At 44.4% G+C, this 72,089-nt stretch overlaps 1 protein-coding gene across 1 annotated transcript; it reads left to right on the top strand.

Moving 5' to 3' along the window:
- Positions 1–20,645: 20,645 nt before the first annotated feature.
- Positions 20,646–24,795, top strand: LOC146870979 (frizzled-2-like). The gene has a single exon (XM_085648701.1). It carries the CDS (start codon positions 21,653–21,655, stop codon positions 23,330–23,332), a length of 1,680 nt encoding a protein of 559 aa, XP_085504827.1. The 5' UTR covers positions 20,646–21,652; the 3' UTR covers positions 23,333–24,795.
- Positions 24,796–72,089: the final 47,294 nt, after the last annotated feature.

The raw sequence follows: 72,089 nt of genomic DNA on the forward strand, positions 1-72,089 counted from the left end.
CCTTAGGGGCTGGAGTGGTGGTGGTTTGGTCTTTGTACAGTCAGAAGTCCAGTGCCCTTTCTGTTTACAGAATTTGCACCAGGGCTTCTTTTGGCGTTTTTCCTTTGCAGATTGTGACTCCCCACCAGATGCAGATTTTTGGGGCCCTTGTGAAGACTTCTGATCTTTAGATTTATCCCCACCCTTATCTGAGCCTTTAGGATCTTGCTTCTTAGTGTCACCACCTTGGTTCTGGTTTTTCTGCCTCATCCTGGTTCTGACCCATTTGTCTGCCTTCTTTCCCAATTCTTGGGGAGAGGTCAGATCAGAGTCCACCAGGTACTGATGCAACAACTGGTTCTGGCAATTATTAAGGATCTGTTCTCTCATTATAAGATTATACAATCCCTTAAAGTCAGTTACTCTACTACCCACCAGCCAACCTTCCAGAGCCTTGGTTGCACAATCAACAAAGTCAGTCCAATCCTGAGTCTGTGCTTTCTGGGTGTCTCTGAACTTCAACCTGTACTGTTCAGTGGTTAAGCCAAACCCATCTATCACAGCACTCTTCAGGGCTTCATAATCATTAGCATCCTCTTCTCTAACAGTGAGGAGCTTGTCTCTCCCTTTGTCTGAAAAGGAGAGCCACAAGATTGCTGCCCACTGTTTCTGGGGGACCTGTTGAACTTTACAGGCCCTCTCCATAGCAGTTATCCATTTGTGGATATCATCCCCACTCTGGTAGGGAGGAACAACCTTGGACAGGTTCCTATGATCAGGCATGTAATCTCTGCCTCTAGGGACACTGTTGCTGCCACCAGGGGATCTAACCCCTCCTTCTTAGAAGCTCTTTGGGGCTGGAAGGCTTCCCTATCTAAGGCCAATTGCTTGGTTCTGAGGGAAAGCCTAGCTTCCTCATACTGGAGCATCTTGAACCTTCTTTCAGAGGAGGACTCCCTGGGAAAGTTGGAGTTCCTCTGTGGAACAGATTCTCTTCCAGAGTGGTATGAATGGTCAGATTCCCTTGAGGGGGACCTGGTCCTTCCTCCCACTCTGTCAGTTCTCTTAGGGAGAATTCCTCTGTTCCCTTCAGACCCTTCTGGGTCTGGCCCTTCAACCACAGACTCCAGGTCATCTAGATTTTCATCATCAGACCCAGAGACTATGTTTGAACCACCCCCTGATGCAGACCCACTTGCTCCTAGAGCTTGTCTCAGGTCATCTGCTACTAACAGATCTATCAGGTGTTGTGATGAGGGACTCCTGCCCACCCTCAGTTGTCTTTCAAAGCATAAGGCCTTCAGTTCAGTGTAGGCTTTATCTTTGTACTGAGATGGGGTGGACCCACTGACTCCACCATGGTGAGACATACTAGTGTTGTGCAGTGTTGTACTACCTACACTAGTTGAGGCCTACTGGACCTAGCTTGAGCTGTAGCAAGGGTGTGCTTGTCCCTTCACAAACAGCTCTAAGTTCAGTAGAACTTATTGATACTAGCTTGACTTTATATGTACCTTAAGTACCTTAAGTGGTTTTCAGTTAGTAATTCAAATAGAGATTTTCTGGTAAAACAATGGCAAGCTGGAATCCCACACACTGCCCACCAATGTGAGAAGTTGGCCTGGCATATGCTGGTCACTAGTTATAGTGGCCACCTTGCACCAGTCCATTTCGACTCTTGGTAGATAGGTTTAAAGACAACCTTTTAAAGAAAGCTATCCTAGTGGTAGCTGTGGAGAGCAGCCTTCAGGCTAAGTCTCTGAGGAATGTAAAGCAGCTTGTTTTACCTTATAATCTCTTGAATTACCAAATGAAAAGACACCACACAGGTATATATATCAAATATATATGTATTTATTTCTAAATATACTCTACTAATCTCTTTATGAGATTAGAGCCAGGTAAACATTCAAAAGATCAACAGTTCTCAATAAATTAAGCACAAATATGGCTGTAGCCCTAGGGGCGTACCAGACCATATACTAAAATAATGGGTTAACAAACTCGACTTGCAAAATGAAGAGGCCTAGGGCCTTGGGAATCGCTGGGGCTTCACTTCTGCAGTGTTAGCAGGTAAGTAACCAGCCCACAGGAGACGCGTGCAGTGTCTAAACACACACGCGGGTTTTCAATGCGTTTCAATGGCAATTGTCGCGGTTTGTAAATTACAGTTTTAGGGCACTTCGCAAAAGTCAACAGGCAAGCAACTTACAGGGTAAGTATTTCGAGAGCCAACACACACTTGGGCACCGGAGTGCACGAGTTACCTCACCCAGGGAAGCCGGGTGCATAGGTGTCCTTTGGTGTCGGGTCGCGATGCTGTTTCCAATGGAGATCACTGGATACTTGCTGCTTGTGACGACTGGAGAGGTGTCCATTCGAATCCGACGATGGATTGGAGTTGCAGAAGACCTACAAATTAAGGGGACAGAGTTCAGAGTCACTTGCCAGTGACCGGTGGCCAGCAAGATGGATGACCACAGCTGTCGCGTCTCTTCAGGTCGGTGATGGTGTTTTGTCTCTTAGCTCCCGAGGTCCAGGAAGGCTCGACGATGACCAGCAGCTGGATTCAGGAGGTCCTACGACGTCTGCAGCTGTCGACGGTGTCGGCACCCGGATTGGAGCCAACAAGCCTTGGCAGCCGTAAGTCTTGTGTGGAGTGAAGATTGGCAATGGTGCAGACCAGCAAGGTCTGATGGGCTTACCCAGCAAGGGTAAGTGAGGGCAGGCCCAGAGCAACCAGGCGAGCCCTTGGAATCGATGTGGAAGTCTTCAGGTGAGTTACTAGCCATCGGGCAAGCAACCGCGAAGACGCCTTTGCAGGAAAAGTTTAACAACAGCCCACGGTCACTCGGGACGGGGTAGGCCGCTGAAATTCGGTACTAGACCTGCTAGGGACTTGGACAACAAGTGGTCCAAAACAAAACTTCGTTGGACGTAGTTTAGGGCTTGCACTCGAAATCAGTGCATGGTTCCCTGGTATTGCTGTTCCTCGTCACTCGTGGGGTCCAGATGCCACAGCTTCGCTGGGGACTCAAAATGGCCGTCGAGATGTCAGGAAATCCGCTTCAGGGGACGCAGGGACTTCGGGCTCCGGCGGGAGCGGTAAAGTTTGCAACCGTTGTAGAGAGTTTTGGTGCCTGCCAAGCAGGGGAGTCACTCCTTGACTCCAAGGGAGATTCTTCAGTCTTCCAGAGATAGTGGAACGTCGAAGGGCCAGGATTCTTCTTAGTTGAGCGTCGTCCAGGTGTAATCTAAATTGCATTGGCAATGTGTGGTATCTTATAGTGAAAAGATGGGAGGGACTAGCTCTATGACCACTTCTCTAGGAGGGTCAGGGTAGTGGGTGGTTACACCCACTTCCCTTTGTCCAGTTTCGCGCCAGAGCAGGGGCAGGTAGCCCCTGAACCGGTTTGAGCTTGCATATGCACAGAGGAGCCTACTGCTCCCCCAGTGCAGGACTTCAAAGCACTCTAAGAGTGCGCCCACCCAGCTCCAATACACTAAATGCTGTCTGGGAGGTGGTGACACCTCCCTGTGACAGGAAACCCTTTGTTGGGCTCCCTCCACTGCGAGTTTCGGTCAGCAGCAGGAGGGCAGCCCGGTGTCTGTGCTGGTGGCATCCATTGTGTGATGCCAGGGCTCTGAAAGATTTCTACAGTGTAGTACAGTGGGTACATGTCGTCCCCTCTAGAAGGGTGGGATCCTACTCCCACACCAGTTACTGGTGTGGGGGTAGGATTCCAAGTTGTTTGACACCAAACACGACATGTTTTGATGCAGTCATTCCAAAGTTAGCATTTACCGCGAGGTTATAATGCACTTAAGAGTATATGGTTTAACCGCATCCACAAACAGCAGCAGAGAATAGACTCTGCCAGCTGCAGAGGGGTCCTGCTCAGGCAGAAGCACCCCCTTACATAGTAAACCATGCACCCTGCCCTTGGGATTGATAGGGCCTACCATAGGGGTGACTGATAGGTTTATATGTGTGTGTATGGTGAGATATAGGAACCTATACCTCAGTGAGGAGTGCTAACACTACCTCACACAGGCTGCAGTAGCAGGCCTGTGGTGTCAGATTGTGAGTGCTTCCCAGGGGTGGCATAATACATGCTGCAGCCCCTGGTAGGCCTGTGAAGTACCAATGCCCTAGGTACCTAAGGTACCATGTACTAGGGGCTCATAAGGTACCACAGTATCCAATCACTAGTGCATCTAATATGCACACCAAGTTGTTTAGGGAGATCAGTTAGACTGGGGCCCTGATTAGCAGGGACCCAGCCAGACTATAGCCAGAAACCAGTGTATACATCAGAAAAAAGTGGGGGCAACACAAGTGCAGATCCTACTCTCCTACACAACCCCCCCCAAACGCAGGGACATTAAACTAACCTTGACCAGTCGAGTCTTCATGTTCTAAGTGGAAATACCTTGAGAGTCCATCTGCATTGGCATGTTGGGTCCCAGGTCTATGTTCCACTGTATAGTCCATCCCCTGTAGGGAAATGGACCAGCTGAGCAGTTTAGGATTTTCACCTTTCATCTGTTTGAGCCATAGGAGGGGCTTATGGTCAGTCTGAACTATGAAGTGAGTGCCAAACAAGTATGGCCTCAGCTTCTTCAGGGCCCAAACCACAGCAATGGCCTCCCTCTCAATAGCTGACCAACGTTTCTCTCTAGGGGTCAGCCTTCTGCTTATAAAAGCTACTGGCTGGTCTTGACCTTCATTATTAAGTTGAGACAGTACAGCTCCCACACCCAGCTCTGAAGCATCTGTTTGGACAATGAACTTCTTTTTGTAATCTGGACTCTGTAAGATGGGGGCAGTGCACATTGCCTGCTTGAGGTCATCAAATGCCTTTTGACAGCTAGCTGTCCACTGAACCTTTTTTGGCATTTTCTTGGAGGTTAGATCATTTAAGGGGGTCACTATAGATCCATATCCCTTAACAAACCTCCTGTAATACCCAGTCAGGCCCAAGAAGGCTCTCACCTGTGTCTGGGTGGTTGGAGCTACCCAGTCCGTTATGGTCTGGATCTTGCTCTGCAATGGTTGAACCTGGCCTCCACCTACAAGGTGGCCCAGGTACACAACCTGACTCTGCCCTATCTGGCACTTAGTGGCCTTGATAGTGAGGCCTGCTTTCTGCAGGGCCTCCAGTACATTCCTGAGGTGGACCAGGTGATCCTGCCAGGTGGAACTATAGACAGCAATATCATCAAGATATGCTGAGCAATAGGTTTCCATACCAGTCAGAACTTTATTCACCAACCTCTGAAATGTGGCAGGTGCATTCTGCAAACCAAAGGGCATTACCACAAAGTGATAGTGCCCACCAGGGGTCGAAAATGCTGTTTTAGCCTTGGCATCATCAGCCAACTTGATTTGCCAATAGCCTGCTGTAAGGTCAAATGTACTGAGATACTTGGCTGAGGCCAAGGTGTCTATTAGTTCATCTGCCCTTGGTATTGGGTAGTCATCAGTCCTGGTGACTGCATTGAGGCCCCTGTAGTCAACACAAAACCTCATCTCTTTCTTACCGCCCTGGGTGTGAAGTTTTGGGACAAGTACTACTGGGCTAGCCCAAGGGCTATCTGAGGGCTCAATAACACCTAGCTCCAACATTTTCTGGACTTCAGTCCTGATATAGTCCCTGACATGGTCAGGTTGCCTGTAGATTTTACTCTTTACAGGCAGACTGTCTCCAGTGTCCACCTCATGGGTGCACCAGGAAGTCTGACTTGGGGTCAGGCTAAACATATGTCTAAACTGCTGTAGCACTTGTCTACATTCAGTTTATTGATGTTCAGTGAGGCTGCTTGCCAAAGCAACACCATCAACTGACCCATCTTCAGGGTTCTGTGAGAGCAGGTCATGGAGAGGGTCACTCTCCTCCTCCTGGTCCTCATCAGTTGCCATGAGCAAGCTCATGTCAGCCCTGTCCACGTATGCTTTAAGTCTGTTGACATGGAGCACCCTAAGGGGGCTCCTGGGAGTGCCAAGATCTACCAAGTAGGTGACCTCTCCCTTCTTTTCAACAATTGTATGGGGGCCACTCCATTTGTCCTGGAGAGCTGCTGGGGCCACAAGCTCCAACGCCCACACTTTCTGGCCTGGCTGGTAAACAGTCAAGACAGCCTTTTGGTCATGCCAAGCTTTTTGGAGTTCTTGGCTTGCCTCAAGGTTTTTACTGGCCTTCTTCATGTACTCAGCCATCCTGGAGCAGAGACCAAGTACATAGTCCACTACATCTTGTTTGGGAGGTTTGAGAGGTAACTCCCATCCCTCCTTCACCAGACATAATGGTCCTCTAACAGGGTGCCCAAACAGAAGTTCAAAAGGGCTGTAGCCAACCCCCTTCTGAGGAACCTCCCTGTATGCAAACAGAAGGCAGGGAAGTAAAAGGTCCCATTTTCGCCTAAGCTTCTCTGGGAGTCCTTTAATCATTCCCTTTAGGGTTTTGTTGAATCTCTCAACTAACCCATTGCATTGTGGGTGATAGGGAGTAGTGAATTTGTAGTTTACACCACACTCCTTCCATATTGCAGTTAGATATCCTGACATAAAGTTAGACCCTCTGTCAGAGATAACCTCCTTTGGGAAACCCACTCTGGAGAAAACTCCAATGAGGGCTCTTGCTACCACAGGAGCTGTGGTAGTCCTTAGGGGTATAGCTTCTGGATACCTGGTGGCATGATCCACTACCACCAGTATAAATCTGTGCCCAGATGCTGTTGGTGGGTCAAGGGGACCAACAATGTCAATCCCTACCCTTTCAAAGGGAACCCCCACCACAGGTAGTGGTATCAGGGGGGCCTTTGTGGTGCCACCTGTCTTGCCACTGGCTTGACAAGTGACACAGGAGCGACAAAACTCCTTTGTGTCTTCAGACATGTGTGGCCAATGAAAATGTGGTACAAGCCTGTCCCAGGTCTTGTTTTGGCCCAAGTGTCCTGCCAATGGGATATCATGTGCTAGGGTCAAGAGGAACCCCCTAAACTTCTGATGAATTACCAGCCTCCTGGTGGCTCCAGGGGTAGGATCTCTAGCCTCAGAATATAGGAGCCCCTCATCCCAATAAACCTTATGGGACCACTAGCACTCCCAGCAGCCTCAGCAGCAGCCAGCTGTCTGAGGGGTTCAAGAGTGGAGCAGCACTGTTGCTCTTTGCTCAGATCTTCCCTGGAAGGGCCCCCTGCCCCAAGAACTCAACCTGACCAGGCTCAAGTTCCTCTGGGGCAGTTCCTTCTACAGGCTCTGCTTCTCCTCCCTCAGGAGGGGAATCTGAGATCTGAGACAGAGGGGAAGGCCCAGCCTTAACCCTACTGCTCTTCCTCTTGGGTAGCACCTGGTCCATAGTTTCAGGATCCAGAGCTGGTTCAGCTTTATGCATTTTGGCTTGTGACCTGGTCACAGCAAATACCTCTGCAGGTATGCCCAACATCTCAGCATGAGTCCATAATTCTACTTCAGACCAGGCTGAAGTCTCTAGATCATTGCCCAACAAACATTCGACAGGGAGGTCTGCACTGACTACTACCTTTTTGAGGCCAGTTACCCCTCCCCAGGAGAAATTCACAACTGCCAGGCTATGGTTGGTCCTGGTGTTGCTTGCATTGGGTACCTGGTACATTTCACCCAGGATGATCTGTGTAGGGTCCACTAGGTCCTCTGCCACCATGGTAAACATTCAAAAGATCAACAGTTCTCAATAAATTAAGCACAAATATGGCTGTAGCCCTAGGGGCGTACCAGACCATATACTAAAATAATGGGTTAACAAACTCGACTTGCAAAATGAAGAGGCCTAGGGCCTTGGGAATCGGTGGGGCTTCACTTCTGCAGTGTTAGCAGGTAAGTAACCAGCCCACAGGAGACGCGTGCAGTGTCTAAACACACACGCGGGTTTTCAATGCGTTTCTATGGCAAATGTCGCGGTTTGTAAATTACAGTTTTAGGGCACTTCGCAAAAGTCAACAGGCAAGCAACTTACAGGGTAAGTATTTCGAGAGCCAACACACACTTGGGCACCGGAGTGCACGAGTTACTTCACCCAGGGAAGCCGGGTGCATAGGTGTCCTTTGGTGTCGGGTCGCGATGCTGTTTGCAATGGAGATCACTGGATACTTGCTGCTTGTGACGACTGGAGAGGTGTCCGTTCGAATCCGACGATGGATTGGAGTTGCAGAAGACCTAGAAATTGAGGGGACAGAGTTCAGAGTCACTTGCCAGTGACCGGTGGCCAGCAAGATGGATGACCACAGCTGTCGCGTCTCTTCAGGTCGGTGATGGTGTTTTGTCTCTTTGCTCCCGAGGTCCAGGAAGGCTCGACGATGACCAGCAGCTGGATTCGGGAGGTCCCACGACGTCTGCAGCTGTCGACGGTGTCGGCACCCGTATTGGAGCCAACAAGCTTTGGCAGCCGCAAGTCTCGTGTGGAGTGAAGATTGGCAATGGTGCAGACCAGCAAGGTCTGATGGACTTACCCAGCGCGGGTAAGTGAGGGCAGGCCCAGCGCAACCAGGCGAGCCCTTGGAATCGATGTGGAAGTCTTCAGGTGAGTTACTAGCCAACGGGCAAGCAATCGCGAAGACGCCTTTGCAGGAAAGTTTAACAACAGCCCACGGTCACTCGGGACGGGGTAGGCCGCTGAAATTCGGTACTAGACCTGCTAGGGACTTGGACAACAAGTGGTCCAAAGCACAACTTCGTTGGACGTAGTTTAGGGCTTGCACTCGAAATCAGTGCACGGTTCCCTGGTATTGCTGTTCCTCGTCACTCGTGGGGTCCAGATGCCACAGCTTCGCTGGGGACTCAAAATGGCCGTCGAGAGGTCAGGAAATCCGCTTCAGGGGACGCAGGGACTTCGGACTCCGGCGGGAGCGGTAAAGTTTGCAACCGTTGTAGAGAGTTTTGGTGCCTGCCAAGCAGGGGAGTCACTCCTTGACTCCAAGGGAGATTCTTCAGTCTTCCAGAGATAGTGGAACGTCGAAGGGCCAGGATTCTTCTTAGTTGAGCGTCGTCCAGGTGTAATCTAAATTGCATTGGCAATGTGTGCTATCTTATAGTGAAATGATGGGAGGGACTAGCTCTATGACCACTCCTCTAGGAGGGTCAGGGTAGTGGGTGGTTACACCCACTTCCCTTTGTCCAGTTTCGCGCCAGAGCAGGGGCAGGTAGCCCCTGAACCGGTTTGAGCTGGCATATGCACAGAGGAGCCTACTGCTCCCCCAGTGCAGGACTTCAAAGCACTCTAAGAGTGCGCCCACCCAGCTCCAATACACTAAATCCTGTCTGGGAGGTGGTGACACCTCCCTGTGATAGGAAACCCTTTGTTGGGCTCCCTCCACTGCGAGTTTCGGTCAGCAGCAGGAGGGCAGCCCGGTGTCTGTGCTGGTGGCATCCATTTTGTGATGCCAGGGCTCTGAAAGATTTCTACCGTGTAGTACAGTGGGTACATGTCGTCTCCTCTAGAAGGGTAGGATCCTACTCCCACACCAGTTACTGGTGTGGGGGTAGGATTCCAAGTTGTTTGACACCAAACACGACATGTTTTGATGCAGTCATTCCAAAGTTAGCATTTACCGCGAGGTTATAATGCACTTAAGAGTATATGGTTTAACCGCATCCACAAACAGCAGCAGAGAATAGACTCTGCCAGCTGCAGAGGGGTCCTGCTCAGGCAGAAGCACCCCCTCACAGAGTAAACCATGCACCCTGCCCTTGGGATTGATAGGGCCTACCATAGGGGTGACTGATAGGTTTATATGTGTGTGTATGGTGAGATATAGGAACCTATACCTCAGTGAGGAGTGCTAACACTACATCACACAGGCTGCAGTAGCAGGCCTGTGGTGTCAGATTGTGAGTGCTTCCCAGGGGTGGCATAATACATGCTGCAGCCCCTGGTAGGCCTGTGAAGTACCAATGCCCTAGGTACCTAAGGTACCATATACTAGGGGCTCATAAGGTACCACAGTATCCAATCACTGGTGCATCTAATATGCACACCAAGTTGTTTAGAGAGATCAGTTAGACTGGGGCCCTGATTAGCAGGGACCCAGCCAGACTATAGCCAGAAACCAGTGTATACATCAGAAAAAAAGTGGGGGCAACACAAGTGCAGATCCTACTCTCCTACACTTTCCTTAAGCAAAATCACACTCTCTTTGACAAGTCTCTACTTCTTAGCGTGAATCCAACATAACAATTAAGCAATATGAAACTGTCTCAGTCAGCACGCAGGTAACCTGTATTGTCATGAAAATAACTATATGCTTATGAAAAAAATTATGAAAGATGGCCAGGAGATTATTGCATACAGCAAAACTATGCTACCCCCAATAGGCTTTTCAATTGGAAGTATGTAACTGTACAAAGCCCCATTGAGACACCCCCACATTGCTACAGCTTAAAAGTACTCTGGAAGTCAAGTACTCAAATTATGCATCATCCAAGGCCAAAGTGTGGCAGACTGGTCTAAAGCTAATTATTGCATGTATGAAAATTGGCCAGAGAATCTACTTTTGCCAGGTACTGCTTTAAATTACAGTGTTTATTCTAGCACAAGTGCTTATTTACAGACTTGCATGAACAAGGTACTCACAAATGGTTTCAGAAGTTGCCTACAAAGGCACCATCCAACCAAGGGTACAAAGAAAGTCGGTGAGCCAAAGGGGAAACGTGTAAAAAGATTCTAAACCACTTTAGTGTTACCTTACAGCTTTCTCTCTCTCCCTCATCCAGTTACTATACTTAGGTGACGATTCCGATCCTGTAAAACCCGGGTACAAATGGTCGTACGGAGCATTTTCTCCGTACGACTCGTACCCGGGAATTCCACCGTACAAACCAGCAAGTACGATTTGTACAGAAATACCATTTCCGTACGAATCGTAAAAAACATAGTACGGCTAAAAAATACATACAATTCTGATCCTGGACAACGCGTACGCGACGTCCGCACGGAGTCAGGCAGTGTTTTACGGACCAGCAAGTACGATTTGTACCCACAGCACTCCGCACGGCTATGTTTTTACGGGGCTAAAAAGTGCCGGAAAAGCTAAGTATGCCGTATGCCGCGATGCACAAGGAAAAGGGGGCCCGCTACGAGACATACACGCCATCACCCACATCGTACATGTCATCATGTACGGTGCGTACCCCAACATTGCATATGTACGGACCGTACCCCCCACCCCCCGTATGTATGGGCCGTACCCCCCACCCCCCCATATGTACGCACCGTACCCCCACCCGTGTATGTCCCAGGCATACCCCCCACCCGCGTATGTCCGCACCGTACCCCAGGCGTACACCCCACCCGCGTATGTCCGCACCGTACCCCAGGCGTACCCCAACCCGCATATGTACGCACTGTACCCCAGGCATACCCCAATCCTCACGTATGTACGGTACGCACATATGCGGGTGGGGGGTACGCCTGGGGTACGGTGCGGACATACGGGGGCACGGTGCGGACATACGCGGGAGGGGTGGGAGGCTGGGGGGGCCGTACCCCGACTCGTACCCCAGGCACAAGTGTACTCGGGGTAGGGCTCGTACAAAGTTCGCTCCGTACGGAGTCTTTTCCATGCGCTTGTGTTTTCGGATGGGCGGTACGGATCTTACTTGCGCGCTCGGACTTCAGTTTTACGATTTGTATGTAAAACTGTCCGGGGACGTCTCGTAAACTTTTCCCGAGGCGATTCGTATGTATTTTTCACGTACGAATCGTACTTCGCCGTTTGTACGGGACTTGTACGATTCGTATGTAAAAAAATACGGATACGAGTCGTACGGGAAAAAAAATCCAGGGTCGGAATCAACCCCCATGTGTTGGGTCATTCATGATGGAGACAAAACCTAATTCTTGCAACCTGCCCCTTTGCAATGCATTCACCAAGGCAATGGGCTATGGCATCAGTCCCCACATATTTTGCAGGATGGTAAGATTTGCTGCAAAGTGTGAAAACCAATACTGCTCAAAAAGCTTCTCCACAACTGCTCCTATTTCTAGGCAAATAGCTCCTATGTGAGTAATGAGGAGAAATTGTTAAGCACAAAAGTGATGATGAAACGGTAGTAGTCTCTTTGTAACAAACCCCCCTACCACCAGTACACAACTTCAACATGGAATCTTCCTTATTGGATGAGTCAGATTAATTGTCCAGTTTCCAAAGGAAGAGCAAGGGTCAAAGGCAATGCTTCAACTTCATCACCCACTTATCCCTTTAATTAATTCTGACAACTCCAGACCTTCCACACCTTTGATAGCGTTACCTGCTGGGGTGCATCCAGCAATTTCTGACATTTGGGCATGGTCTGTTTGTGACTGCTGGGCGCTAAGGAGCAACCACAGAAATTTCACAGAGCGCCTTGAAATCTGGGTCAGACAATTTGCACAGGAATGCTGAGAAAGCAAAAGCTTTGTGCTAAGTGATTTAAGGCCTTCTCTGAAATGGTGCATTAGCCATTCTTCCCACAGAACTAGTAATCATGGGTTTCTATTTCATCCCCTTTCAAGTACTGGGGGACTTTAGTTAAGAGGATAGTTCTAAAATAGTTTGTCAAGAACATCACTTTGTTTAAAATGGTCACTTTATACCTGGTCATATTGGCATTTGCTGGACATCCGGTTATGTGATCATTATCATATGATTACCATATTTCATTTCTTGCAGTCGAACAGTTGTTTTGATGTAAATGGTTGACGTTTTCTATTATGTCCTCTTTTTCGGCTGAAATCACTTCCACCAGTATCCAAAAAGGTCCCATTCCTCTAGTGCAGATCATGCACAAAAGCAGTGCACCAATCATCCATGCTTGGATGATTGATTTATTTAAACACAAACAAAAGCGACTCGTATGTTCATGTGAACCGGGATAAAGTTATCCTTGGAACAAACGTTCACATGGAACTCATAATTCTTTTTTTTTATAAATATCTGATATTTCTCTGTAGAATAACTCTTTATAACACCAACCTTGTTCTAAAATGGTTCAGTGACTAAATATCGAGGGACATAATATAGAATGCCCAAAATATAGACGCCAAAATATAGAAGGACAGAATATCGACTCCCTATCTACAAACAGGTAAGTACTAAATAATATAAAAGTACATTATATAATATAAAAAAGCTTAAAATAAAAGTAATGTAAAAAAAGTAGAGCTTTTGTTGGATAGTGAGCGTAAAAATTACTATTCCCACTCCAGTGAGTGCAACAGTAGGGAAAACGTTGGATAGCGTAGGGGTAAAAATTGCTGTTCCTATTCCAAAGAGTGCAACAGTAGGGAAAGCATTGGATAGCGGGAGAGTTAAAATTACTATTCCCACTCCAGAGACTGCAACAGTAGGGAAATCGTTGGATAGCGGGAAGGGAAAAATTACTATTCCCACTCCAGTGACTCCAACAGTAGGGAAAGCATTGGATAGTGTAGGGGTAAAAATTACTATTCCCACTCCAAAGAGTGCAACAGTAGGGAAAGCGTTGGATAGCGGGAGGATAAAATTTACTATTCCCACTCCAGAGAGTGGGACAGTAGGGAAAGCGTTGGATAGCGGGAAGGGAAAAATTACTATTCCCACTCCAGTGAGTGCAACAGTAGGGAAAGCGTTGGATAGCGTAGGGGTACAAATTACTATTCCCACTCCAGTGAATGCAACAGTAGGGAAAACGCTGGATAGTGTAGGGGTAAAAATGACTATTCCCACTCCAAAGAGTGTAACAGTAGGGAAAGCGTTGGATAGCAGGAGGGTAAAAAATACTATTCCCACTCCTGAGAGTGCAAAAGTAGGGAAAGTAATGATTTAATTTTAAAATAAGATTACATTAATTATCAATACCAATAAAAAGTTAATTACAAATATTTACCAATTAATAACAATGAATTACCATTGAAAAAAATTAATTAGCAATTAATAAAAATTACCAATTAATACAAATTACCAATTAATAAATAATTATCAATACACATAAATAAAATAATAATATTTACTCTATTACAATTAATTTCCTTCCCACCCAATTCCCCTATAAACCCACAACCCACTCCCAATATTAAAAAATACAATTAACATTATAAATTAATCAATAAAAATAATTTTGCAATTAATAAACATTAATTAGCAATTCATACAAATTATTTACCCATTAATACAAATTAATTACCAATTAATAATTAATTTTCAATTCATTATCAATACACAAATAAAAAAATAATTATTTACTTTATTACAATTAAATTACTTCCCACCCAATTCCCCTACAAACCCACAACCCGCTCCTGATAATAAAAAATACAATTAACATAATTATCAATTACTCAATTAATATAAATTAATTACCAATTAATAAAAATTAATTACCAATTAATAATTATCAATCAATTATCAAAACATATAAATATAATCAATATTTAATTAATCATAATTAAATTACTTCCCACCCTATTCCCCTATAAACCCACAACCCGCTACGGAATTAAATTACGCAAAAATTAAATTACATAACATTCATTAGTTTAAATAAATTAAACATACATTACAAAAATAATACATAATTTTAACACATATACTACCATACATAACACTAAAAAAAAAAAATCGATATTACAGATATCTATATTTTTAAATTCGATATTATGGTAATCTATATTTTAAAATTCGATATTATGGAATTCTATATTTTTAAATTCTATATTATGGAAATCGATATTTCGTACCCCAATTTCGATATTCTGACCTATCTATATTTTGATAATTCGATATTCTGTCCACTCTATATTTTGAATTCGATATTCTGGGCAGTCGATATTTCTGAATCGATATTTAGGGTGTTCACCTTCTAAAATAACCAAGGAAAACAGCAAAGCCAGTATTTGTGAGTAACTACGGTTCAGACGAACCGAGTTTTATCTCACAAAGATTATTCAGGTAAGCATATCATAGGTTATAATACAAGAGAACGAGGATTGGGGCAAGGCAAAATTGCACCTATCCTTAGTAGAACTATTTTTATTAGCTAAGAAAAAAATAATTGGTTCTGATTATTAAAATTATAATCCTTTGATAAATGTGATTTAGAAGCGGTGCAAGTATTAATACAGTGTAAGAAAAGATTAACTGGCGGATACCATCGAGCATCTTGTTTTCCATTCAAAGATGGCGACTGTTAACAGTATAAACACAAGTCCCCATTTGCTTATAAACACAGGTATTGGAGTTTTGACACGGTTTGCGGACTATTTAAACTGTGTTCTTAATCCCAGATTGTTAAACTTGACTGACGCCACGCTACCGTGCCGGCTGATCGAATCCGAAAAGTAAGTTCCAAAGTGCTCTGGGTTTAAATCCCTTAAACATATGGGAATTCTGGTTTTTCCAATTTTTTATTTTGTGTCTCGATGACACGAATATTATGTCCCATTTAATTAAATGCTTTGGGGTGACTTATCCTTTTGTTAAATCATATTGAAAGTATCGAAATCGGCATGGCGGGAAAAACCATATGATTCGGCTCTAGGGTATCTCTATCACTCTGTATATTACGCAAATCTGCGCTTATCGACTATATATCGACATTATGACATAATTTGAGTGGGAGGAATTTATCTGTTAAAGAGAAAATGGCTTCGTGTTAAATGTTGCTTTTGAAACAGGATGAAAATATATATTCCGTATACACTATATATAAATGGTGCTTGTCATTTACTCGCTAATAGTTTCTGGATTGAATTTTCCCCTCGTTAAAACTCAAAAGAAAAAGAGGTCTTACGCTGAATGGTGTTTTTAAATTATACGACTTAACTTTTCCATGCACCATGTATAAATGGAGCTTGTAGTTCTGTACAGATGGGTTTGATATTAACCTTACCTACTGTTTTGTGTAAATGGACTTGATTTTATTTTTTCCTTATCGTTAAAATTCGACTGGGCGAAATAAACTTACCTGTTAAAATGAAAGGGATATCAGGCAATTCGAACCTTTGCCTACATGAAGAATATTATGTATGCGGAGGGAGTAAAATTACAGATTTACTCGCAATAAATAGGCAGTACTGACATATATAATAATCCATGTATAATTAAGAAATGTATTAATATCAGAAGAACATAATAAAATAAAAATAATTAAGGATATTATCAGTTATACTTTCAATCTTTTTTGTTTAAATAGCAAGTCAGGAATCAGACAGGAGGACGGTTGATACTGACTAACTCCCTACTATGAGAAATTCAACAATCAAAATGTATAAAAGCCACCATACACGACATTTGAATCTTCAGGTATAGTCGGTTATATCTAGTTTTCATTATAATTGTTGATTTAAACTTTGGGTGTATTGTAAACAAGCCATGTTTGTTTCTTTTAATTCTTATATTAGATACATTCAGATTTTATCAGATTTTAAAAGGAGAAATCCTATTTATGAATGAATTCAGCGCAGACCGCAAGAAAAAGTTTCTTTTGGTAAGAAATGCTAACTTTCTGGATATGAATAGGATAAACTCATACAAATAGACCAATATAAATGCTTATCTTCTGGCCCACTAGGATTTCAAATTTATAAAGACTCCCGAGTTAAAAAATAAAAATTTTGTTATTGGAATTGGATCACGAATTGCATATACTTTAATTAGGAAATACTGTAATCTGCAGAATGTTTTAAAAAAATGTATACCTTGTTATAGGAGGAAAAGTGGCTTTTTTGTAAACCAAGCCTGTAAAAAAAATCAAAATGTTATGATCTTGTGGAAATTTAGCACTTTAAAGTAATAGGGATTAAATTGCAATTTTGTTAAGTTTTGTATTGTAAAGGATGTATATATTGTGTAATAATTTTGTAAATATATATATGTTGTTATTTGTACCCCTGAAGAAGTCCGTGAGGATGAAACGTGTTGGCTGCGGTCTTTTTATCTTGCTGGAAAGAAGTTCTGAATAAAGAATTTGATGAAAACAATTCTGCTGAACTGATATTTGCTCTTATCAAATGTGATTCACAAATGCATACTTGAATTTAAATATTTCCTATGTACCTGGATTGAAATTTGAGTGCTGGACAATTGTGTTGTGTTTAAAGCATATCATAGGTGTTTCTCAAAAACAAAAGATGAAATTAGTAAAGAGAGAAATGGGTGGACCCCTGGTGTAAATACAAACCAAAACCGAAGAACAGTGAGGTAAAGCGTGAACATAAGCGGTGTATTGGTTGCTTTACATCAAAGGTCAGCACTTTAGATTCAATATTATTCACGACATGGAATACATCATTTTATCACAAAAAATGAAAAATCTGTCTGCCTTTGTACATTTGTCCACGGCGTTTCAACCCTTGAAGGAATTAAAGGGTCTCATCCAGACTGAAATTGTCTGGGGAAGAAAGGGAGAGTGACATGATTAAGGGTACTGAGCAATTGAATTGAATTAAAGGTGTAAATAAAAACATACATACTGGCTGCAGTTGTAGAGGGGGGCAATCCACATGATAAGGGACCACTGGGGAGTGGGGACAGTCATCATAATGGACACTGTGTCCCTCTGTGTGTATTAGCGCCTATGAACATGGAGGAGCTCAAGTTAAATAGTTGTTTAACCATAGATATAGGTCTAATGGCGATAGTAGTGAAAACTCACCTATACAGGATTAGAGGAAGCAATGATGGCCTATCTTTGGGTCACAAGGAATCTATAGAGGTCGGATTAGGGATATCCGGAATTACCTCAAATGGAATAGTGAATGGTGCATTTTACATAAACGTTCTATTGCAATTGAGTGCAACAGAATGAAAGTTGATCCAGGTTTAAAAATAAAATACCATGCAGTATAGCACCCTTCCCCCCCCCCCCCCCCCCCCACCTCCAAACTTCTTACTGTGGGTGGTCTAAAGCCAAACACTTTCTATTACATATTGACAAAATATATGATTACACTGCTGAACATATCCTGTTGATAGCACTTGTTACACCTTATATATAAACTTATCGGCAGTCTCTATGTGGCGTATTCTCATAGAATAAACTCAGCTATTCTTAATCCCCCTTGCAATCACTTCATGCCAAAAAGAACTTTGGAAAGATCAGTCAAGAGCATGCGAGTCAAACATTTATTCAAAAACACACCGCACAATACACTTTACAATCAGCTTGTTCCATTGGGCTTCAGACTAAACATCTAAAGAAATCTACTGGGACGTTACAATGCTATGACCTTAAAAAGGACAGACGTATGTCTGGTATGCATGTGTGCCCACAGTAATAACTAGGGAGAATTAAAGTTTCCTGCTACTGGACATTTAAATATCGTACTGTTTAAGGAAACATTAATGTGACCAGTATCCGTTGCATATATTACTAACTGTTGCATTAACAATTCAGGAAAAAGCTGATGGCCCAAATCCATCCCGGGGTAAATTAACTTTTTTGTAAACCAACATTAAGCAGCCATTCCCTTCTGAATATTTTGCTATTAGAGCTACAAGTAATTAATTGAACTCATTTAATTCATAATGTTTAAAGCGAACTTTAGAAGTTACTTGGAGCCGTGTCACTGCCAAACGCACGTCCTCGTAGAGCGACCCCAAACTTCCTCACACAAGTGTTAAATAATTCTCACTTTGAGGTGGCATTGAAGAAAAGGAGCCTTTATTGGATCCTTTGTCTGCAGGCAGGGGTGGGCAATGATATGCCTGCACACAAACCGGTCATTAAAAGGGTCTCTTAAAGAGACTCCGTTCTAATTTGAAGTGATGGTGGAGGGGAGGCGGCAATGTATATGAAGCAGTCTATTTAACAAGCATTTGCAATGCAATAGGTCTCGCAGTTACACGAGTTAAAGCTATTGGCATTGTAAATGACAATGCCAATAGGCATTCTTATTTGCAATGTCAATAGCTCAAACTTGCGTAAATGCGAGACCTAATGCATTGCAAATGCTTGTTAGCTTAAGAGTTTTAGGCCCCGCCCTTTATTACATCGGCCACGAAACCATAAGCCCCACCCCCCTCCCCCCAGTTTTTTCATCCCAATTAAAGCCCTGGTGTTTGGAAATAACAATGGTCTGGGTTGAGTCCGGGTCAGTCTGCTCTGGAGTGGTGACTGTCTTTGACTTTTGCAGCGCGGCGTGCTTTTTCGAAACTCGGAAGCCACCTCCCCTCTGAATACTAGTGAGTTCCAGGAAAGCACGGGCGGCAATGCTTTGCTAATATTTCACAGAGATCTTAAATCACTGTTTGAGGAGTGGGGCCGGGGGAGGGGGTGGGATTCGTGGCGAGAGCTCCGTAAGAGACACTCTGCCCTAAACCAAGCCCCCCTTAACCACTCACACAAACAAAACAGAAACTACCGGGACCAAAAGGAAAAGCGAAAGGAGGAGGGGAGGAAGAAGCTGCCAAAACTGCCATGAATATTAAAGTAAAGCTGGGTCAAAAGCTTCCAGCCACAGAAGTCTGACTCGTAAACGGCTGATAACCCAAGACCTCTACTCTCCTCGGCCCTGGGCATGTTCACAGAGCCGCAGAACAACAGACATCATTAGTATCGGTGCAAAGCTAGATGGCACAGTAATTCAAGCAAGTACTGGCACTCTGAATTGCGTGACATACCAGGGCTGCGACTTGTTTAGTCAATACATCTGAATTGAGTACGTCACCACGGATGGGTATGCAGCTCAGTGGTAGAGCGCATGCTTCGCATGTATGAGGCCCCGGGTTCAATCCTCGGCATTTCCAGATTTACAAATTTGTATTTCACGAAAATTGATTTATGTTAAACCATTGTGCCGCATATATTTGCTGTGCACGAAATATAAATTAATTCAGTAAACAGGAGGAAAACAGTGTCAAAAATGTGAGTTAGCTTGCACAGATTGCGAAAGCTCGCGGCCGTTAACCTATGAAACATTTCATGCGCGTTTGCAATGATTCATAAGACGTCACGTAGAAAAAGCTGACATACCAGCTGAACTAGAAAGCGAAAGTTAAAGTGATCGGGCGGAGGCAGAGGAGAATGCAACTTAATGACCCGTGACGGAGGAGACAGATGGTGGCTGTGTCCGTGAAAGTGATCAGGCAGTGCTTTTCAGGCTGCCAAATGGTGCGCGCCCCCCCCCCCCGGCGCACATGCACTGTATTTGGAGGCCTGAAAAGCACTAGTTTGTACTTCCAGATCCCCCTTTTACAAAAGCTCTCGCGAGAGCAGCGCTAAAGCGCTGGCTCAGGCGAGACCTAAAAAGGAGGCAGCCTGACAGTAATCCTACACTAAGGAAGTATCAGCAAGTGACCGGGGGAGGGGTGCAGAGAAACGTAGTCCATGTCCTAATGCACCCCCCTCCACAGGGGAGAGGGGGCTCGTCAAAGTTGCTTTTATTTTCAAGGAAAGCACTAGAGGAATCATTTTAATTTAATAGCCGTATACATGTTTAATAAAATGTTTGGTAAATACTTCATCAGTGCGTTGAGAAACTTCGCTTAAGTTATTCGTTGGCAGCGTAGTTCGGGGTGGTCTATACAAGCATCTGGTTTCTGATCTCATTATACGGTGGACGCCCAATCAGAGCCAGATTGGGAGGGGGCTGTCGTGGGGGTTTGAATGCAATTGGTGGTTGGCAGATTTTGGGGAAGGAAAACAAGAAGTTTCAAGGCGGCCCCAGTACTAGGAAAATGAATAGCAAGCAGGATGTCCCGGGACCAAAGAGAAGGGCCGCCTTGAAACTGGCTTTGTGGGAGGAGGAGTTGAGGTCTGTGAAACACAAAGGAAGAGCCAAGCTTCTGCAAAGCGACCAAGGAAGAAAGAAGAGTCCCGGGTGAGAGATCGCCAACCGCGGCAGCACTCCCTTAAGCCGAACACGCAAATCAGAAAAGGGTGGAGGACTGCACGGAATAAAATAACGACTGAACCGGAGGCCACACACACGACTCGTTCATAATAACTCCCGGCCCTAGGATTCTGCAGTGCACACGGGACAAGATCCCACCCCCCTCATCCGTAAGTCTACACTGGGTACGATCACAGCCACCAACCATGGGATCTGCAATGCACTGTGGGCACGAACACAACTGTTGCTTGTCGGAGTAGCGCACCATTTCAGCTGGCCCGGCAAGACAAACGTTCTGCAGACTGCTGCACGGGTAAAGACAGCTGGAAGGCGTTGTGTGGGCACTGTGCCATCCCGAGGCCAGACGATGTGTCTCAAATGAAGGACTAACGACAGGAAACCGAGGATCTACAAGTAACTGAAGGAATTTAACTCCTAAGCGATTCGAGAACTTTTTAAAGAGAGCAACAAATTGAAAAAGACAGCCGATTATTGCCACCTAAAGAGACTGGTAACACCGATCCTACAGTTGCTGTTCCGCCGAGTGGCTGCGGGGGAAGAAAAGCACAGTTCACTAGAGTCGAGACCGACACCCCAAAGTCGCTCTCCAAATGGAGAAGTAATAATGTCCCGGGACTGATCGCGGCAGTGTGAAGTTATTCAAAACCTTTTAAAGTTACGGATGTCGTCAGCTGTATATCGCAGGGACACAACAGAACTGTGCCCATTGGATTCGTACGATAAAAACTTATTTGTACTTGCAGGACTGAGTGGTGAGTTAACAGAAGCCTCGGGACCCTGATCTTGCATACACAGTTCCTGAGCCTGCACCGATCCCGAAGCCAGCCATGTCGTTACAGGGGTGCTGGCTGCTCTTGCCTGTTCTCTCCTTGCTCCTGTTGTTCGGCCAGGGCCAGCTACATGCCGAGAAGGGAATCTCGGTCCCGGACCATGGCTTCTGCCAGCCCATCTCCATCCCACTGTGCACGGACATTGCTTACAACCAGACAATAATGCCCAATCTTTTGGGACACACTAACCAGGAGGATGCAGGCCTTGAGGTGCATCAGTTCTACCCGTTGGTAAAGGTGCAGTGTTCGCCCGAACTGAAGTTCTTTCTGTGCTCAATGTATGCACCGGTGTGCACGGTCCTGGAGCAGGCCATCCCACCCTGCCGCTCAATCTGCGAAAGAGCCCGCCAGGGCTGCGAGGCGCTCATGAACAAATTCGGCTTTCAGTGGCCCGAGCGCCTGCGCTGCGAGCTCTTTCCTCGGCATGGGGCAGAGCAGATCTGCGTGGGGCAAAACCACAGCGAGGACAGCGGAGGAGTCGGAAGCCCTGGTCTTCTCACCACCCCGCCGCCATACCACCGCGGAGAAAGGCCTAGCCCTCAGCCTCCGCGGTACGCCACGCCCGAGCGGCCCTTTCACTGTCCGCGGGTGCTCAAGGTGCCGCCGTACCTCAACTACCGCTTTCTGGGCGAGAAGGACTGCGCCGCTCCTTGTGAATCTGAACGGCCCGACGGCTCCCTCTTCTTCACTGCAGAAGAGACGCGGTTCGCCCGACTCTGGATCCTGGTGTGGTCTGTGATCTGCTGCGCCTCCACCTTTTTTACCGTGGCCACTTACATGGTGGATATGCAACGCTTCCGCTATCCCGAGCGGCCCATAATCTTCCTGTCAGGATGCTACACCATGGTCTCCGTGGCCTACATCGCGGGCTACGTTCTGGGCGACCGAGTGGCTTGCAACGAACGCTTCACGGACGACGGCTACCGCACCGTTGTGCAGGGCACAAAGAAGGAGGGCTGCACCATCCTCTTCATGATGCTGTACTTCTTCAGCATGGCCTCGTCAATCTGGTGGGTCATCCTCTCGCTCACCTGGTTCCTCGCAGCCGGCATGAAGTGGGGTCACGAGGCAATCGAGGCGCACTCGCAGTACTTCCACCTGGCCGCCTGGGCCGTGCCCGCCGTCAAGACCATCACAGTGTTGGCGCTGGGCCAGCTGGACGGCGATCGGCTGAGCGGCGTCTGCGCCGTAGGCCTGAGCGGCCTGGACCCGCTGCGCGGCTTCGTGTTGGCGCCGCTCTTCGTCTACCTCTTCGTGGGCACGTCTTTCCTTCTGGCCGGCTTCGTGTCACTATTCCGCATCCGCACCATCATGAAGCACGACGGCTCCAAGACGGAGAAGCTGGAGCGTCTGATGGTGCGCATTGGCGTCTTCAGCGTGCTCTACACCGTGCCAGCCACCATCGTCATCGCTTGCTACTTCTACGAGCAGGCCTTTCGCGAACACTGGGAGCGCAGTTGGGTGAGCCAGCACTGTAAGAGCCTTGCCATCCCCTGCCCGCTGCAGTACACGCCGCGCCTTGGGCCAGACTTCACAGTGTACATGATAAAGTATCTAATGACTCTCATCGTGGGTATCACATCGGGCTTCTGGATCTGGTCGGGCAAGACCCTTCTCTCATGGCGTAAGTTTTACACACGACTATCAAAAGGCCGGCCTGGGGAGACCACCGTCTGACCGAAGGCTCAAACCCTTGCCCCTAGATGAGGGAACATGCCAAGCGCAAGGAAAAGATGGATGCCGCAACGTCATTTTGTCACGTTAAAAGTCAAAACGTGGGCGTGGACGCAATTTGTGACGACGCTTGCTGTGTCGCGTGATTGACAGTGAAATGTCCAGCCTTTTCCCATCTCCACCAATCGGTGGCTCCGCTTCGAACTTCCGTATTTTTTTCCACTTACAGTCGGCCATTTTGTTGGCGAAGAAATTCGACATTTTCACAACACAATATACCACCAAAGTATTTTCCCACCTCGGAGGGCTTTGGGTTTTAAGTGAATGCGACTCGGTGGTGTAATTAAACTTGTACATAGCATTTGTACATGTAAATATATATTTCTATTTAAAACAAAAACAAGTAAGGACGTAAAGGAGTGGGAATTTGCGTGCCCAATGCAATCACTGTGGGTTCCATTTGCCAAATTTTGGCTTATGAGCTCCAACATGGTACCTTGTTAGACTGATGGGCAAAGTTGCAGAGCGTTTAATTGAGAATTAGCTTATAAATCGCAATGTGTTATTCTACGTGTTTTGGGGGGTGAGAGACATAAGCAACAATTCCCTTCATTTTCACTCCTTGTTTTTTTAGTCATTTGCTTTGAAGGAACCAGTGGGGTGAGCGTTACATCATACCAGGAAACTTAGTTCAAATATTATGTACTTATTTTTGTAAAGGGTGGCTTGTGATTATCTTTTCAAGAACTATTATTCTAGAAAGTCTGTCACATGCAACTCAGTTTTAATATATATTTTTTAATGCATGAATTTAAAGCAAAACCAATCCAGATGAAGATATGGTGTACACAACCCCTTTCTCAGTAGCAGTGTGTAATAATTTCTACTTGGCAGAAATGGAATATATTTGTTACATTATTTTTCATGTGGCTAAAAAGGCAATTTCAGTCGCACGTTTTAATGTAGAACAAAATGGCAAAATTACCGTTCCATTCCCTTTATTGATGGTATAAAATCACTTTCCATTTTAGTGCCGTGCAAAATCCAGCAATAAATGTGCACCTTTTCTGTTCTGCCAAACTCTTCAGACTTTTTTTGCATAAAAATGTTTGGGTCTCACAGTATTGAAATTCTTTTTACAGAAGTGCTTTGAATTTTTAAATCTACATAATGAGTGTAAATGTTAAACTATGAGAGTTTGAGCTGCAGGAACTCCTGTTCATTTTAGAAACCTCAAACAGTGAAGGAGGGTGGACTGCAAGAGGGACCTGGTTTACACATGCCAGGTTTAGTGTTGAAAACTTCCCTGGGCTGGTTTTGTAGATAATAGACGTTCCTTAATCTTAACGAGGTGTTGTATGTTGCCTTATGAACAACCAGATCATGCCAATCTTCAACGAGCAATAGAATGCTTCTATATTGTTTTATTCCAAAATAAATTAAAACATGTTTTTTTTAAAGAAAAAGGCAGTTCGTTATTTTTGGGTACTTTTATGTGCAGCAGTATTTTCTTCATATTTTAAATTTTTTGGAACTAAATATTACTTTGTTACAGTATTGTGTCCTGGAGGCTTGCAGCCAGACTTTGTTTTTCAGGTGTAGCTAATTTTAGATATTTAATTGGGAACTGACCCCTAGCCTAGCATCACATTTAAGTGCATGATGGGATTATTTACATTGGAGTGTGATCCACTAGAATGCACTGCCCTTTTGGTTTTCTTAGATGGCCATAGCTTACAATTGAGCGTTTTACAATGTAAAGTAAGAGGAGAGTTGTTTCACACCAGGATTCCTGTCACCAGACTTTGTATGTCCACCATTTCCACTCTTAACGCACACCACATGGAATCACACTTCCTATATGGAATATTCTAGAACATTTATACAATCAGGTTTCTGGGACCTATGCAAAAGCAGGCTTTTGATATAATAGTGTTGATTTAACAAATTAATCTTGCTTCGGAGGCCTTTGTTTGTTTTGTCTTTTCTTCTTTGTATCCCAATAATTTATATATTGTTTGACGAGGTTATTCTTTAGAAATTGGCAGTTTATTTGTACATCGCAGGTATGAATTTATGAGCAATCATTTATTTTATTGTACAATTCTTTTAAGTGTAAAAATCCTCAGATCTTAAACTATTATATGGTTTAGCTAAGGTTAAACAAATAAAGATATAGTCACAGTTCCGTGATTCTGTCTCTTAGCCCAAGTTTGGCAACAGAATGCATACAAAACACAATTGTTACCCGGACTATTTGCAGTCCACACATAAATGCACCAGCTATAACTACGAGGTGATCAACATTTAGAATTGTTGGTGTTTTGTAACTTGTGACTTGGTTTGCAAAGCACTGCGCTTATAACTTGACTTGTTCAGGAGATTTTTAGTTAATTTGAGAAAGTGCAAGTAATGGGATAGGTACAGTTTGTTTAGCCATTTTTTTAATGCTTAGTTCCTAGGAGATGGCCAATATGCATCTTTAAGGAGCGGTATGCTTGCATACTTTCTTAAAGTAAAACAAGGCTGTGTGGGAAGTTCCCAATTCATTTACAAACAAGTGACCCATTAATTTGCACACCACCTTAAAATAAGTAAATATTTCGAATTGTCTTCAATGCAATCCAAAGTTTATTCACAGTTAGCACAAGGCCATCCCCCACAATTGTTTCAGAACCAATAAAAGCTTGTTATTTTTGTCATATAAATTTGTTACATCCAATAATGCATCAGAATCTCTTAAGCATTTTCATTGCGCTTTAGATGTAAGTAAACTCTTGTAGCATGCTGCCTGCCGCATATTATTGTGAATAAATATCACTTATTTAGTAAAGATCATCTGCAAATCAAAATAACGTGGGCTTATTTCACGATGACAACTCCCATCTATTGGAGAGATATACATGTGTTCATGTATAATATTTAGGCATTATTGATGACAAGTACATTTACGGTGTTAAAAAATCTAATTGTGGGAATTTGTTATCCTTACCTTTTGGTTGGATCCACATTTAAAGGGAAAATGTTACTTTCTTTTTTGTTGTAAAATAAATTCTGTTGTGGATTTACAAATTATTGGATCAGCTAGATCAGTGCCTGTTAATAGGAGTTAAAAATAGCATTATCATGACTCTTAAACACTTAAAACTTTGAGTCTATGGTTATTGTAAATATCGGTTGCTGGTCTCGGGGGGGGGGGGATTCGTCAAGCGGGGGCTGAGAAAGGGGGGGGGGTCCCAAAACGCGTTTTCCCCGTGCATTTTTCCATAGGACCTTTAGTCCAAGCTACAGCCCGAACGGCGGAACAGAATTACTTGAAATTTGGCAGAGAGGTAGTCCTCAGGTCAGGGATGTGCCTTTTGCAGGTCTGGTGTAAATCTGTTCAGTTTTTTCTGAGAAAATAGCATTTAAAAGCATATATATATCTATGAGCGGGCAGCGTGCGCGTACGGTAAAACTTACCATACGCGCACGCTGCCGTGCGCGAGCGCGATTCTGATTGGTTGTTAGATCTTAGTAAACATTCGAATCGGTCGAAACCAGGAAGTGTGGGCCGCTATTTTGTCTTTCGCAGTCTGAGGGGGTGAAAAACAAAGGTGGAGAACGTGAAAAGGGGGCAGGGTGGACAGTTCATGACCCCCTAGCCTTTGTCAGGGGGTCCCAGAAGGACCCCCAAGGGCCAAAATTTCCTTTAATTTTTTTGCGAAAAATCGCGGAGTGCGCGTGCGGTAGAAACGGAAAAATTCCGCGAACTGTGTAACGTGGGCGCGCGAAGCGCACAGCGCGCGTACGGTACGCGCACGGTGAAAAACCTTAAAAAAATACATAACTTAGCATTTAAAATTCACTGAAAAAAACATCGGTTTCACACACGTTATAGTCAGGAATTAGCATTTAAAAAACCTTGCAAATTCACTTAAAAAACCATAGGTCTCACACATGTTATAGTTAGCTAACTATAACTCACGCGACCGCAGTCCTCTGCTGATGACGTCAGATATTACATCACTGAAAAAAAAATATTTGTAATATATGTATAGCTAAAAATTAATGGAAGAAGACATGCGTAAATAAGTGTCTAAATACAGTGATGTAATATCTGACGTCATCAGCAGAGGATTGCGGTCGCGTGAGTTATAGTTGCCTGCACTAACTATAACGGGGGAATTTCAATGGTTTTTCACGAGTGAAATGTCCAGCTAACTATAACATGTGTGAGACCTATGGTTTTTTAAGTGAATATATATATATATAATATATATATATATATATTCTTAATGTGTGTGTTTGTTGGTATATATACACACACATACATACAGATGTTTATTGACAATATTGAGAGCGGGAAAGGGCCATGACTCACGAGGTGAGGCCGCCAGTTGCGGTTGCAAAATTATATATATTCAACCATAACCAGGATGCCAGGGGTTAAATTTGCTCAGTAGATGAAATCACATTGAAGAGGCCTTGTGACCATTAAGAGAATTGCTTCAGCAATCGGAGATAGTAAACGCTGTTTTTCTCTTGCCAATTTTGCTCTTCTGCCCTAATGAAGTTATACCACGGCATAAACCATATATGCAGATACCCAGCAATATGCCATGTATTACTATTTTTTGAGGGCGCGAGGGGTATAGGTCTGTAAAGGGCTTTCATGTGGTTCTAATTTTACTATTGGCCCCAATATTCTCCCCGATTAGTTAAAAAACGTGAAATTGCGCTACTTGTTTATACTTTTTGTACCCCATGTAATTATCAGCAAATATATGAGCAGATTAGGATATTAATAGCTGCGCTTGCAGTTGGGAATAAACAGGAAAGCTGTCAATTCTCGTTTAGTAGTATGTCTATGTAATAAACCGTTAAGGAACTAACACACGGACCATGTTTAAAAGAAGTGCCTCAGTTTGTGCACTTCCTTAGGTTTCAGGATTTCTAAACGCTGTTTCTGCCCCTCTAGGGCTCAGTGGCTGGTATGGCTGCTTTTATATTTTATTGGTAAATGGTTGTGGTCTGCTGGGCCCTGTTCATCCCCTGCCTACTCTCTTGTTATTTCCCCAAAGTCTTGAGTGCTTGTAAAACTTGTAATTCACAGAGGTTGGGCTGCATGTGGGATTGTCCCTCCCCTCTTCCATTTGAAGGGTCACATTTACAAGTCCTGCAGATTCATGCCAAAGTAAACGGGGGTAGGGGCGACTGCAGAAAAATAACAAAAGAGACTTTATGGCTGTGAGAGCAGACTTGTGATTTTAACTTCTCGAGTCTGTTGTATGTAGGGTGACCAACTGGCATGGGTGCAGATTCAGGACGGTGAGTGTAAAAATTCAGGACAAAGGGTCAAAATTCAGGACAAAAATTCAGGACAGGAGGTCAAAATTCAGGACAAATCTTAGGGACAAAAGGTAAATTTTACAGACACATCCGAGGAGGTCGCGTAATAGTATATAAGTAATCCCATCTATATCCAAACCTATTCATCCATTTGCAAACTTATCCCTCATGTATCCTTCCATCCATCATTTCACTCATCCATCCCTCCATCCACACTTTCACTCATCCATCCATCCTTTCACCCTATCCATCCGTACACTCATCCATCCACTCTTCCACCCATCCATCCATTTACCCTTTCACCCATACAGCCATCCTTTCACTTACTCATCCATCCACCCAGTCACTCATCCTTCCACCCATTCACCTTGTCAGTCATCCATCCATCCTTCCTCTCTCCATTGACCCTTTCACTTAGCCATCCTTCCATCCATCCACCCATCCTTCTACTCATCCACTCATGAATCCATCCATTGACCCTATCACTCATCCATCATTTCACTCCTCCATCATTTCACTCATCCATCCACCCATTCACTCGCCCATCATCCACCCTTTCACTCATCCATCCATCCTTTCACTCATCCATTCACCCTTTTACTCATTGATCTACCCTTCCACCCTTCGATCCATCTATTCACCTTTTCTCTCATCCATCCATCCACTCACTCATCCATCCATCCTTTCGCTCATTATCCATCCTGTCATCCATTCACCCTTTCACTAATCCATCCAGCCATCCACCCATCCCTTCACTTACTCACTCACCCACCTTTTCATATTAATAATGAGCTGAGCCTTTGTCTGCAGAGTTGCAGACAGAAAAGGCCCATCAAGAATGTCACCCTTGCTGTAGTTCCTAAAGCAAGGGGTTGGGTGTGGTTGGGTTCACTATGCCCCTGCACATAGGCAGTTTGAAAACGTAGAAGTCATGAGTCATGCCATGCCATGAGGTGACTGTGACATTGTGTTGTTTCCAGGGCTTTAAGCGGGATGAAAAAAAGGGGGGGGGGTCTCTCCAAAGGGGGTGTTTGATGTAATTAAGGGCGTAGCTTAAAACACCAAAGCTAAAAATCTGTGCTTAGCATAGTGTGCCGCCGGACTGGTATTTTGCCTCTCCTGTCATGGCATCCAGATATATAACGCAAGTAAAGTTATACCTACAAGCCAGAACTATTGGATTTGTCAATGTTGTTAGTTGCATAAAATAAAAATGCAGCAACCATGGCTTTGTTGAATATAATATTGAAAATGCGCGTTTCTAAAATGAGACTGAAAGAACTCTAGCACCTTCTTTTTAACTTGTTTCACCAACTTCTTTTCATGAACTGGATTCTGTAGCAGCTTTGGCGTGTTTAAGCATTTTTTTTTTTAATGCAGATTTATATAGCGCGAGCTCAACCCGAAGGTATTGGAGCGCTTTACATGAGCACTGGTTACGTTCCACAATTCAGGGACGGGGAGATTAAGTGATTTGCCCAGAATCACAGGATGTGGACGCGACCCCGAGGCTCGAACCCTGGTTTCCAGCACCAAAGTCAGCAATCTAACTGTCGGGCCACATCCTCTCCCCTCAGTTCGAGAACATTCCCTTCAATCAGGGGTATCAAAATACAAGATTAGAGCAAGGAACCCATTAGCATCATCGGCACGACCTTAACTAAACTAAAGAAATAGGGGCACATACCAACTCTGTGAACATTATCCATAGTGCAATGAAATTCTTACATACTGCATGCAACCTGTAACGTGCTACATCCAACCAAAAGTCTGTGACCTACTAACCCCTCCAGCCCAAAATAAATCCTCGTGAAAGAAAACAAAACAGTGACTGTGAAACCCACCTTTATATAATAAAATAAAACTTCCAGAAAAGACAAGCATAACAGGTACGTGAAAAGAAAACCACTTACGACTGCATATTTGAAAGTGACACCCTGTGACTCAGACAAGACAGCCCATTAAACCAATATCCGATAAAGTACTCTCTAAATCTTGTGCTTCGCTACACTTGTGACTCAAAATGCAGCGATTCAACAAAGTCCAGTCTTATTCCTTCCATCTGACAGAATGCGCTGCCCTGGACTGTGGCAGCAGGGGGCCACCCCATGTAGTAACACTCCAAACTGGCCCATTGTCATTCTGTATGTGGCACTCAGCCACAGACAGAATGCCAATGGGAGGGGTGGGGCTGCTCTTGTGTCCCAGCGAGAGTGCGAGGCCGTCCCATCAGGGAGTGGAGGCTTCATGCAGGGAACAGTGCTGTTCCCTGCAATACCCAAAATTACGGACAAAAGGCGTCCGTAAAAGGGATCCTCACGGACAACGGACGTGAGGCCCAAATTACGGACGGTCCGTGAAATTTACAGACGGTTGGTCACCCTGGTTGTATGTGAAAGGAGGCGGCACTGCCTCACAGCTTGCGCTTGCCCCCCCCCCCCGATCGCCGGGCCGTCCGGTGCTGGCCCAGTGACAATGTGGTATTGTCACTCAGGCAGCGCACGTTGCAGTAGCGGACGCCCATGTGTTCTGAGCAGGCAGCCACCCACCTCCCTCCACCTAGGGTCTTTGGTCCGTAATTATCACATTTACAGCAGGCTGTGCTGTTCCCCTGCTAGAGGCCCTAGGAGTTTAAACGTTCTCTCACTTGGGGCCTCTCGCACTTCTCTTTGAACTCTAGAGACTGCAGCAGCCCCTCCCCGACCTCCAGCTGACTGCGGACCCATTGTCATTGTGCCTGCTGCCGATCATCACATAAAGAATGACAATGGGCCGCCTGCCTTTAACGTGCCTTGAAGGCGAGTGACTCGCTTGGAGCCAGTAGATTATACCACGCACATCTGATTAAAAACAATCTACTATTACTATTAGATCCGTTTGCTTTTTTTAGCCTTAACTGTTTAGCTCGTATTTATTTTTTATTTGTAAATATTAAACATTCCTTCTGAACCGAGTTTCTCAGCCTCATGCAGTTTTGCACAACTAGACTACTGCAATGCAATATGTGAGAATATTTACATATACATGTAAATGTTCTCACATCTTGCATTGCAGTAGTCTAGTTGTGCAAAACTGCATGAGGCTGAGAAACTCGGTTCAGAAGGAATGTTTAATATTTTAGCAAAGAATAAATACGAGTTTAAACAGTTAAAAAAGCAAACGGAAATTAGATCCTCAAACCCTGCAACCAGGTGTTAATTCCAGGGCTTCATCGAAACCTTTGCTGGACATCAATCGGAGAAATACTGCTTTTTCAAAATTATCAATGTGGTCTGAACAATATTCTCTGCACATGACCACCAACATAAGAGAACGAACAAAGAAAACTGTTTGTACTTGAAGATAAATGCATGCAAGCTCCCAGCTGGTCATCTTAAAGTTGATAAGGGATTTATCTTTTAGATCTGGCTTTAGCCAAAACCTTAAGATTTTACTAAACGTCTCTGTATAATATATTTACTCATAGGGGCATCCAGTCAGCCCTCTTCCCTCACAGCCGTTTGTTGTGACATTCGCATTATTTTTCTTTCACTTATTACCACATACAGCATGGGGAATTATGTCCGCACTCTTCAGCCACTGGCTAATTTAACTCCTTCGCCGCGGCGGGAATTCCGCCGTGGCGCGGGGGGGCAGCGCGGTGGCGCTGTGCTCATGACGGAGCCGCTCCGTCATGAGCCACGGTTGAGCTGTGCTCATGACGGAACGGTTCCGTCATGACTCCACCCAGTTGCGTTGTCCCCCCGCACAGGCGGGGAAACAGCGCCGCGTGGGCGGAGCGGCCGCCAACGGTCGTGGCATGATGGAACCGTTCCGTCATGAGCACACGGCAACCGTGGCTCATGACGGAAAGGTTCCGTCGTGAGCGGGGAAGGGGTTAATTACGAGTGACTGCATACTGTTTCACACGGAGCGCTTCCACATACAGAGAAATCTCCTTCTGTGCCATGGACCACTATGGCAATGCATGCTTTTAGAGACCCAAAAAGATTTAGCTTTTAGCCAATATTTTTTAATATATATTTTCAAGGGACCACCAACTTTACCAACAATCTAGTTGTACAAAAATCAGAAAATAACAGAAAATAACATGCATTGACAAAGCCAAAAGGCTAGACACCAGCGCATATTTTTTCCCCCACTTTACCCAACAAAAAACATGTAGCTAAAGTGATGCGCAAAATGTTGTGAGTTATGTTTTTATTGTTCTCTACCCAAAATGGTGATTGTACAGGGGATGCCTATCTTCTGTGTGAGATTTTAAAAGATGACGACGTGAATGGTTGCAAAGGCTCTTTGGAAAGGTTGACTGGTCACCTTTCTTATGCATATTGCTATATTTGGGTGTTATACGGTTACCAATGAGGTCCAAACTATGCCCAGAAAGTATTAAAAAGTGCAAACATGAGAAAATAATGTAGTTATACTATCACAAAATTTGCAGCTGCAGCATTTCCCTTTTCTTGCCAAATAATTTAGTCAAGCCTGCAGCATAATTTGGCCCTCCCCTGCTGCATAATTCCAGTGGCCCTGCAAATAGTACCTACCAGTATGGATGACATGTGACTCCTACACCTTGCAGCCCCCATTGTCATAATTAACATTTCCTATACATTGATTTACATACATATATGAGTCATTGTCTCTGAACAATGTGTGTGAGCTAAAGTGCTCAGCACCCTACATTGGGCTGGCTAGCACTATAAAAGAAATGAAATACACAAAAGATAGAGTCTATATGGAGATGAGGGGCACCATTGGAGGTTGATAGTGAGGGACCCTGAGAGAGAGGTCTTTGGTGAAGGGGTGTAATGAAGGCTGAAGGCCTCTGTATCCCATGCTGTGTGGGGGAGGTGGCAACCCTTCAAGGGAACCCCAAACCTTCAGGAGGCCTCGTACAGCCTAAAGCCAATGTTCATATGTGAGATATGGGAGACTCAGTGGGCCCACATTTAATTCTGAAGGCCCCCCCCCCCCCCATAGTTTTGCGTTATGCCACTTCTTTCAGAGGAGGGTGCGTCAACAAAGATTGTCGCACCGGGTGCCACAAGCACTAAAGCTGGCCCTGCCAAGGTCATAGCTATCATTTCTGCAGCCAAACTGTGCCCCAGGCCATGAGGTAAAAGCACTTCAAGAGTTGAATGTAGGATGGACTAGTTTGACCGTCTGTCCTGAATTTTTGTCCTGAATTTTGAGCCTTTGTCCTGAATTTTTACACTCACTGTCCTGAATTTTCACCCATGCCTGTTGGTCACCCTACCTCCATCTGGGATGAACCCCACCCCACATTCCATCACCCTCATCTGCGAAGGGTCATCATATCCTCTGAGTCACCAGTGCTCCACCTCACTTTCAATTCAACCTATTTTAGCCTAAATAAAAACACTACTAAACATAACGTTAGTGAAACATTTATAATACACAAACATACAACATACAGAGTACTTACTATCAACGTAGAAAGCTCCCTGCTGCTAGAATACCAATATGCATTTTAATTTATCCTTTAGCAGCATTGATCCATGTACTTGTCACAACTTTATAGTAAGTAGGCCGGGCCACCAGTTTCTCTGCTTTTCGCTGCTTAGATTGTTAAGTGCGTGGTGCGAGTGCAAACATTTGAAGGCAGGGAGTTAAACTGTTTCCACAGCGCCTGAAAAACACGGATCATGCTTGCATGGTCCGACCATGGAAACTTCCATAATCAATCAGCACTGAGTGGTTTCATTAACCCTTGGATGAGTGTGAGGCTGTGTGCTGAGCTTTGGAATTTAATTTAATTTAATTTTGATATTCGAATGGAGCCGGCTAAGACCAGTAAGGGCTGAGATATGGTGGTCAAACTTTCAGCTGCCTGTCAGAAATTAAAAGTGCTTGAGCAGTACAGCTCTTTTTTAACTAGTTGTTTTTTTATCAGACACCATACCTCACATGCAGACAAATATAAAGGTTATTTTAAAAAATCCTGTCCGTTCAAGTAGGGCCTGCTTCAGCTTTCATATTCTACATCTAATAGTTTCTGAATGGACCCCATCGTTTGGTCCGGCTATAATCTGTTGCAATATTGCGTGTTTTGCTGCCATTTCACTGCAAGTGGTTGCGTGTCTCAGCCCTTCTTGAACTTTTGGGGCTGAACCCTACATCTATTTTTTACCTGGTCTACACTTCAGTCATAATATTAGCTGCACAACACATCCACCACATACCCTAACGTTTCGCTCTTTTCTGTGTGTGCTTTGGGGGTTATTTCTGAGGAGCGCCTCTTCGGGGAGTTGCAGCTAAACCCACTTGTGTTGGCTACGTCTCTGGGAGTACTGTGCTGGTATTAAGCACTCCATGTTGAAGCATTGTTATTTTACCGGGGGTCGATATTAATGTTGTTTGGAAGAAATAAGCATTGGTGTGAGGCTCACCCTTTATGTGGGTCTTTGTTTGCGTGAAATGCAGAGCTTTGGTGACATTGTGGTGGTTGGGCACTGTCTGCAAATATACATTTTTCGGGGCAGGGTCAGTCATATGTATAGGGTGACCAGATAACTCACCAGGGCACAACTTTTCCAGTTTTGATTTGCCATACCAGTGCATTCTGGGAGCTGTAGTCTAGGTTAATTTTAGTTCAACCAATTGGTCAAACACACTAGCTAATAATGTAAAAGCAAAGCCTAGGTCTGTAAAAGTAATTCTCCCCGTAACTTGCAGTCATCTTGTCGCCTTACATATGTAGCACCAACGGGCAGTGTCTCAGAAAGGAAGAAGTCTTCCTTGGTGTATTTGAGAGATGCAGTTCTTTTGAAGAAGTGTCTGCAAAACGCTATGCTTCTGTTGGGATCTTTGTGAGGGGTCACTATTTTGAACAAAATGTAGCCTCCAGCTGCATAGGGGCATTGTCGGTGTGAAGTGCAGCTCTTTAGGCAGGAATGGGTGTGGAGACGATGCATGTGTGTATGCAATGGTGTCAACATGGGGTGTGCCTATTTGAAGCCACTGCTCTTGCGCGAGCACCTGGAGAAGTATCTCTTTGGGATCAAACTAATCGGCTTGTCAATGAAGGCCGAAAAGGTGCAATGAAATCAGCACGGACAAACTTTAAAGTTGAATGAAGTTTGTGTTATTATTGAGACAAGAAAAAACTAAAAATAATTCCCCACCCCTTTAGTTTATGAATTAATAGAACGGTCAACAGCAAAAACTAATACATCATCCCAATACCTTCTACTATGCAATAACCTAGCCTGTATGTGACTCTCAGCTCTCTCACCACACCACTTTACCTAGCTCTTTGGGTTCTAGACCCTGTCCACTTTCCATTGGCATATTGGTCTCCTCTTAGGCCTGCCAGACACCTTCTTCACACTGATCTTTTAGTCCTTTCTCAAACTTACCAGTATCAGGCCAGCACTGCCATATCTCAGTGATTCCAGGGATTATGTCTGACCCGGACCCTCTAGACAAATTAAGAGGTAGAATGTTCACTTGACTTGCTACCGCACCCCCTTTTTGTTAAAACTAGGAGCAACTGTATTCGTCCATCTCCACCTTTTCGTCATCCCTCATCAATCCCCAGCAAGTCTTACTTGATATGATTTATTGCTTCCGGACCTGCCTCTTTAGCAGATTACTTTTCTCCTAAATGTATCTGTTAGCCCTGGGCATCTGCGTCCTTGCTTTGCAACACCAGAAAGAGCTGGGGCTACCTCATAACCGCCCCCCCCCCCTCCTCCCCTGCTCCATCTACAGTACTATTATACTCTCACCACATCACCTTTTTATTAAGTGACCTCAAAACACGGTTTCTTCCCTAGAATGGGCAAGGCTCAAGAATAACGTAAAATACGGCATCAAGCTCGTCCTCCATTTCCTTGCCCCCTACTCCTAGCTGAATGTAACTCCCAAGTCTCTCAGAACTCCATTTCACCAAACCCATGAACTCCATTCTGTCCATCCTTATTGTTTGCCTTTTGGTCTCTGCCTCTGTTCTAAAGAGGTGTGCATTGGAGGACATGTAGCCCTGACACTTCCATGTTCAATGACTTGCAGAGTACACCTAAAACCTACCCATTTATCAGTCCCCTGCTCTCCTTGTTTCAGTTTTCCTGCACCCGGCCTTTACTTCTGCACTGAGATCTCCCTCTCTTGCTTTTCCACAGACTCTAAAGAGGAGGTAGGCATTCTTCTACCCATGTTGAAACCTGGCTTTCCCAATGAATCGTGCTGTGTCAGAATATTACAAGGAACTTCTACCGCCAGTGTCTAGGAAATTGCCAATATTATCAATGCATTGTTCACAGCTGGGCTTGTACCCAAAGTTTGGAAATCCAGTGTTGTTAGCCCTCTTTCTGCCTTCAAAAGATGGTTTGGATGTTCCAAATGTTTATATCTCTGATCTCATGGTGCTGTTACCCACTTTGGAAAAAAAGGCAAAGCAAATAATGTCTGAACAACTTACCGACCATCTTGAGAAATCCAATGCTCTGGACACTCCTCTGAGATTCTGTCCAAGTAGATAGATGGAATCTGTCATGGCTCTGGTACTTAATGAGTTGCTTCATTAATATTGTTTGAGACGATGTGGCTTAGCGAGTCTGATCCTACTAGCTCTTGAATTTGATACAATCGTCCACTGTATCATCATTGAAAGGTTTGAGGATGTGGATCTCTCTAGAACCACATCAACCTGATTTAGATTTTTTTTTTTTCCGGCCATTTTTAGTTTTTCCCTCTGTTTCATTGTAGTTGCCAGGTCGTCTGCTGTTGCACCTCACAAGATTTTTCTCTTCCCCCCTATGGGTTTCTTTGTTCATTTAAGCTCTTTGTCTTATTAGAGTTTTTAAAAATGTATTTAATACTTGTGCGCAATCATGTCGGAGGATGGTGATGAAGTTAAAATTTTCCTCCCCCCCTGGAAACATTTCTGCGGACGCCCATGATACCGACTACTGCATTCAGCACTCCTATGGGTCTGGTTGACGTGCTCGTTGCTTTGCTTTTCAAACAATTCACTGCTAATAAATATTGTACGTGCATGCCAACATTTGGAAACAAAGAAGAGGAGGATGTTGGGAGCGCTGTGGTATTGATGTGCATTGTTGGTTCAGCTGTTGTAAACCGGGAAAAAACTAACATGAAGCAATTTTACTGAATAAATCGTGAGTGCTGGGTTTGAGTTATATATGTTTTAATGTTACCACCACTCCACAATCATCTTCTGAAAGATGCACGCATCCTCCGATGTCGGAGGGCAGTGTAGAAAATGAGTTGCGCACCATTTGCACGATAATCAGTTAAAAAAAAAAGTAAACTTGATCGTCTGAGTTTTGAAATACCCTGCTGCAGCTTACCATGCATCATCTAATTGCAGAATGTTTTACTGGATGGCCTTTCGCTCTGGTGAATACATTAGAATTAATTCAAATCAAGGCGTCCAGTCTGTTCTGGACACATGATAAGTTCAGTTATTCACACATAGCCCAAGGAAGGTATGCACTGTGTCACTCATGTCTGGAAATCAGATTTTCACACACTGGCCGTGCCCGGTTTATTACTCTATTTAACAATTCAGGTAAAGTAAAAGCCTGTTGTCTCTTACAATTGTGTTTATTTTTTAAATTCTCAGTACTCGTAGTCATTCATCTGTTTATAAGCACTCCTTAATTTGGCAGAGAGAGTGGAGGGAGGCACATAGTTGAAAGATTTCCCCATGATCACAACATTTAGTCAAATGAGGAATCTAGATTAGAGTCATTGTTACCTCTGTAGTTAATAATTTGGCCCCTCAATCACATCACGACCACCCAAGCCCAACTTCCCAAGTTCAAGAGGAAATGAAAAGCGATAGTGTCACTTTCTATAGTTGTCCCACAATCTGTCGGGAAGATTACTTGCAGGACTGCTTTTGGAATTGCTGAGACTGCATTTACCCCAAATTTGGCAGGGGTTGGCTTTGTACAAAATGATTTGACTCAAGTGGCAGTGAAAATATTACTGATTTAAAGGCTCATCATTTGTAAACATGGGTTTGAAAGAGAGAAAATCCCACAATGCCCCCTGATGCCTCATTCTGTTTTTGAAGGTTTATACTGCTAGATGAGAATGTTTCAGTATACAACTGAATATATTTACTGAGAGTTCAGACCCTATTACCACTACCCCAACACCGGTTTTCAGGATAGTTTGCCAATGCTCTGTATAGTATCACATTTCCATTTTAACTTCTTGGATCTAGGCTACTAGTATGTAGCCATCTTTTAAGAAACGGCTAGGCATTTTGATTTTTGTATCTGGTAGAAGGGCACTTTCAAAGTGGGCCTCTTTAGATTTTGTATGTGTACAGCTGTATCGCCACTCTCTCGGAATCTTATGGAAGAGTTGATGTTCTTACAATCCTTTATCATGACACACATTCTGGATCTAAACTGATCATTCATCACCCTGAAAGCTAATGTACAAAACTCTATATTGGCATTTCCACACCTGGTACTGTAAATAAGGTTGCATCATATTCTTACCACCTTCTAATAAACATATGGCATCTGATTGAACGTCATTGGCTACTTCAAGATCTACGCATGCTTTGAATTTTTTTTGTGTGTTCCAGGTGTAGGATTCGTGTGGTGTCTTCTTAGTTGTGCGAGTTTGGATTCCATCCACTGTACAGCTAGAGGACATTTGCTGACTTATAAGATTGAACAGCAAAACAGAGACCACTTTTCTAATGCCACTAAATACACATCTGGCAACATTAGTATCTTTATACATTTATGTTACTTGAGACAACTTTTAAAAAAGCATGAATGTTCCATCCCAGAAGGCAGTATACGGGCCCAACCTTATTTATATTGACAACTTACACTCAAGATTTCTGAATTTTGGTTAAAAATATTCGCACCGTCGACTGCCCCGTTAAGAAAATTCATAGCTTCAATTCCATTGCAGGAGACAGACAGGAGAACTTCCCCACTCAAATTAGTTCGCCTTTCCAATATTAGTAAATCTATGAGGTTTGTACCTAACCCGGCCGATGATTGTCCGTGTTTTATTTGGCGTAGATGGCATTCTATTCATTCTAAGATTCTTAGATGTGCATTGCTCCACTGTATTAATGAAAGCTCGGGAATCAGATTCTCCATTGGCCAAAAACCTTGCGACTGATCAAATCAACTCGATTAAAAGGCAACTCCAGGTCTTTCCAGAGTGAGTTTTGGCTTCTACTGTGGTAGTTTCGTGCAGGAGTTTTGGGAGTGGTGGGCAAAGCCCAGACTGCACAGAGGGTTTAAAATAAAGTTGTTAAAAAGCCCCGGTAGCCTAGATTATTTTTCAGACTATTGAGTATCAATATGCTTTGTGCCCCAGACACCATCATGTCCCCCTCTCAAAAAGTAGCCTGCAACACTTAACAATATTGACGAAATGAATTTCTTGGCTGTGCTATCTTTTACATGGAAAACAGCTTGGCCCAAATAATGAAGGTGTTGCAACCATTTGCCAATGGCAGCCTTCCTCCATGTTTGAGTGGAAGGCGTCCTCGTGTTTTTATAAGTGATTTTGGGGCCAATTTCGACGAGAAGAAAATAAGACACATACAGAACATTCTGCTACGTTTCCCAATTTTCTTGTGTACTCCTTTTCGACACCATGGCTGCAAATCTGTATTTCATTCTTAATAGTATCCAACCACCGACTAACTATCCTCTGAAAACACAGTTGATGAGGCCAGAGCTTCCCTTGAAGTGGGAAAGGAAAATGATTGTTTCCTAATGTGCAACAAGTTATTTCGTATCTGCTGGAAGTATGCTGATAGTCATAACCAATTCAAAAAAAAGATGTGCATTGAAATGTATTTGATGCTATTAGTAACCTGTCAGTCTACTTACTACCTGAGAGATTGATTTAGTGCTGCATAACCGGGTCAAATGTACTAAAATTAGCATCCACACATAAATATAATCCAATACGTTTCTGTGCCCTGACATTTACAGACTGGTACGTCTACACGAGATTGTAGTTCTGGAAAGTATTTTTTTTGTGAAAGAAATTGCGTTGACTATTGTGTTGGTTACAGCTTAATTTATTTTTATATAGCATGCAGTTGCTGTATCAAAGTATATTTTAGTGGAGAGTGACATCTCGTCAGTTCCAAATCCTGCCCATACGTCCCACACTGTCTTACTCTTGAATAAATACATGAATGAGGCATCTGTATTAATTAACACTAATAGTTTTGGGGGGGAAATATAAAGAAAGATAGCAAAATGAGCACTTCTAGCATACACTTGCTATATGTAGACCCCCAGTAGCATTCTGTATGCTCTGCATTAGGTGCTAAAATAGTGTAAACCCCCCGTTTGCTACAGAGAGGTGTATCACCAAAGAGATTCCCAATATCAAGCAAAACCTATACACTGTAGGTGAAAACTCGGGACACAAAATCTACACCACAACAATCTTTTTCTGGAAATACATAAAAGATCTGGAATGTTTTTACCCACCAAAATTTAAGCATGCCCCTACTTTTTTCCTCTTCTAAAAGAGCATTAAAATATCTGATCCTGTGCCACAGAATCGAAGTATGTACTACTCCTCTCTGAAAACATCTCACTTATCGTCTCGTCCTTGTATTTCAGATGCTGCACTGCATGCAGCTACTAACTTGCAACTAACCTCTACAACGCTCTTTGTACTTTGACAGAAACTGCTGTATCATGTATATGTAGCTTATTTTTTGTTGGTAATATTCTGCTTTCAGACTGGTATAGTTTATGTACACGTTAGTTGTGCTGTGCCAATCACCCAGTCCCCGTATGTTTTGGGGATCTAACTTGTGCCACACAAAAATAAATACACATGGAGAGAACTCCTTCAAGTCCAAGGAGCATAGACTCAAAATATGTGGAACCAGCCATGCAGAGGCAAACGTAGATCTTCTTAAATTCCATCTACAAGTAAAGCCATCTAGTAACTAAATACTGCAGAACATTTGGCTCTCAAACGGTGGTCCTGTGTGTACTATCAACTATACTCTGTAACTCAATTAGGGGAGCTCTACTTGCACTGCATCCATCACCCTGTATTAATATACACTCATCGGCATAGCACACCACGGTGTCTTGAAAGCGCCTCCTCATTATGGGACACTATTGGGAGCAGTAAATAAGTCTACAAGTCTGTTATTTGTGAATAATGCCTGGAGGCAGACCGCGCATCACAGTTCTATTTTCCCTTTATTGTGGGCAGTTCCCAACTAGTGGCACTCCGCACTTATTGGCGTTAGTGCTAAACATGCACAAGTACAATTTGTGCTCATTTCATCTGTGCCTCCCACTAGGGACGACTCAGATGAAGCATGGTGGCATGGTGAGCAAAAGAATGATGGATTTAACCCAGATCTCTTGACTGGGGGTAAATGCTTTGATTTGTTCAGCATTCCGTCCATCAATTGTGCGTCTTGAGATTTGAGGCCTTGCACTATCCAGCTGAGGTCGACCCACTTCGATGTGAACTAATTAACCCAGCAGTGTTTTCACAGCTGGTTTGGCTTGGCTTCACCATGCAGGAGGAAAGTGCCCCTCTTCCCCCTCCCTCGCCTGTCCCATGACTTCTTCCCTAATCCATATCAAGGGCCCCTTTGGTGTGATCCAGTAGTGATTCTGTTAGCCAGCCCCAGATGCCAACGTTGAACAGACAAGGGGTTGCATTGAATAAACATGGCTCAGCAGTTTAACTGGGCAAGGGATGGTCCCTATTTAAAATGTACCAAAATACTGAAAGCCCCAAGGTGGTTGTTTATTCTAAGATGTATCTGGTACCACTATGCATCTTAGCACAGTCATGAGCCAAGCCATACTCCCTGGTGCTGGGAACCTCTGGTGCCGATCCCCATTGGCTACACTGGGTAAAGTGAGGCCACAGGCAGTCACTGGCCCTGTACAGGGTCGTTGCACCACTGCCCTAGGAGCGACCTTGTTTCTGAATTCCTTTAAGCACCCCGGCCAGTCAAAGTAAGTTGTGGGCATATGATCCAGCTTAAGCTAGTGATTTGATTACTTCCAGTAATTTTCCTAAGCTTTTGTCCTTCATTTTCCTCATCACAGTCCTTGTGTTGCGCCAGCATTCTCTGATGGACTTCAGTGCATCTGACCTCGAGGCTTTATAAATATTAGGACGTTGGGAAAGGCAAACAGAATCATCTTCTGACCAGTGCTTCATTTGAGCCAGTGGTTGCAGGGGGCCTGACGGCACTCATTTTTGTGGGCACTCATTCTTGGGGACCAGCACTTATTTTTACTCAACAGACTTCGATCCAGAGGAAGAGAGAGAAAGACATGAATGGGAGAAAGAAGGAGAAAGAGACATAAAAACAGTGAGACGGAGAATGCATGGAGGAAAAATAATCTGTAAGAGTGAAATCAATAGGCAGGGAGTGTCTGGTGGTGGATTAGAGATGCATGAGGTGGAATCAAGGCTACGAAGTCTTGGAATTCACCACCCCTAACCTCGATTTTGCCGGATGCAGGCTTCTGAGAAAAACTTGGATCTGGCACTCATTTTTTTTTAAAATACAAATTAAGCACTCCTTCTGGTTACTGAATGAGGGACACTGCGATAAAAAACAGTGTTCAACTGTGAAATAGTAAACTTTTCGGGCTGAGTGGTGAGGACTCCTCACCAGAAATAATAGTGACTAGAAAGAGCATGAGTAGGAAAATTAAGCCTGCTGATAAGTAGTCCTGTGTGCATTGTTTACAGTCCACGGCAAGCGTGCGCAGTTCCCATTGCAAATTTGCCTTTTTCTGGAGATCTGCTTCCCAGAGCCTGTGAAAAAGATGCACACAGCAGCGGTATCCTGCAGAAGTCCGCGACCTTTACAAGATGGTTTCCCCCAGATGAGTTGTGGGCAGTTCGTCCTACACATAGATGTACCGCCAAACAAGATCACTGTGCTCAAGGCTTGTCCCATAATTGACAGTTCCTCCATTAAAAAAGCCTCAACCTGGTGTATCCTCCTCTGTTCATACAGCAACATTCTGGAGTTCAATTCAATTGTGAACAGGGGGTATTAAATGTGACCTTCATTTCTGAAAGATTTAAAACACAGGCCTCTTCCCAGTATTGTAAACTCAAGGTGTAGTCCCGGACATAAAATCTGGTTACTCAGCAAGGCCTATTCGCTCACAGTCTCCACAGCGGTTCATTCATGTGCAGCGAGACACTACATCATGTATGGAGCATATCCTCAAACCTCATGCACTTCCTCCAACATCTCCCACATAGGTCTTACCACATCCAACACCCCACCCCTCCTCAAAAATAGAATCCAGGACTCAGTGAAAATGTGAGTGCCTCGCATTCTTGTCAGGGGTATGAAGCACTGTATGTAAACACTCCAATACAATTTGGTGTTTTGATTGCAATTAAACAGCTCTTAAGAAAAGGCCCCTATTATAATTAATTTTAAGTGTGGACAATCAGATTATTGAAGTAACAGGGCTCTTGTTGGCTCCGTTTCCAAACCAGCGGAATGGTGCCCCATGTTGGAACCAGACTGATCGTCTGCTGGCAGCCAGTCAGAACAGCTGTGAGTAGACAGTGGCTTCCTGGATTGTATTGCAATTCAGTGAGCGTGGGCAGCCGCGACACAGATTGTTTATTGTGTTGAGTCAGGAAATAACGTCCTGTCTATTAGTCTGCCCCTGAAGTGGATTTGGCTACCGCTTTTCTTTTTAGGTCTCGGCTAGCATGGCTGCGCACATGCGCAGCTCGCTCGGCGAGATTTAATGTTTTAGAGGAGTTTCAGTAAAGGGCTTTAAGCCTCGCCCCTCTTTTCCATTGGCTGACATCACCGTTTATGCTAAATGGTGGCCAGTCATTGGAAAAGAGCTTTCTATGTTGCCTCCCTTTGGCTTTTTGGGACGGCCTACTTGTACTCCCTTGCCTGCATTCCTCCCGTCGTTTTCTTATCTTTATGGGGCCATGTGTTTCAAACACATGGCTCCATAAAGACAAGCTCTGGCGCGATCCTGCGACAGGGAAGGGATGTGGGGTTGGTTTAGGGGGCGTAATGTAAACTGTGCACATTTCCGAGGGAATCTCCCGACGTGAAACCAAGGATCTTGAAATCGTGGACTGTGAATAGTGATGTGATGTGCAATCCAACCTATCTACTGATAGGTCTCATAATACATTTCAGTTTTCAGGGGTCTCCAAATGTCTTAATGAATGTTATTTAGGCAGGTCACAATGTCTAACCCGTTTGACCGGCTATGAACAAAGTGCTGGTGGCCTTGAAGCAAAGCAGAGCCCCATATCTGCATTTGCATCTTTAAGTGGGAAACATTTTGTGTGCAGTTCGTGTCCCTTGAATGAACAGATGCCGCGTTGCCCATTTGGCAAGATCTAGAGAACGCATAATGAGCACGTAAACCACTTCCTGCACTACCCCCCCTGCACATCCTGAAACCCCCCGCACTTCCTGCACTACCCCCCACACTTCCTGCACTCCCCCCGCACTCCCTGCACTCCCCCCGCACTTTCTGCACTCCCCCCGCATTTCGACACGGTTCACCGCTTTTCTTGTGCGAATCGCTTACCGCCTCCTTTGTGATGTCGGTAACTGATTAATTCTTTGCGATTGCAGTCGCAAACCACTGATACATGGCATTGTGACTCGCAGTTAAACTCCTTCCTAATTGCGATTCATAATGTGTCCCAAAACCCATTTCGTAGGTCGGAAATATTTTCCCACTTACAAAATCGGTTTACGACATTGCACATCATGCTTCTGCAATTGCAAACCTTGTGACTGAGAATCGCTGGGTTTGCGAACGCAATCCAAGTTATTGCTTCGGGCCCTACCTACTTTAATGCATGCTTAAGACAAGCCGACTTGGTACCATAAGCAAAAGAGAATCACACGTCAAAAGCTCAAACTCTCCCAACTCGCATGTGAAAGGGAGACGGGGCCCTGCAGGTACCCATCTCAATAACCAGTCCAGTAATCACATCAGTAGCCCTAGTGCCTGCGTCATCAACGGCTCCCATGTATCTGCTCACACCTGATTCAATTATGGAGAATTCAGTTATTCAATTTTGTGTTTCAATTAAAGCCGTTCAAAACGTCACTTCATTAAAACCTTTACGAGTGGTATATTTTGTGCGTAGTGCTCACATGCAACTAAAGCACCTGTAGGTGCTAAGGAGGATTTAGTTAGTGTATTTGGTGCTTGTTAATAATGAGAATTGAGATTTCTGGTACTGCCCAACAGTGCACACTGCAGGGAGCCAATGATGGCTCAATGTGTGACCCTGGGTATGTGCAAAAGATCAGGAGCATATTAAAGACATGTATTTAACGTCTTTACTTTCAAATCCTAATTGTTTTGCCAATGAGTGATTGCATTTTGAACGACTCTTGCTCATGAAAGTGAATACTTACTTGGAGGGGTCGGTTTGGCCCACCCCTCACTGTGCCAGTCCCAGAGAGCTGCCACTTACGACAAACCACCGTGTGACCTTAGGCACCGTGGTACCACAAGCCATGGTAACCGAGTGACTGACGTAAAATCCGCTTCTTGTTATGACAGCGCAGTAGCCACCATCACCTGTGCAGGGGGCAGTGATGTCTGACACGTGGATCCAGCGGTGTCTGTAGTAACCAGCCTTGTGGCACCCAGTACTGCTGCAACCTACCACCCGAGGCTGCCCGGCGGGGGTTGGGGGACCGCTTTCTGAGCAGTAGCATGCATGTGGTAACAAGTCATGTGGCACCCAGCACTGCTGGAACCTACCACCCGAGGCTGTTGGATGGGGGAGGGGGAGAGTTCTCTGAACAGCAGTGTGTCTGTGGTAGCAAGCCTTGTGCCACCCAGCACTGCTTGAACCTACCACCCGAGGTTGCATAGGGGTGGGTGCTTTCTGAGCAGCAGCGTGTCTGTGGTAACAAGCCTTGTGCCACCCAGCACTGCCCGAACCTACCACCCAAGGTTGCGTAGGGGTGGGGGGGGGGCTTTATAAGCAGCAGCGTGGCTGTTGTAGCAAGCCTTGTGCCACCCAGCACTGCCTGAACCTACCACCCATGGTTGCGTAGGGGTTGGAGGGGTGCTTTCTGAGCAGCAGCGTGGCAGTTGTAGCAAGCCTTGTGCCACCCAGCACTGCTTGAACCTACCACCGAGGCAGCGCAGGTGGGGGGGTGGGTCTTGCTGAGCAGCAGCATGTCTGTTGCAGCAAACCTTGTGCCACACAGCACTGCTGGAACCTACCACATGAGGCGGGCGGGGGGCATCTCGGAGCAGCAGCGGTGTCTGTGGGAACAAGCCTTGTGCCACCCAGCGCTGCTGGAACCTACCACCACCCGAGGCTGCGTGGGGTGGGCTTTCTGAGCAGCAGCGTGTCTGTTGTAGCAAGCCTTGTGCCACACAGCACTGCTGGAACCTACCACACGAGGCGGGCGGGGGGCATCTCTGAGCAACAGCAGTGTCTCTGGTAACAAGCCTTGTGCCACCCAGCGCTGCTGGAACCTACTACCTGAGACTGCCAGGCGGTGAGGGGGGGTGGGGTCTCTCAGCATCAGCAGTGTCTGTGGTAACAAGCCTTGTGCCACCCATTGTCTTGCATTACGTGTGTTGTGTTTTGTGTAAATCTGAATTCTACACCAGGGGTCTGCATCATGTTGATGATTTGCGTGTGGAGTGTGCATATGGTTGTGTTGTGTCTGTATATGGTGCCTATAAATAGCATGGGTTGTCTGTGTGTGTTTTGTGCTGTTTGTTGTCTATGTTCTGTTTCCTAGGTGTTTCCAGGTGGTGGTGTTACATATGATGGTCCTTTCTGTGGGTCTGTGCAGTGTATGTGTGGTGTGCTGTTCTTGTGGTGTCTGTCTATGTTCTGTGAGTGTTGCACTGTCTCTGTGTGGTGTTTGTGACTCGTGTGGGTCTGTAAGTGCTGTTTTGTGTTTGTTGTGTATGCCTGTGTCCTGTTTGTGCTGTGCGTGGGTTGTCTGAGGGACTCGTCTGTTCATGCGAGTTGTGTGCGTTTTAAGATTGTTGGGAGGATGTTTTTCGGACCACATCCTGACTTTTTCTCTCTACCATCTCCCTCTTTCTCCTGCGTCATTACCCTCTCCTCGCCATCTTCTCTCTCCACCTCTTTTCTACAAGTTCTCTCATCATTTTCTCCTTTTCCCCAAATCTGCAATTTTCGCTCTCTTCCATTTTTTTCTCGCTCCATTTCTGTCTATCTGTCCCTTCTCTCCCCATTTGTCCCTTCTCTATTCCTACTCTAACCCCACTCCTCTTCCTCCGCTCCCTCAGCCCCCCCCCCAGTATTGCAGCACAGACAGCTTTAGGTCTCTGGTGCCTTCTCGGTGTCGGCCCTGGGGGTGGGTGAGGGGAGCACCCCCCCACCCTCCAAGTGGATCACATCATCAGCAGATAATGAACCTCTTGTGGTGTCTTCGACGGAAGAAGAGGATACCGGTACACAGAGGCGTTGGGTAAGTTGGGTTTTATTCACCTCAGCCATCGAGTGACTCCTTCAACTGTCGTTCCATGGAACTCCTCAAATACATTCTTACACAAATATTCCACATGGAACCATGCTAGAAGAGTATTCCATACAGCTTAAAGCTACAATACAATGTCACACATCTCCCTCCTTTACAACAATAAAAACAAAAGAATAAATGTGAAACAAACATATTGTACAATGTTTCCATTACATGGAAATATGAAGAAAACATATAATATCTAGTATTTCATGCAACCGGGAAAAAATGTGAAGGAGAACATATCATACAAGGTCTTCCATGTTCTAGAAAGAAACATATCATACATAGTCTCACCCTCTGACTCCTTTCTCTGACACACGTCAGTGAATCTGAAGGCCTAGTTGAAGAAGAAGTGGTGTTCGTCATGGAGAAAGAAGGGTTACCAAGAGCCCCTTTCCCATTAAGAGAGGACAAATTAGGATTAACTACAACAACACGATTTCTTTAACCTTTACCATATCACCTACTTTCACATCACTAAAATGAGCAGATTTCCTATTATCAAAATATGCCTTCCTCTCAACCTGTTTTTTCACCTCCCTGCTTCGCCAAACACCAATTTGATTGTCAACTAGACCTTTGTTTAAATTCATCCATCCTGGACATAGTTTTGAATTAGGTGCTCTTCCCTTAAAGAGTTCAAAAGGTGACCTCCCAGTAGTTAAATGTGGTGACATACGATAGGCTGTAATTCTGTCCTGCAAGACCTCTTTCCAGTTCAAGTTATTCACTCTTGCGAGTTGTATACTTTCTTTCAGAGTTTTATTAACTCTTTCTACTGCTCCATTAGTTTCCGGGTGGTAAATAGCACTTCTTTTTTTTAACAATACCACAGTCGTTTAGAAAGCTTAAAAACTCTCTAGAACAAAATTGTGGCCCATTGTCAGAAAGAATACTATTGGGAAAACTTTCTCTTATAAAGATTCCTTCTAAGAATTTAATGACACACCCTGTAGAAATGTCTCTAACTGCACCCACCTCATCTTTCCATTCCGATTCACTAATCGCACCAGAGGTCACCTCACAAACATTGACAATATCATCCTCTTTGCTAACATCTTCATCTAAGTTGATCATTTTAGGATTAACTAACCTAGAAAGGCTGTCAGCAGAATTATTGATAACCCCAGGAATATAATCCACCTCAAAATCAAATTCTTGGAGAGAAATAATCCACTTCTTAATCCTCGAAGATATAGAATCCAAACCTTTTTTTGAGAAAACTTCTTTAAGTGGTTTATGGTCAGACAAGACCTTTACTTTGGTACCCCAAACAAGGTTCTTAAATTTCCTTAGAGCCCAGAAGATAGCCAGCGATTCCTTTTCAATAGCCGAATAATTAGACTCTGGACCTCTCAGACACCTTGATGCACAAGCAATCAATTTTTCTACACCCTCATACTTTTGAATTAGGACCGCTCCTATTCCCTTTATACTGGCATCAGTCAAAATGTAAGTGTCATGTCCTGGCACAAACGCCTGTAACGAAGGAGCTTTCATCAAGTCTTTCTTTATGGAACAGAACTCATTTTCACATTCGTCAGACCATTGAAAAACGACACTTTTAGCTGTAAGTTTCCTCAGATTTTGAGTTTTGTCGGCGTAACCAGGAATAAACTTACTATAGAACTCCACCATTCCAAGAAATGATAGAAGTTCTTCTTTACTGATTGGTTTATTCATGTTCACAATAGTATCAACCAATCATTTCTTTGGGAAAACACCATCTCTTTTAATGCAATGTCCAAGGTAATTGACCTCCTCAACACCAAACTTACACTTCTCTCTCTTTAATGTTAGACCCAACTCCCTCAGACGTTCTAACACCGCACACACTCTTGAGTAATGTTCCGATTTTGAACCACCAAAAATTAATAAATCATCTTGATAGCATCTGACACCATTAAGCCCTCTCAAAATTCTTCACATGATATGCTGGAAAACCGCAGCAGCGGAAACAAGCCCAAAAGGCATTCTACGAAATTTGTAAGTGCCCATAGGTGTCACAAACGCAGTTAACTCTTGTGACGACTCATCAAGTTCAACCTGGTGATAGGCTGACGCCAAATCAAGTGTGGTGAAGAACTTTGCTCCCACTAAGGTTCCAACCATCTCGTCAATGTTGGGCAACGGGAAACGGTCTACTATAACCTCTTTATTAAGGGATCGTAAATCTATGCAAAGCCGAAGCTCTCCATTGGCCTTCTTAGCTACCACTATGGGAGCCAACCATTCCATTGCCTCTACTGGCTCAATAACACCTACTTCTATAAAATGTTCAATCTCTTTTTGAACAGCCATTTGTTCACTGACAGGTATTCTTCTACTTTTAGCAACTACTGGTACTGCAGTCTTTCTCAGACGAATGCGATGTCTGTATCCCTTGAGACATCCAAGTTTGTCTCGAAACACCTCCGGAAATTGTTCAGCAAACATAGAACCTAAATCATCAACTTGTTGTATCTGAACTTGAGGAACTGTATTAGGATTGAGAGTGACACCTAAAAGACGTTGGTGAGGCCATCCTAGAAGCGCATCACCACGCTTAGCTACATACACCTTACCAGCAATCATGCGTCCAGACAACTCTATTGTTGCTAAAAAAATACCCCACCATTTTAATGGTTGTGCCACCATAACCTTGAGGAGAAACATCACTTTTGACAAGTTTAGCAGAGGTCTTGAAATATTTTATAAAGGTGTCCTCATTAATCATGGTTAAGTGAGAACACGAATCAAATTTGAATTCCAATTCAACCCCTTCAATATTAACTAGATGAGATGGGTGAAAGGCTTCTAGTACATCTACTTGAAAAGTTACTACTTTAACTTGAGGTTGGACTTTAGTTGTAAATTGATCTCCTTTCCTTACTTTACTCTTACAACATCTTGCAAAATGACCCTTTCTTCCACAGGTACTACACACAACCTTTAGAGCAGGACAGAAAGGTCCATTAGCGAGATGTCCTAGTCTCCCACACCTGAAACATGTTGGTCTGCTAACACTACTTGAAACATTTTCAGTAATTGGGGCAGATACGTTTTTGTCTTTGACTTCTAAATCCTTTTTCTTTACTTGGCAGACTACCTCATCAACGTTGGTGCTAGAAGTGACAGGTTTGTTTTTCTCAACACTCAATTCATCCACACATTTCATCATGTGTTCAACTTGTTTTGCTATCGTGATCACCTCATCTAACGGTGGTTCATCTTTTAACCATAGTTCCTTTCTAATGTTATCATGAGCACATTTCAATACAAATTGATATCTCTGACTAAACGCACTCTCACTGAGCAGCTGAGCGGCTGTTTTAGGAGCTGCTGCTGCTGGCGCTGAATTGCTTTTAATATCTTTCACTGTTATTGTTTATGCTGCTGGACTCTGGGCACTCGAGTATCTTTGTTGCCAGACCCGGTTCGTGTTTTATTGTGTCTGTATTTTGCTGTGTGGTCAGGTTGTTCTGTCTCCAGCCCCACCAACCCTCATACTTGCACTTAAAATCATTTGCACTCACCTGCTGCGTGAGCAGGATCCTCTCCCGATCCCCCGCTGCATAGGAGCCATCTTGGGACGGGCGTGGAGGCGCGGGGCAGGCGCCATATTGGTAGGGGCGACTACTTCACGGGGGGATCGCCTATAAAAATGAACAGTACGCAAGCGCGCAGCCTACTCTGACTAAACGCACTCTCACTGAGCAGCTGAGCGGCTGTTTTAGGGGCTGCTGCTGCTGGCGTTGAATTGCTTTTAATATCTTTCACTGTTATTGTTTATGCTGCTGGACTCTGGGCACTCGTGTATCTTTGTTGCCAGACCCAGTTCGTGTTTTTTTTTTGTGTCTGTATTTTGCTGTGTGGTCAGGTTGTTCTGTCTCCAGCCCCACCAACCCTCATACTTGCACTTAAAATCATTTGCACTCACCTGCTGCTTGAGCAGGATCCTCTCCCGATCCCTCGCTGCATAGGAGCCATCTTGGGACGGGCGTGGAGGCGCGGGGCAGGCGCCATATTGGTAGGGGCGACTACTTCACGGGGGGATCGCCTATAAAAATGAACAGTACGCAAGCGCGCAGCCTTCTCTGACTAAACGCACTCTCACTGAGCAGCTGAGCGGCTGTTTTAGGGGCTGCTGCTGCTGGCGCTGAATTGCTTTTAATATCTTTCACTGTTATTGTTTATGCTGCTGGACTCTGGGCACTCGAGTATCTTTGTTGCCAGACCCGGTTCGTGTTTTATTGTGTCTGTATTTTGCTGTGTGGTCAGGTTGTTCTGTCTCCAGCCCCACCAACCCTCATACTTGCACTTAAAATCATTTGCACTCACCTGCTGCTTGAGCAGGATCCTCTCCCGATCCCTCGCTGCATAGGAGCCATCTTGGGACGGGCGTGGAGGTGCGGGGCAGGCGCCATATTGGTAGGGGCGACTACTTCACGGGGGGATCGCCTATAAAAATGAACAGTACGCAAGCGCGCAGCCTACTCTGACTAAACGCACTCTCACTGAGCAGCTGAGCGGCTGTTTTAGGGGCTGCTGCTGCTGGCGCTGAATTGCTTTTAATATCTTTCACTGTTATTGTTTATGCTGCTGGACTCTGGGCACTCAAGTATCTTTGTTGCCAAACCCGGTTCGTGTTTTATTGTGTCTGTATTTTGCTGTGTGGTCAGGTTGTTCTGTCTCCAGCCCCACCAACCCTCATACTTGCACTTAAAATCATTTGCACTCACCTGCTGCTTGAGCAGGATCCTCTCACGATCCCTCGCTGCATAGGAGCCATCTTAGGACGGGCGTGGAGGTGCGGGGCAGGCGCCATATTGGTAGGGGCGACTACTTCACGGGGGGATCGCCTATAAAAATGAACAGTACGCAAGCGCGCAGCCTACTCTGACTAAACGCACTCTCACTGAGCAGCTGAGCGGCTGTTTTAGGGGCTGCTGCTGCTGGCGCTGAATTGCTTTTAATATCTTTCACTGTTATTGTTTATGCTGCTGGACTCTGGGCACTCGAGTATCTTTGTTGCCAGACCCGGTTCGTGTTTTATTGTGTCTGTATTTTGCTGTGTGGTCAGGTTGTTCTGTCTCCAGCCCCACCAACCCTCATACTTGCACTTAAAATCATTTGCACTCACCTGCTGCTTGAGCAGGATCCTCTCCCGATCCCTCGCTGCATAGGAGCCATCTTGGGACGGGCGTGGAGGCGCGGGGCAGGCGCCATATTGGTAGGGGCGACTACTTCACGGGGGGATCGTCTATAAAAATGAACAGTACGCAAGCGTGCAGCCGCAGGTACTCGAGGTCTCAGCTCTTAGAGATAGGGGGCAGGATGGACTATATTGCATCTATTCAGACCAAGTCTGCTACGCAATTCTCTAATCTGGGAGCGAGGGCAGGCAACAGACTCCCGAAGGAGCCGAGTATCCTTAACTGCGCGTCGCTGAATTGTAGATCCCTAGTCAAGCATCACACAGAAATTGCACTACTAATAGAAGACCTGTCGCTGGATGCGCTTTTCCTTACAGAAACCTGGGCAAGGGCAGACGCAGCAGTGGAGGTCGGCTCCGCCTGTCCTGAGGGTTTTAAGTTTTTACATAAACCCAGGCAGGGGGGCAAGGGGGGAGGGGTGGGACTAATTTACAGGGAGGAATTTTGTCCTATCCTGCTACAAATAGATGAGTTGGCGGGAATCGAGGCAATGGCCTTCTCGCTACATAGCGGCCGAGGGAATTTATTTACAGGCTTGCTCTGTTATAACCCTCCAGGGCAGCATATCCCATTGCAACCCCTCCTGAATACCATTATTAATCTGGCACTCACACACTCCAAAATGACCGTTCTTGGTGATTTTAATTGGTGGGAGAACGTTAGTACAAAGAGCCAGCTGCGGGACTTGACGTCTACCTGCAACGGCCTTGAACTTCATCAATTAGTCACCTCTCCCACTCATCAAAGAGGTCATATATTGGATCTTTTGTTTGCCAGCAAGGCAGAGGCGGAATTTATAAATGTTCTGCCATTAATCTGGACAGATCATTATTGTATTCAGTTTAATCAACTGTTAAAAGTCACTCGCACCCAAGCAAAAGCCGCGGCAGTGTTTAGAGAAGGTAGAAACTGGATCAAACTGGCCAAAACGGGCTCTTTACTTACCCCGCCCATAGCCAGCCTTTTTCAGGCCTCTAGGTCCGTGGAGGCAAATTACAACGCCTACCACAAGTTCATTACTAAAGAGTTGGACCTCTTAATTCCGAACAAAAAGATAAGAGTCAGGAGTAGGCCATCTGCGCCTTGGTATGATGACGATCTGCGACTGCTAAGACAGCACTGCAGGCAGGCCGAAAGAAAATGGAGGAAGGGATTCCTCGCCAGGGACAAGATGGCGCTGAGATCTGCACAGAGCAGGTACAAGCAGCTCATTATGGAACGTAAAGCCAGCTTTTACGCTAGCTCCATAGTGCACGCCCCAAATGGGCCCAAGGCGTTCGGGGTGGAGCTGATTAACTATGCAGACGACACACAACTGGCCTTCTCCCTGGAAGGTAAACAGGCAGTCTCTCTGGAGCAGTTCCAAAGCTGCATGAGGGAGACTATAGACTGGCTACAGAGAAACTGCCTGCAATTCAACGGAGACAAAACCGAGTTGCTGTACTTTGCGCCAACAAGACGGACTCAACATCTACCAGTGGATTTTAGGCTTGCTCCGGATGCGGCCCCACTGGTTCCAGCGGGCACAGTACGGAATCTCGGGGTGCTATTCGATGATAACCTCCAGTTGGACAGGCAAATAAAACATCCAGCACCTGCTTTGGACTGCTGCGACTTTTACGTCGGATTCTTCCGTTGCTGCCTGCCGACTCTCGTAGCACGGTCGTTAGGAGCACAATACTTAGCAGAATGGACTACTGTAACTCGCTGTATCTCGGAGCCCCCCAATACATTCTGCAGGGGCTACAGAGAGTACAGTCAGCCGCTGCTCAGCTGGCACTTGGCCGTAGGTTTGACTCTTCCTCTACTCAGGCACTTAGAGACCTTCACTGGTTGCCTGTTAGAGAGAGGGTCCTCTTTAAGTCCCTCTGCCTGGTTCATAAGGCAATCCATGGAACAGGCCTGGTCCCACTCCAGGAGAGATTCTCAAGATACTCCCCTGCAAGGCAGCTGCGGTCATCCAATGCCAGTTTGCTGGTCCAGCCCAGGTTCAAACGGGCAAGATTGGGGGGGAGGGCCTTTAGCGTGGTCGGAGCCCGAAGCTGGAACGAGCTCCCACCTGAACTTAGACAGACGCAATCGTTGATGGAATTCAGAAGGTGCCTTAAGACCTGGCTCTTTCCAGTAGCATGATGCCCCCGACTCTGCCCCCCTCAGTATTAAAACATCTTGTTTGGTCAGGAGCGCCTGGATACCCGCAGGGTCACAGTTACTTATGCGCTATATAAATATTTATACATTACATTACATTATTCTCTCTTCCGTAGCCCCACCAAACTTGCACGATGAGGCTAGTTTCCTTAAAGCTGAAACAAATTCTTCTACTGATTCATCTTTTTTTTGCTCACGTAATCCAAAATGATATCTTTCCATAATAGTGCTTAAACGTGGAAGATAATGACGGTCTAACTGTAACACACAAATCTCATATTCATTCAGGTTTCTCTGCTCAGCGGCACTCAGTTCAGGTAAGTGCTCAAGAACTTCTTGCCCTTCGCCTCCTAGACAATGAAGTAACAAAGAATGTTTGCGTTCCGCACTTAGGTTTGTCCCACAGACCCAGGCGTAGTTCACAAATATTTTCTTCCACTTTTGCCATTTTATGCTTGGCTCACCTGGACTTGTTAAAAAAAATGGAGGTTGCGTAACATTCTGCATTTTGTTATGAAATACAACTGAACTCTATCACAGAAGTCACCAAAATAAATTATTTAGGTGTATCAAATATCATTAACAAAAATGAAGAAAAAAAAATATTTAAAAAATAATAATAGAAAAATAAGTATTTTTCCCTTTTTTTTAATATTACAGTTGATAAAGCAAGTTGCACTGTTTACATACTAAGTATTATCATGTGAAGCAAATACACAAATGAAAACTAATACAGATGAAGATAAGAATAAACCTTTCCAAAAGTTCAATAGTCTCCTCTAAGTTATGTATGTTCCTCTTATCAAAAGAAACTTGCTTCATTCAATTCATAAAAAAATGCAATTTTCCAGTCACTGAAGAACAGTCAGAACATAAATAAGTTGAGATATGTGGAACGTTTTTCTTTTTTTTTTTTTTACTCTGGAAACTAATTCTTATCCTGCATGCTTGTGTTTCCCTTGCAGATACGATTAGTCAAAACTTGAACTATGAGACAACGTGGAGTGACGCATCTGCACCTACTTACTTGAGATAATCCTTCATTATTGTAGACACTCATAAGCTTGTTAGCGCAAACATCTGATCATTGGGCACCCAGACTGAAAAACACAATAAGTTTCGATGAATCCCGATGACTTGTTAACTCGGAACTATTGTGGAACGCAAATCACACACAAACAATGCAGCGTAAAGACTTCAGTCATGCGCAGGAGAAAGAACGTGGAACCGAGATCATGCGCTTCAGATATGCGCCGTAGAACAAAGTGGCACTGACGTGTACCAAAAGTAGAGCAGTGCTAGAAAGATTCTGGGCATGCGCACAGGAGCAGAGGACGATAAATCATCTTGCATGTGCTGTGATTTAAATGATGAAATGACATCACTGGAACGCAGCCCTGCGTATAATTTAGTGTTATTTCGTCACTGGAACGCAACTCCGTGCTTTTCTTCGTCCCTCCCTCACATCTCCTCACCTTCTTCCCATTAAATCAATGAGATGGATATCCGCCGCTGGAGAAGTACAACTTCTCTTTCATGTTTATTTAAACTGCCGCTGGAGGAGAGTGACGATTCGGCTCTTACCGATCGCTGGAGAAGACTGGCAGAGCGCGCTTGATGTTGAGGTGTTAGCGTAGAAACCCACGATCGTCGCCAAAATTATGTGGTGTCTTCAACGGAAGAAGAGGATACCGGTACACAGAGGAGTTGGGTAAGTTGGGTTTTATTCACCTCAGCCATCGAGTGACTCCTTCAACTGTCATTCCATGGAACCCCTCAAATACGTTCTTACACACACATATTCCACATGGAACCATGCTAGAAGAGTATTCCATACAGCTTAAAGCTACAATACAATGTCACACCTCTCTTTACCAACAAGCACGAACGGTCTCGGGTGACGGCTGATGCGGGCAGGGATCTTCTCTCAGCCCCGGCAGGGCCTCTGGAGAGGGGACGTTACCTTACACTAGGAGAGGAGGTGAAAGTGATACCACCCCCCTCCCCTCCCCCCTGTCTCTCCCCCGCACCTCTGTCTCTCCTCACCTCTGTCTCTCCTTACCTCCACCTCTGACTCCCTTCCACCTCTGTCTCTCCTCACCCTCCACCTTGGTCTCACCTCCACCTCTGTCTCTTCTCACCCTCCACCCCTGTCTCTCCTCACCTCCACCTCTCTGCCCCCCTCCACCACTGTCTCTCCCCATCCTCAACCTCTGTCTCTCCCCCCCTCCACCAGTGTGTCTCCCCATCCTCTACCTCTGTCTACCCTCACCCTCCACCACTGTCTCTCCTCACCCTCCACCTCTGTCTCTCCTCACACCCACCTCACCTCCTCCTCGCCTCACCTCTACCTCACCTCCAACTCTGTTTCTCCTCACCCTCCACCTTGGTCTCTCCTCACCCTCCACCTCGGTCTCTCCTCACCCTCCACCTCGGTCTCTCCTCACCCTCCGTTTCTCCTCACCCTCACCCTCCACCTCTGTCTCTCCTCCACCTCACCTCTCCTCACCTCCACCTCTGTCTCGCCTCATGTTTACCTCTGTCTCACCTCACGTTCACCTCTGTCTCTCCTCACCTCCACCTCGCCTCACCTCCACCTCCACCTCTGCCTCTCCTCACCCTCCACAGCGGTCTCTCCTCACCCTCCATCTCTCCTCACCCTTCATCTCTCCTAACTATCCACCTCTGTTTCTCCTGTTAGAATACGCAGCTGGGTCCTAACTGGGACTGAATTACTGTGCAAGTTGCTCATCCACCTACATCTGGGAAATTGTTTTTGTGACGTGGAGCATTGTTGCATCATAGCGCTTTTTAAAATCCCTTTCAGACATGTTGCATAGCAGCTACTGTACAACATGGCAAAACAAGCATTGAAAATGCAATAGGTCTAGCCTTTGATTAAGTTAAAGCCATTTGCTTTGCTAATGGTATTGTATAGCAAAGCAAATGGCTTTAACTTAATGAAAGGCGAGACCTATTGCATTTTCAATGCTTGTTTGTATTGCACTCAAGAGGTTGGCATGGCCAGACCTAAAAAAAACTCAATAACACCAGCATGGCCAAATAACGGCCATTGAACACAGTTGGCAATGATAGCATACAGCTGAGTAAATAAGTAAATGTCACTCTTTATTGTCTATGTCCTACATGTGAATCGTAGAACATGAGAGAGAGGGAGTATCCTAGAGGTAAAATACAATTACTATAATCAAAATTGGAAGAAAAGAGCGTAAAGGCAGATAACTGACAGAATTATCTCTAATTAGCAAAAGTTCTAAAAGGCCAGCTAGAAGACATGAGTTTTCAAAGAATCTTAAAATCAGAGAATTCCGGAGATTCAGAGCTGCTGAAAGGTTAGCCTTAGAGGACATCTAGTTATAATTACAGGATCTTTAAGTGGAGTAGGTCCCAGTGTGTGTCCTTTCTCAAGCCATGAGAGAGCTTCAGCTTTTCTCCCAGACATTTAGAGTGACATACGTTGCGTGCTTTAAAAATAAGGCACTATTTAGAGGATACATTTGTGACCCACCAGGATTAGACAATGTACAACGGTCAGAATAGAGATGTGGGAGGACAAGGGATGGGGGCAGTGGGCGGGACTGCTGTTAGAAATTCACTGGAGCTCGGTCCACATATTGATGTCATAACGGTTAAAGTGTATTGGTGCTGCAAAAACATAATAATGTATAAATCATATGTAATGTTGATGCCCTATGTTTCTGTTTCTAATAAATACAATTTTTTAAAAAAATAAGGCACTAGATCGTAAAGGAGATCTACAGTTGCAAATGCCACAAAAGGAGCTGCAAGAAAATGAGGGAGATGTGATCATATTTGTGTTATTACAAGACCATTTGAGCTGCAGCCTGGAGGGCAGCTTTGAGAGTGAGGAGGGGGAAAGTGGGGATACAAGATAGGAGTAATATAAACCATGCAGTCATGAGCTGAAAAATGGTTGACATGGAACAGCATTTGAAGAATGAGAACAAATATATATTCCATCTGAGTATGCAGGTAGGAAGAACAATTTGACCCCAGATCGTTGATGCGAGTCCTAAATGGAAGGGTGGAGACTAGTGTTAAACCCAGACATTTCACTGTGGCAGACACAGTAGGTAGAATATTTGGAGCAGAGAGAAAGCCAGGAATCTGTCATCGCCAAGAGTGAGAAGGACAGTAGCTATAACTATTTTCAGTGGATTAAGTTTCAGGAAGCCGTGGGGTATCCAGCCACTCAAGGTACTAAGGCATCCTCTGATTGTCATCCTGTGACGCCAGACTCTTATAAAGTTAGGTGTTTTTGGGTGCATGTGGACCCTCTTCTGAGACGATGCAAGGGAAAAAAAGTCTTCCTTCCTAGCATACCCCATCAAGAGCTACCAGTAGCATCATGGAATTATGTGGACTGGGAACTTGCAATCACTGCATTAGTAACAGTTACAATTCTGGGTACTTCCTTTTCAAGTACTAATTTTGCCAGACTTACTCTACAGTCTTGCTCCCTTTAAGTTCAGATTTTGCATTTTCTTTAACATTTTACTTAAATTGTCTATGCATTGCTGCATCTTTTGTCCCACACAGCATCACTGAGCATCTTCTTTGTTTATTCTAAATGTAAAATGTATCTAGTGCCCAGACTCATTTCCTTCAGAACGTTGATTGCCTAGTGTTATTACATATGAAGACGTAAATTGTGAAATATGCCCAGTGGTACACCCTCTTACTGTTATATCTCATTCCCTTTTCTATTCCCTGACCAGGTCTGGTAGCAAACCATTTCCAGAGCTCCTAACAAACTGCTAACTGTAGTTCTTCTGAGCTGATCAACTTAAGTTATCACTAGGGTCTTCCAAAATTACATCTGTGCAACATTTATCATGCCTAGCGTGTGTGAAATATGTCACACCAATTTCACTAGTAACATTTCATATACAAAAAGAACATGTGAATTGAGTTAAGAATTCCTTCCCTGCCATGGAAATCCTATTGAGAACTCTTTTAAGGAAATGCTGTATGGGCAAATGGCTTAGACCTGCCGGCCTTGGAACCGGGAAACCAAGTTTTACACCATGTTGTGATTCTCTGCAAATCACTTAATTTCTTGTGCCTAATTATGCATTAATTCTGATTCACTTGTAAAGTACTTTGACCCTCGTGTTGAATCCGCGGTATATAAAAAGAAAACAATCTCACAGCAAAGGCACCACGAGGTTCGATGCCTCTGCTCAGAAGTCCCTACCTATCAATGTAGATACTCAGATTACAAGATAGACTAATTAACTTTTCCCAGATAATTATTGGGAGGAAGAGGGACTGCTGTGCCAATCATATCTTTCTCCAAAGGTTGCCTTTACGCTCCATAGGGACTGCCTGGCCCGTCCACTGACAGAAATCCTTCTTTACACTAGATGGGGAACTGCAGGTCCAAAGAGGGCTCCCCAGTTTCTGCAGGGACGAAAATCTGTACAGGTCGCAGTCAGAACTGCGGCTGGCTGGAAGTGGCGCCCCGGAGTGTGAACCATGGTGTCTCAAGCTACACAAGATTCACAACTTGGGAAGGAATCCCTTCTTGGAAGTGGAGTGGAAAGCTCTGGTCATAGCTCTGGCATGGGGGGCTGCCTAGCCTTTGAGTCTGGGCTCTAGTCCTAATTCTGTGATGTTAGAATGTACACAGGATGAGCTTCCCCAGACCCAGGAACAGCTCCGGGAAGGTGAAAAGCTCTGATCGGTACCCCAGTCAGAGCTGCAGTAGGCCTGAGGTATTGGCCATGGAACTGTGTGTCAGGCAGCGACTGTTGGTGTCTCAATCTACTCATGATACAGTTGCAAAGGCTTGGGAAAGCTTTCCGTCCTCAGGAGGGGTTGAAACCTTCAACTGAGTTTCCCTATCAAAGCCCTGGCAGCCCCAGGGTGTGGGCCCTTAGGACTAGGCTCTATTCCCTGGGTCGTGGTCTCAGAAGGTGCCCACAATAGGGTTCTGTGCATCCAGGGAGGGTTCCTAGCTACAGTAGGTTTAATTACCCTGACCGGTCCTGATCAAAGCTCCGGCAAGCCCATGGTGCGCAAAGTGCCCAGGATGTGATTACGCAACCCTGGCAACGGTTACCCATCTCAGACAGGGCGGACAGCTCTGACAGGTCAGATCAGAGCTCCAGTAGGCCCGAAGTTCAATCTCCTGGGCTCCATTTACTGGCCCTTGATCCCAGGACATGGTTCCACGGACCCGGTTAGAGTTCCCTTCCTAGGGCGGGATGGCAAGCTCCGACATGTCCCAGTTACAGCTTCATCAGGTCCTGGATGAATTCACTTAGGCTTGGATTCCATTCACCACCCCATGGTGTCACAAACTTCCAAGGACAGGGTTATTCCCTAGGAATTATGATGGGTTCCCTGCTCTGGCAGGATGGAAACCTGTGACTGTGTTCTGGTCAGATCTCCTGTCTAACCAGGGGTGAAATTTCCTACTCCTGGTGCCCTTCACCAGGCCATGGTGGTGGTACAAAGTGTTCAGGATAGTGTTCTTCAGGCCCAAGGAGGGTTCCCCAGCTCTGGCAGGGTTGAAAGCTCTAAGCAGGCCCCAGTCAGTTACACGAGGACCTGCCTGCTGGCTTTGGACATGGCTCTGGGCTTGGGTTCCATCTTCTGACTCAGAAGGCTCAGCTTCATCTTATGGTGCACTCTTGAGAAGCCTGGCAAGGACTCCCAGGCACCAAAGTCTTTCACCAGACCCCAGAGAGAGCTCTAGCTGCCCTGTGGTGTGGCCCTCAAGGACAAGACTCCAGTTTCCAGTCTGGGGTGGCTCTCCATGCCCATATTGCTTCCTAAAAACGTCCCATTAATTTTCCTTTGAAATGCATGGTACTACCAGATTTCTAGATGTCATATCATTGTCTAGAGTTCAGTCAACTGGTACTCTGCCATAAGTATGAATTATAGAACCAGCTGGCCGAGCTGTGCAGGAAGTCCTGATAAAGCTTCATTTAAAGCTTTTAGCTCAGCCAGGGCTTCTGAAGGTGGTATACACTTTCTACAAGGTCCCCATAGTTCACCCAGAGTACAATTATTACAAGAAAGAGAAGTTACCTTCCGTTGGATTAGTAGGGAGAGGGTGCTTGGGACCAGTTTGTCATCTGGTTGTTTTACCTAAACAGTGCAAGGACCGTGTGTGTCCTTTATGGGGCCCACAGCAACCAAGGTCTTGGGATACCTTCCAGAACTACCTAAGGGGCACCTAAGCGAGGCTGCCTTCCAAAAGAGAAGGTACGGACTCGAAGCAGACATCCCGGGCAGGGCAGCCTGCTCGAGAATGGGCTAAGAGTGGACTGCTTAGCTAGCCGTTGTTGTTATTAGCACTTCGGGGCAGTCAACATTCTGGTGATGGTACATTCTGATGTCTGGCCTGCCATATTTTAATGGTACTTATTGTGCCTATCATGGTGACTGTGGGTAGTGAGGAACCAGGGTTCGATTCCGAAGAGGGGGTTCCAGAAATGGCTACCACATCTAAGGAAGGCAGACGCAAAAATTACTCACTCAAGGAGGTAGTGGTAAAAAAATAACAAAGCAGGGTTCTTTCGAAGCCCTGTAATTGCAATGAGTGCATGTCAAATCCTTTAATGAAGATTCATTGGACGGTTAGTCTGGCGCGAGCAGCAACAGTAATTGCAACTTCATGAGCATATATTAAAGTTGCTGCAGTTATAAAGTCATTCATATTGTGCTCCTTGAGATGGAATTTTTGAACTTTCACAAGATGAAGCAAAGCAAGAACATTTGCCAAGCATGTTTTCATTAAGCAAGAACGAAAGTCATAGGTTTGAAGATGATCAGGTACCCTTCAAGTTTCGACCATAAACAATGCCAAATTGCAAAACTACAGCTTTATTCTGAGAAACCAAAGTCATTGTGTTCTGAGGAGATGGAAGGAGGAATATGGTTGCCAAGCTGCAGTTTGCAGTCTGTGGCTTACTGCTCCTTGATAACTAGTTACGCATCCCATAGCTGTCAGTATTCAACTTCTTGGTGAGAAAAGTGGTGTTCATTCACACAAGATCAGGCACTGGCAGGTCTGTGATGCCTGTAGATGATGTCTGGGGATGCACGTGCGTTACACAGAATGGAACAGCGTGCGTCCCTATACCACGTTTGTGATGGGGGGGTTGCAATTATTTTCCATGAACGAGATATTCCCAGTAAGTGCGGGTCATAAGCTTGCATTTATTAAATCCCTGCCCTTTGTACACATTGTCTTGCGTAGATATCGTCATACTACAATAAATCAATATATATTTCGTTTACCACTCCTCTCTCTCTCCTTACAGAAGCAAGCCGACACTCCGAAGGGTTTTCACTCGGATTGATTTATTGTAGTATGACGATAGCTACGTGTTTCGACCGCTTCACGCAGCCTTGTTCACGACACAGATCGCCATTTTGCTCATCTTTAAATACACGATCCCGTAAATTAACATAGACAAAGGACAATTCTTATTTCCACCCAAGGCAGTACATTTTGGCAAGTATGGGCGCCATTTTGAAACAGGTTTCGTTTTACATATTGTAGTGTCATTCTCCAATGCTAATGCATAAATTCATAAATATGGTACAATTAAAAACAACAATTCCAAATAAATAGATAAATAAATGAACGACAGACACATTTATTTACACTCAAAAGGGAAAGTTCCCGTTTAGAATGAAAGTGCAAGTGCCTACTGTTTCTTAGCTGTCCTTTTACATATAGAACTTCTACATGTGCCTTCACTTTCATGCCTTCTTGTTATAAAGTGCTTAGTGCTTATTCATTTTTATTTTATGTATAGTTTTGTAAAAGAAAAAGTTTTTTCTAAAGTGCTCATACTAGTGTTTGTACAACGCTCTTAAAGTGCTTCATACTAAAGTGCTGGTGCCCATTGTCCTCCTAAAATTCTAACTAAAAAATGGTCTTCTTGAATGTGCAAACTCTAAAACAGTAATTAATACAGGCATGTAAACAGATCTTCATCAATATTCAGTCCATTCGGCTCTTTGCTATCAAATTCAAGTATAAAATATGTCTCCTGTTTTCGTAGTTCTTTCTCTCTATTACCTACCCTCCTTTTTCTTGAAATTTCTGCTATGCAGCTATAGCGCATCGGGTTCGGGTTACTCTCATGGTATCTTTCGAAATGCCTGTACCGTCTATCTTTGTTAATTATAGCCCTTCTGTGCTGCAATATTCTCTTATGGGCTGGTTGTGTTGTACTCCCTATATAGACCTTCTTACTCAGGCATTTCAGAATATACACAACAAAACTTGATTTACAATTTAGGCAACCTCGTATCTTTATAGTTTTATTAAAAACTGTTTTCAATTCAGTTAGGTTCTCCCCATGTTGGCATGCCTTGCATTTTAGACATTTCCTAAATCCCTCTCTCTGATGTAACCAGGTTTGAGTGCCCGTTTTCTCTTGGTATTCACTTTTAACTATATGGTCTCTCAAGGATTTTGATTTTATTATACGTTATCTCTGGATTCTTTTTCACTTGGGGGTCTATAGTGGGGTCCGCCTTAATAAGGTGCTAGTGCTTTTTTAAAAATGATCTTACTTATCCATGTTTGGTGTTGGAGGTAGTTATGAACCTTTGTGTTTTATTTTCTTCTCTATTCTCCTTCTTTTTAGCAGATTTGGAAGGTTCAAATAACACTTTTTCTCTACTCATTTTTTTCAGACTTTTCCGAAGCTTTTTGTAGGGCTATAGGGGAGTACCCTCTCTCTACAAATCTACTGGTTATTTGCTTTGCCACTATATCATATTCCTGCAATGTACTGCGTTTTCGCCTCGCCCTATAGAACTCGGTATACTACGAATGAGTGGTGTTGGATGAGAACTATTTGCATGCAGAATTGTGTTTCCTGCTGTGGGTTTTCGGAAGATTGTTGTTTCTAAATTATCTCCTCTTATCATTACTCTCACATCTAAAAATTCTATAGTAGTTTTGCTATATTTTCCCACAAATTGCAAGTAAAGGTCATTTTTAGGTCTCGCCTGAGCCAGCGCGCATGCGCTGCTCTGCAAGGCTTCTAGTAAGGACTTTCAACTTGGACGACACGCTCGTGCGTGTGCTTTTTTTTTTGCTCACACGCTATTGGCCTTTGCGTGCGTCTTTCTATGAAAGACAGCACGCAATTGGCCAAAGACATGTGCATGTCCCTCCTCTCTCCCCTAGCCTAGGGAGCTCGTGAGCGAGCAGCGGCCCCTGCAGTACATTGGACATTGCTCAGCTCATTCCTTCGTTAGTTTCTGTTCCCAAGTCGTGACCGCCTCCATGTCCAGCTTTCGAAATTGCTGCATTACAGCGAGCTTGATAGGAAAGCACGGTCAAGACCAGAATAACACACATATTGGAATTGTAGAAACCACACAAGAGGCATTTCTCCTACCACAAAATAAGCAGAAAACGTCTGCATTAAAATGCTTTTTGGGGACCACATATGCGACTTTTTGGGAGACATAAATAAAGTGTGCATTTCAAGGATCAAACAGGGTTTATTTTGAAAACCAATTGATATGCAGTTTGACAGAAACTAAAGGACCTTGTTTGAGCCATGCAGGCTGCTTCTGTTAGTTTTGCTTTTACGCTCTTCAAGACCAGCAGGCCATTTTGTAGACAGCCCTCATTTTGTAAAAGCTCTAGGTCGAAATAAGGCCATGCTGTGTGACGCAGAAGCAGCATATGTGAGCCTCGTGCCCTGCACCCAGCTCTGTCCATTCATTTTCTCATTCGCTGTCCCATTCCCTTGACAGGCCGGATCGATAAAGGGTCAATAACGCAGCACATCCCTCTTCATCCAATCTCACTCTCGCTCGTTCTGACACGCCCTTTGCCTGTCTCACACCCAGGACCTTTTTTTTGTCAATAAATCATCACTGCTCAATTAAGTCGCACATCACTACATCCCCCAGCTCCGTGGACACCTTTGCTCCGTTGAAATAGGCATCAAAGTCCGAACACAGCAAAAAATACGCAGAGAGCAACCTCGGGAAAGCAAATGTTTGTAAATTGGTCAAGAATTGTCAAATCCTTCATAATTTTACTAAACATCAGACAAATGTGCATGCATATTTGCACAGAAGTACTTTGCCTGGATGTCAAAAAGGAGTAGCCTTGGATAGCAGCTATTCCCCTTGTTTGCCCCTTGGTACCCCTGAAACTGGCATTGCTTCAGGTATCTCAGGGTTCATGAAAGCAGCAGCTGGAAACAAGCATTGGCATAGCCAATAGGTCTCGCTTTTGGGACCTTATAAGTATTTAGTTATGCTGCAAAATATCCTTGTTGCAACAACAGCAACTGTTGCATGGCTAAACACTTATAAGGTCCCAAAGGCGAGACCTATTGGCTATGCCAATGCTTGCTTTGTTGTTGCTGTTTTATATAGCGCAAACTCGACCCAAAGGTATCAAAGCGCTTTACATGAGCACCAGTTGCATTACGGGCTTGGACACATTTATTTTTAGGCGCTGGGACATTAAGTGATTTGCCCAGAATTCCAGGATGTTTGAGCCCCCCGCCAGACTCGAACCTTCCACTCCACAGATAAACTTACAACAAGCATTTGCAATGCAATAGGTCTCGCATTTATGAGAGTTTGAGATAATGGCATTGTGAATGACAATGCCTTTTATTATATGTTGTTTTTAAAACAGATACATAAAAGGCATTGTCATTTACAATGCAATAGCTTAAACTTTCGCAAATGCAAGACCTATTGCATTGCAAATGCGTTCTTCAAAAATAAAAAAAAGTGTTAGGAGAGAGTGTGTCCTGCCTGCAACAGCAATGCAATTTGAGAGGTTACAAAATAAGACAAGGCGGTACTAAGGAGGGACTACTAAGCCTATTGACCAATGAACAGCCACAGTTAACAGTGGACAATGACACAAGCCAATGAAGAATGTGGGCGGAGAGTGGGCAGAGCTTCAAGTCCCTACCTTAATACAGCATACCTCCCAGAGCAGCGCATGAGCTGCCCAGGCTCGACCTAAAAAGTGCAGAGTTCACCAGTTGTGAATTTTGTATTAATATTTTGCTCTAGTGTACTTGTAAGTAATCAATGAATTGGCCCCAGGTCACTGTCCTTGCTTCTGAGCTATGCCAAACATTGCTGAGGTTCAAACAGGGAACACTGACTATACGACAGCTGCCTCTCTAATACAACACAAAAGGCCAAACTCCAAGCCTGTGTTGCCCAGCATCTTCTACCACTGGCCTATTATGCTGTACTTGTGGGAATCCAACAAAGTGGCAGCCCTAGAAATAGCTACAAGGTATCTTAGTGCAAGAAGCATCTGTGTCCCTAGTTGCTTTACTTTAACTGGCCTCATACAGGTAGTTTAGACCACAGAAATTGTGGCCCTGATCCCAGGTTGGCTATTGACGCCTTTCGTCCATGACCTGGTGTCCTCTTTCACCAACGGGCATCCTGAGTGCCTCTTCCTGCCCAAAGAAGCTAGTACTCTATGTTTTACATCAATGTAAAGCAAAGGGACAGAAAAAGAAGGTTACATTCTCAACACTAAGGCCCCGGATTACTTAATTAGGAACATCTCCCCCCACAGCAATCCCTTCAACTTCTCTAATTATCTTGCTTATTTAGAGTATACCAAAAAGGATCTTCTATAGAAATGCATTTAGTATCTACAGCATCAGTGGGCTAAAAAAAAAAGGGATTAAGAAGCCTTTGGAATTGATGCAAATGCCATGTAGCGAATAGAGGGTTCGCTTGAAAACACAGTCGAAAAACTGTATACCCCAACGCTATCTCCCACTGAGTTCTCAAAGTGAACCCTCTTGACTCAAGCAGAGGTGTAGCTACCAGTTGTACTGCTGGTGCAATGCACCGGGGCATGAAGGTGGGAGGCGGCTCAACTACAACAGACCTGGGAGGGCACCTAGGCACTGGAAGTAGGTGTGTAGGGGTGCTGCAGGACCCTCAAAATAACCGTGCTGGAAGTCCGAACGTAGAGGAGCATTAAAGATGAATTTACATTTTGTTTTTATCTTGGCATATTTGCTGTGCGTTCAAAGACAGTGGTCAAATTTCAGACTGGTCTTCTGACAAATTGCTGCTTTTTATTTTACCATTTATCCACACTGGTGTTTACTTTTTTATCTTACTGCCAAGTGTGAGGATTTTTGAATAGTGAACTCGATAGCACTCTTGTTGGTGTGAAAGGCATGGCCGTAGGATGTTGTTTTCTTCTAACAGAACAACATATAAATACCTATAAATGAAGTGTGCGGATATTTAACAATAAATAACAGTTAGCAATGCACAGATTAAGCCCTTCTTTCCAATTCTGAAGTGTGATGAAAGCAAAGATTTTAAAAGGATCAATGACACTTTACTTGGTGATATGCAAATAACACATATTTAGTGAACCCCAGTTTCTCCACATTACGGTTTAAAGGCTTTAAAGTTTTATCAGTAAAACTGAACTTCTGTGCAAATTTAGTGGCCTTTTTAATGGAAAATATGCTGTCAGTGAATGACTATCACACCATGCTTTAGTAATATATTTGTGACTGTGTGCTCCTAATTGCAGTTTGAAAAGCTTTATTGGCACTTAGTAAAATACAAACATACCAGCAATATATATAGGAAACAACAATAGATAAGATAAATGTATAAGCTGGATACCGTAAAAGAAGCATAAAAGCATTTTCAAGATTTTACGAATGTGGGAAGGAAAAGAAAAGGGGAGGGTGAGAGTAGTAAAAGTTACCATAATGAAATAGAAAGATAAGTGAAAAAAAGAAAGGCATACTATATTACATATCATAGATAATCAAAAAATGGTTTGTGAAATAAGTCAAAATGTATAACAATTCAATAGGATAAATATAATAAATATAAATGTATAACAATTCAATAGGATAAATATAATACATATGAGGAGACAGAGATAATATCATTCAAGGAGGTTTAAAATTGTCAGATGTCAAGTGTGAGATTTTCTGTAGGACAATCCGGTCCAAATATATGGTAAAAGGCAACCAGAACAGATCCCTATTATATGCTGGTACACATGAGGAGGCGAAAGCAACATCCAGTCTATGGTATTGACAGAGAGTGTTCCACCAATGCTGTATGGACAGTTTTATGAGGGATTTCCAGTTGAAAGAAATGTGTTGAAAAGCCAGGGCAAGCATGAGGTCAAAAAGACCATGAGAATGTGGGGAAAGCACTAAAGACTCATAAAGACTACCAGCAAAGAGGAGTGGAATAGAATAAGGAATGGAAATAGTGAACAAACGGGAAATGTATGACCAGACTTTCTCCCAGAAAACAGAAACTGAAGGACAAAGGAAGAGAAGATGAAGGAGGTCAGCATCTGAAGAACCACAAGTACAACATTTAGAGTCAGTAGAAGAAGAGAAACGAGATAAAGAAACAGGAGAAAAATAGAGTCTGTGGTAAAGGAAAAACATAGACTGGGTTACAGAGGCAGAATGGGAAATCTTTAAGGATCTGGTCCAAAGTTTGTCCCAAAAGAATATAGACCATTCGCATCCTAGGTCCGACTCCCAGGAGAGTTCCAGTTTAGATTTCATACGATTTGGATTGGGGGCTGAAAAGAATTTGTAGATAAGAGAGGCTTTGGGTAAAGTACAGAGTATCTCAAGGAGAGAGTTTTGAGTATCCGATGAGGGAGAGAGGGAAGAGAATAGTAAGTGTCAGTTATTATCGCCATAAGCGTAGTGAACTGTTGAAAAAAGGAGCGAGAGCAATGGAAGAGGGACTGAAAGTGGGGAAAGGAGCAAGGGGAGATACCGTCAAAAAGATGCTTGACCCATATAATACCTTTCAATCTCCATGCCTTCCAGAAAATGGGCCTGTTATTTAAGAGGATAAGCGAGTTAAGCCAAATAGGGGATTCTAAGAAAGATTCGCGAGAAATGACAGTCGGACGGAACAAAGGTTTCAATAAGGAACAGGTATGTTTAAATAGAGGAAGAGAGGCTTGAGAGGTTTTGGTGGAGAAACGGAGGACTTCACTGAAAGAATGGGGTTGTAACGAGACTTGTTCAATTAGGAACCAAAGAGGAGTAAATGGGGAGAGGTCCGATAGAAGCCATTTTGAAGCTTGGCGTAAAGAGAAGGATTTATTATAAAGAAGAAAGTTCGGGAAGTTCACGCCACCATTAGACTTTGGTTTGCGAAGAGAGGATAAAGCAATTCTGGATTTTTTATTCTTCCAAAGAAATCTAGATAGGCATGAATCAATACGTTTGAAATAAAGAGTAGGAATGTGGACAGGAAGCATGGAGAGGATATAAATTAAAATCGGGGCAATCATCATTTTAATTGAATCTAAATGTCCCCACCAAGAAAGAAAAAGAGGGTTCCAAGAAGATGTTAGTTTCTCAATACGAGATAATGCAGCAGACATATTTAATTTAATGGAAGACGTTATGGAGTTGGAAAACCAAATGCCGAGGTATTTAATTTTGGAACTGTTCCATGCAAATCCAGTGGAAGAGAAGGAGTGTGTAAAACAGAATTTCGTAAGAGGAAGAATTTCAGTCTTGTCAGAATTAGTTTTATAACCAGAAACCTGTGAAAAGGAGTCGAATTCAGACATTAAAGGAGGAATAGAGGTTTCAGGAGAAGAAATGAATAAAAGAATATCGTCTGCATACGCAGAGAGTTTCAATTGATGGTCACCGTAAGGAAAGCCAGAAATGGAATCATTGGTGCGAATAGAGGTCAAAAAGGGTTCGAGGGCTAGGACAAAAAGAAGAGGGGATAAAGGACAGCCCTGACGAACACCTTGTTGAAGAGGAAAGTAGGAAGAGACACGGCCATTAACTAAAACCGAGGCCTTCGGAGCAGAGTAGAGTAAGGAAATTAGTGATATGAAATTAGGACCGAAACCATGCCAATGTAGTGATGCAAACAAAAAAGACCAATCAACTCTATCGAAAGCTTTCTCTGCGTCAACTGAGATAGCGGCCAATGAAGAGGAGAGGGAGGAGGTTTTATTTAAGACATTGAGAAAAAGACGAGAATTGTCGGAAGTCAGCCTACCTTTAACAAAACCACATTACTCTTTACCAATAAGATGGGGCATGAGGGGGTCTAAACGTAATGCAAGGAGCTTAGCAAATAACTTATGATCAACATTAACAAGGGAGATTGGGCGGTAGTTTTTACTGATTGAGAGTCACGACCATCTTTAGGAATAAGGCAAATGGTGGCTTCCTGAAAGGTACCTTCTGTCTTACCAGTTGAATAGAAGGAATGACAGAGCGTTAAAAGCTTGGGGAGCAACAGATCAGAAAAATGTAAATAAAATTCAACAGAAAAACCATCTGGGCCAGGCGATTTGCCTTTAGTAAGAGTATTTAAAGCAGTAGAAAGTTCCTGAAGTGAAAGGTCTTTTTCAAGATCAAGAAAATTAAGATGAGAAGTAGAAGGAATAGGGAGTTTATCAAGATAAGCTTGGATGAAAGCAGAGGAAGGGGGAGATTCTGGGGTATAGAGATTTTGATAAAACAAT

The sequence above is a fragment of the Triturus cristatus genome, chromosome 1_1 (assembly GCF_964204655.1).
Source record: "Triturus cristatus chromosome 1_1, aTriCri1.1, whole genome shotgun sequence".
Taxonomy (NCBI): Eukaryota; Metazoa; Chordata; class Amphibia; order Caudata; family Salamandridae; genus Triturus; species Triturus cristatus.

What these genes read in the sequence shown, in the direction of transcription:
- LOC146870979 (XM_085648701.1), top strand. Translation starts at nt 21,653, where the DNA reads ATGTCGTTACAGGGGTGCTGGCTGCTCTTGCCTGTTCTCTCCTTGCTC.